Here is a 68,890-nt window from a genome sequence, read left to right as displayed (position 1 = left end):
TCTTCTTAGTGGTGTGAACTTGGGCAAGTCACTTTACCTCTTTGAGTTTCAAAAAGTAAGAATTGTGCCTCATAAGGAAGCTCTGAATATTAGAGTGGGAAGTGCCTGACACATAGTAGGTGCTCAGTAAACAGCAGTATTTCATTGTAATTCTGCAAGGGTTTCTCAGCAGATATGGCCCCTCAGGAGCTCCAGGAATCCAGGCTGGGGAGAAAGAGCTCTTAAGGACCTTATTCGTGCAGGGCCCCCCAGAACTGGAGTCAGAGGAAGGCAGCCTCCTAGACTACACAGTGGGCAAAGTCCTCCCAGCCCCCCAGGATCCTGGCTCCCTTCCCTGCAGCCTGTTCCTCACCAACAGGAGTAGGGCCCCAAGGTTAGGCAAACAAGTGAGTGATAAGGTGCTTCCAGGCTGGGCCTTGTGTTCAAGGCTTGTCCGGCTCTGGGGCTGGCTTCCTAGCTGAGCGAGAGTCCTGCAGGCACCAATAGGGACACCTGCCATGGCCACCTGCTGATTGTGCACCTGAGGCCTTGGTGCCCTGGTACAGCCTGGGTTAATGACCCTGTTTATCCACTTGAATCATCTGATAAGGGGCAGCAGGGCCAGCAGGCAAGTGACCCTGTGCCCTGCACCCGCTGCTTCATTGACTGAAGTGATATCAGGGCCACGTGGAGCTTCCAAGCCTCCCTCCCCCGCCACTTCCCCACCGGTCCTGCCAGGGTCAGTGTGAGTTTCTTTTTTTTTTTTCAATGAACATGACTTCTGGAGTCAAGGTTGTTGGGCGGTTCCCCCCTCCCTCCCCCATTTGGGGATATAAATAGCACCCACAGCACAAAGCAGAGAGCGGGAGAGCCTGGAGGAAGGAGGAACAGATCCTCAACCATGAGCTCCAGCCAGCCAGGGACCTGCCCATGCCAGGGTGCTGCAGGCCGCCCAACCATTCTGTATGCACTTCTGAGCCCCAGCGTCAGGGACTGGCCCTCTGTGCCCCCAGCCCGTGGCCGCTGCCTGTGCAGGCAGCACCGGCCCGTCCGGCTGTGTACTCCCCATCGCACCTGCCGGGAGGCCTTGGATGTTCTGGCCAAGACGTTGGCCTTCCTCAGGAACCTGCCATCCTTCTGCCAGCTGCCCCCCCAGGATCGGCGAAAGCTGCTGCGGTGCTGCTGGGGCCCCCTCTTCCTGCTTGGGTTGGCCCAAGACACTGTGACCTTCGAGGTGGCTGAGCTCCCAGTTCCCAGCATACTCAAGAAGATCCTGCTGGAGGAGCCCACCAGCGGTGCAGGCAATGGCCAGGTGCCGGATCGGCCCCAGCCCTCACTGGCTGCGGTGCAGTGGCTTCAGTGCTGCCTGGAGTCCTTCTGGAGTCTGGAGCTGGGCCCCAAGGAATATGCCTACCTGAAAGGGACCATCCTCTTCAACCCTGGTGAGCTCCCAGACATTCCTGGATGGGCCAAGGCTGGAGGGGGGCAGGGCCCAGCCAGGGACAGAGCCTTCTAAGGGCTTGACATCTGTGATCACTTTGGGTCCTGATTATCACCAAATAGTCATCTCACAAAAGAGGCTCAGAGAGGCTAATTGACTTGGTGAAAGCCACACAGCCAGGTAGGGGCAGAGCAAGAATGGGGACTCAGGTCTATTCATATCAGTATCTAGTCCTTGCCACTCTGCCTAAGAAATTGCCCTGACCCTCAGGGAAGGTGGGAATTGGGAAGGGGAGGGTGGGCAGACACAGCTGTGCCTCAGTCACGCCTTCACGAGCGGACTGCATGGGGAAGTTCTGAAGGTGAAACTCTGTAGGTTCAGAAAGACCACATAGAGAAGAGGAATAAAGATGAAGGCGGGGGGGGGGGCTTCCCTGGTGGCGCAGTGGTTGAGAGTCCGCCTGCCGATGCAGGGGACACGGGTTCGTGCCCCGGTCCGGGAGGATCCCACATGCCGCGGAGCGGCTGGGCCCGTGAGCCATGGCCGCTGAGCCTGCGCGTCCAGAGCCTGTGCTCCGCAACGGGAGAGGCCACAGCAGTGAGAGGCCCGCGTACCACAAAAAAAAAAAAAAAAAAAAAAAGAGGAAGGGGTGTGGGGGAGGAGAGGGAGGAGTCCCCATAAACTTCAGCCGGGAGAGCAACGGATAGAGGAAGTGTTCTTTGTAATCTGGAGAGCATCTAGATGAGAATTCCTCACCAAAGGCCCTCATAGAATGCATTATTATAATTCATTATAATCATAGCGAATACTCATATTACACTTACCATATGTTAGGTCAAGTTCTAAGGCTTTTACATATACTAGCTCATTTAAACCTCAGAACAAGCCTAGGAGATAGGTACTATTATTTATCCCGATTTTACCAATAAGGAAACTGAGGCACAGAGATTGAGTAACTTTGTCCAAGGTCACACAGTTAATAAGTGACAGTGTGGGATTCAAACCCAGGCAGCCTGGGTCTTAACCATTGCTCTATACTGCCTCTCCATAAAGGATGGATAAATGAAGTGATAAATAAATAAATGAAGGAGGTAGTAATGGGGCCTCAAAGGCCAAGCCGGTGGCCTCTGGTCTTGGGCCAGTCTTGCCCCGTGGTGTCAGAGTAGGCTACTCACCAGCCATCTGTGCCTTCTCTGCCCACAGACGTGCCAGGCCTCCACGCCTCCTCCCACATCGGGCACCTGCAGCAGGAGGCACACCAGGCCCTGTGGGAGGTCCTGGAGCCCTGGTGCCCAGCAGGCCAAAGCCGCCTGGCTCGTGTCCTCCTCACGGCCTCCACCCTCAAGTCCGTTCCACCCAGCCTGCTTGGAGACCTGTTCTTTCACCCTGTCATTGGAGACGTTGACATCGCTGGCCTCCTCGAAGACATGCTTTTGCTGAGGTGACCTGCTCCAGCTCAAGCAGAGACTGGGTGGAGGCTGGCAGCACTGATTCAGCCTGGTTGCTCCCTGGGTGACCCAGTGCTCCCAGAGGCTTCCCATGAGCAGTTGGTCCCGGCCCAGCCAGGTGGGCTATGGGGCCCTCACTCAGCCCCACCCCTTCTTGGCCTTCCTTGGTTTGGACACAGTGCTCCAGCTGTCTGGCCAGCCTTTGGTGGTCCCAGAGCCTCTGGGCCAAGACTCCTATTCCCTCCTGGGATGGGGTTGGAAGTTTCGACTGCTCATTGGGCCAGGAGTCCTATTGACTTTGTACAGAACTGACTTAAGTTATTGGGTTTTGTAATAAAAGGTGTGATACACTTGGAGCCTGACACTGTAGTTTGTACATGTGGAAGGGACCCGTTCACCTCCAGAGCCACCCTGCCCCTGTCAGAGGGAGACCAAGATGAAGGAACTATAAGTGGCACAGAAACCAGACCTCAGGAAACTGGAATTTTAATTTTTCAGAGTGGGATGATGATTTCATTACTGGGGGTGAGATTTATTTCACGTGGGTCTGAATTCAGGGGGCAGTGTCAGTTCAGGACCCTCTCATGTCCTTGCCTTTATCTTAGGGGGTAGGGAGTGTCTCTCCTTGTCTTCAAATCCCCTGCTGACCCCTCCCTCAGCTCCTGCCCCGTCCTCCCTCTCACCTCAGTGAGAAATGCCAATTACAGCCAATAAGGAAAATGAAGCAGCCCATTTCCAAACTGAAACAGACAGGTTACAGGAATTTCTGCAGTTTGGGGTCATTCACTTCCCCCCATTCCTTCAGCGGACAGAGGAGTCTAGTCCACAGTTCTCCCAATGGGAGGAGGCAAGGGCAATTAGGGCTGGCCTGGCGGCTGCTTGGAAACCAGAGCAGACCGAGGCTTAGTTGCCACACCAGCTGTTAAAGTCTGAAACACACTTCCATGACCATTGGCTCATAGCCACTGCCTGGAGTTCCCCTGCATTTCCTTCCACTGCTCCTCTGTGCCGGCCCTTCTCCTGGAATCCATCCCCATGTCCAGCAGCTAGAGGGCAACGCTTGGCATAGCCACGGCTTCCGGGGCTGCTCCATTCAGTGCATGGCTTGTGTCTATTCTGATTAGTCAATGTCTGTGCCTCACTGTTTGTTAAATATTTTGAATATCACTCAGGTCAAGGTCACTGACCTGCAGGGTGGGCAGGAGGGAATGATAACAACACACATGCCTATAGGACCCCCTTTCAGGTCTCCTCCTTTCTCCAGCAATGAGGCCTGTCCCAACCAGGCCCCACCCCCCTCACCACCACAGTTTGGATTCTTCTCACGGGGGTCCAAGTTAATTATTACTCAAAATAGAGGTCATTCACTCAGGGACAGCAGTCTAGGAGTCATCATCACTCAGACCTTTCCCTAAGGCCACAAAGAAAGGCACCACAACGGAACCGGCCATGTACCCATTATGGGCACCCAGTGCCAGCAGCAAGGGCACCCCTGTCCCTTACCCAATCACCCACTCACCACTCAGACACCCAGAATGAGACAGAATGGCACAGCTCAGACCCCACAACGAAGACACTCACACAACTCAGACCTACAACTCTCTCTCACAGACACACTAAGTTGAACAACTCAGACACGCTTACATAGACCCACAAAACAGACCCTCCATCGGCCCACACACAGCACAGGAATGCACAGCCCAGATACACTCACCCAGCAACATACGGCAAACACATTCACAGAGAGGAGATGTGCCCCCAAGCCAGACGTTCACACCTACACCCCTCCACCCATGGGTGGGACACACCAGAGCATGCTCTCCACCTTCTGTATGTCACAGTAAAAGAAAAAGTGGCCCCCGGCGTAGGGAGACCTGAGTCCGTACACTTCAGGTTCTACCCAGAGGCTGCAACTACAGGCCAAACTGCTCTGTCCAGCATTTAGGGCCTCAATCACTCCCTTTTCCCATGGCGACCCCAATATCCACCCTCCTCTCAGAAAGGCCATGTCCTGCTCAGCGACACCCCCCAGCCAGGACCTAATCATATCCCCAAATAGAGATGTCCTCTAGAGCCCAGGAACAAACCCTGCACCCCTCTACCCTTTCACCCTCCACCAGAAGCCCAGACCCAGACCTCAGTCCCTGACACCTGTCCCTGCCCTGCCCCTCCCACCCCTTGGGCCCATCTCACCTTGCAGACGCATGAGTCAACGCACCGCTTTCAAGAGCAGATGACTCATCTCCCCACAGGAGCCAAATCCTGCAGATTCAGGGATTTGGGGTCATTCTATCTTTTATGTCCCTTCACCAACTGCCCCCGTTAGTTTACTGTTGCTCCTCTCTGAACCTCAGACTGAGTCTTCCTGTCTCTCACCTGCCCTCCCTAAACCTGAGCAGGCATTATAAAGCATTCCTCTCCACTCTCCACCCCAGCCTTTTCCCTCAATTTACCTAATGTTTCCATCATCCAAACAGCTTCCCTATTAGCCTACCTTGTTCCTTTGCAAATTTCTTCCCTACCCCTCCACATGATTGGGGAGCTACACTTCTATTTCTTGTCTGTATCTTTTGAGTCACACCCTGTGCCCTACCCAAGCCTTCTAGAGGAACATAAAGACAAAGTTAGCAAAACTAAAGAGAAAATTATAATACAGTTTTTAAAAATATTTTTATTTATTTATTTGGCTGCACTGGTCTTAGTTGCGGCACGAGGGATCTTTGTTGCCGCATGCGGGCCCTTCATTGCGGCATGTGGGATCTAGTTTCCTAACCAGGGATCGAAACCAGGCCCCCTGCATTGGGAGTGTGGAGTCTTAACCACTGGACCACCAGGGAAGTCCCTATAATACAATTTTTTTAAATAAATTTATTTTAGTTATTTATTTGGCTGTGTTAGGTCTTTGTTTCTGTGTGAGGGCTTTCTCTAGTTTTGGCGAGCAGGGGCCACTCTTCACCGCGGTGAGCGGGCCTTTCACTGTCGCGGCCTCTCTTGTTGCGGAGCACAGGCTCCAGATGCGCAGGCTCAGTAGTTGTGGCTCACGGGCCTAGTTGCTCCGCGGCATGTGGGACCTTCCCAGACCAGGGCTCAAACCCGTGTCCCCTGCATTGGCAGGCAGATTCTCAACCACTGCACCACCAGGGAAACCCCTCCTATAATACAATTTAATAAGGGCAATAATGCTTTCTCCATGAGACTGCAGGGTTTCCAAAGGTGGGAGGCTGTCTTCACTATCAGTATCTTAACAGTGGGAACTGTGTCACATCAACCAGAGAGGGTAGAGGAAGAAACAGGCTTAGACAGGGTATGTAAATTATTCAAGGTTTGGACTGATCACCATCTGTGCTGGGATTTGAACTCAGGCTTGTGTGACTGTGGAGGCCGGGGTCTGGCCAGCACAGCCTGGAGTGAGTCATGGCCAAGATCAGGTTGTCTGGAGCCAGCTCAGCCACTGTTTACTGACTGTCTCTCAGCCTGATCCTTGTCCTCAGGCCCAGCCAGGGCTGACACACTAGGAAGCAGGAGAGTGGCTGTGGCTCTGGGTCAGCCTCAGGTACCATTTTATTATCATCATTATTTCTACCTTCATTAGCCAAATCATTGACTGCTGTTGACGGGTGCTGTGCCCTGTGCTGACACACCCTGCCCTTGGTACAGTCACGTAACCTAGAATTTATGATGCCAGCAAAAAGCCAACACCCACTATCCATCCATCCATTCATGCCATTTTCAACATCTTTCTTGATGTCCACTTGTACCAGATCCTGTGCTAGATGCTGAGGAGCACAGAATAAATAAGATACAGTCCCTGCCTTCACTGAACATCCTGTCTATGGCAGAGAGAGACACACAAGTAACTGTAACATGGAGTGATCTGAACTGTGATAGAGGGACATCCAACAGGCAGCAGGGGCTCAGAAGAGGTAGTAATTAAATCTGCCTGGAGATGGGAAAAATGCTTCAGCCAAGTGGTAGCTGCTGTGAGCTAAAAAGATTGAATAGGGAGTTGCCAGGCAAGAGGGAACGATAGGTGCAAAGGCACAGAGGTGTCAGAGTTCAAGGGTGTTTTGCTAACTGCCAGTGGTCTGGGGCAACTGGGTCCCAGGAGACCTAAGAGCAAGAGAGGGTCCTGGAGAGTTGAACAGGGGCCATGTCACAGAACAGGGCAGCAGAGAGAGGCAATCCCAGTGAAACTGGTGGAGGCAACAAGGTTAAGGTCTCGGGGAATCAGGGTTAACACAGGGGACCATCCATTTCTGGCAGGTCATTCTGGGTAGTTACTAAACAATAACCAGCTAACAATTATGGAGAGCTATGCTCTAAACACGTTATATGGATTATGTTATTTAATTCTTACAACTCTATGCTGGAAGTACTATCATTATCTCCATTTCACAGATGGAGAAACCGAGGCACCAAATTAGGTAACTTGCTCAATGTTACACAGTTAATAGTAGTAGAGTCAGGATTTGGACTCAGCTGGTCTGGATTTAGGGCCTATGCTCTTAAATGCTACGCTATCTTGAGTCTTTGATGGTCAGAGATGATCAAGTGGAGAATAAATAACAGCATCTAGACTCCTTCTCCCCACCTCACTGTAAGGTAGAATGAGAGTGAAAATGTAGTCTTGGGACTTCCCTGGTGGCGCAGCAGTTAAGAATCCACCTGCCGGGCTTCCCTGGTGGCACAGTGGTTGAGAGTCTGCCTGCCAATGCAGGGGACACGGGTTCATGCCCTGGTCCAGGAAGATCCCACATGCCGCGGAGCAGCTAGGCCCGTGAGCCATGCCCACTGAGCCTGCACGTCCGGAGCCTGTGCTCCACAACGGGAGAGGCCACAACAGTGAGAGGCCCGCATACCGCAAAAAAAAAAAAAAAAGAAAAGAAAAAAGAAACCACCTGCCAATGCAGGGGACAGGGGTTCGACCCCTGGTCTGGGAAGATCCCACATGCCGCGGAGCAACTAAGCCCGTGTGCCGCGACTACGGAGCCTCCGTGCTGCAACTACTGAAGCCCGCGCGCCTAGAGCCCATGCTCTGCAACAAGAGAAGCCACCACAATCAAAAGTTGGTGCACCACAACGCAGAGTAGCCCCCACTCACCACAACTAGAGAAAGCCCCCGTGCAGCAACCAAGACCCAACACAGCCAAAAATAATAATGATAAATAAAATATGCAACACACAAAAAAATTTTTTTAATGAAGTCTTGGTTACCTTTGGGTTTAAGTTTTTGATGAGAAATCTGGCCTGTTTGTTCCCCCAAGGAAGTGGCCCACTTTCCCTGGAGAGAGTCCCCAGCCACACTCAGCAGCACATCCCCATGTTAGTGCCAGGAATATCCATTCCATCAATGATGATTTACTGATAATCTACTACACACTGAGCATCCTGTGAGTCTTGGAAATTTCATCCCACAAATGGCAATTGTGTGTAGTCATAAGTGCGTAACTTCTTGGGTCATCTAACTGCTTTTCCAGAGCACACCATTTTTATTTCAGTTCACATCATTTGCTACGTAACACTTATTTTTCAATTTTCAGATTTTTAAAAAGATAGCTTTAACTAAACCTTTTCTGTATAATAAACATGAAAGTAGGCAAATCAGACCTGTATAGCTTGGTGAATTATCACAACATGAATACAACCCTGTAACCACCACCCAGCTCAAGAAATAGAGCATTAGCAACACTCCAGAAACCCTCCCCATCATTACCACTCCCTCCTGCCCAAAGGGTATTACTAACCCCTGATTTCCAACATGATAAATGAGATTGCTTGTCTCAAACTTTATATAAATGGAATTGTATAGCATGTACTCTTTTGTGTTTGTCTTCTTTTACTTGATATTGTATCTGAGATCCAGATATAATCTATGCTCTGTGTAGCAGTAACCCATTCACTTTCATTGTTGTAAAGTATCCCATTACACTACAATTTATTTATCCATTATACTGCTGAGGAACATTTGGTTCATCAAATAAAAATGCCAGCATTATTCTTGCACACATTTTTTGGTGCACGGATGTTTGCAGAACTGGTGCTATATGACAAGAATCGGAATTACCGAGTCATAGAATGTGTGCTCAACTTGAGTAGATCTTGCTAGTTTTCTAAAATAGTGTATCACGCTTCCCTGGTGGCGCAGTGGTTGAGAGTCCGCCTGCCGATGCAGGGGACACGGGTTCGTGCCCCGGTCCGGGAAGATCCCACATGCCGCGGAGCAGCTGTGCTTGTGAGCCATGGCCGCTGAGCCTGCGCGTCCGGAGCCTGTGCTCCACAACGGGAGAGGCCACAACAGTGAGAGGCCCGCGTACCGCAAAAAAATAACAATAATAAATAAAAAATAAAATAAAATAGTGTACCAATCTAAACATCCATCAGCAGGTTTTAAAATCCAGACATAACATTGTCCCTTTTCACAATTACCCAGATGCTCATTAGAACTGTTTTTATTTTTTATTTCTTGAATAGGTGGATATTTGTGATCACCACAAAGTAATTACTTGCTTTACTGCTTTTTGAAATATTATTTTCCCTTTTAAGATTTTAAAAATATTGAGTAAAATATGGGACTTCCCTGGTGGTTCAGTGGTTAAGAATCTGCCTTCCAATGAAGGGGACGTGGGTTTGATCCCTGGTCAGGGAACCAAGATCCCACATGCCATGAGGCAACTAAGGTCACGTGCCGTAACTACTGAGCCCATGCGCTCTGGAGCCCTCGTGCCACAACTAGAGAGAAGCCCGTGCACCACAACGAAAGATCCCGCGTGCTGCAACTAAGACCCAACACAGCCAAAAATAAATTAATTTTTAAAAAAACTTTAAAAATATTGAGTAAAATAAAATATTTATAAAATATATGTAATATATAAAGAGTAACAGTACTGGGAATTCCCTGGCATTCAGTGGTTAGGACCCAGTGCTTTCACTGCCTCGGGCCCAGGTTTAAGGAAAAAAAAAAAAAAGAGTAGCAGTACAAGAATCCTCATCATTGTTTCACAGATCACTATTACCATCAACTTTTGACATCTTTCAAAATCTATCACCCAAAGGTAATGACTACCCTGAATTGGGGGTTAATCATTTCTTGATCCCTCCCAAAGGCAGCAAGGCCTCCAACAACCAACCAGCTTTCCCTAAGCACCTACTATGTGAAAGGCGTACAAAGATGAAAAATTAAAATAAGTAGGGAGGGACTTCCCCAGTGGTCCAGTGGCTAAGACTCCACGCTTCCACTGCAGGTTCGATCCCTGGCTGGGGAATTAAGATTCCCACATGCCACAACTAAGAGTTCACATGCTGCAACTGAAGATCCCGCGTGCTGCAACTAAGACCTGGAGCAGCCAAATAAATAAATATTTATAAATAAATAAATTAAATTAAATAAGTAGGAAAAGTCCTCTCATATTTGTGGCTCCTCATTCTCAAGAAAATAACAGGTAAAGTCTAAGGAGGGCTTACTGTACGCTAGGCATTTACTGAGGACTTTTATATGTGTGATGACATTAAATTCTCACCACAGTCCTCTAAGGGTAGGGACTATTATTCCTATCCAACAGATGAGGAAATTTAGGTTCAGAGAAGTTAAGTAATTTGCCCCAAGTCACACTGCTAGCTAAGGATCAAATTTCTAAGCCTTGACTTTTTTTTTTTTTTTTTGGCAGCGCCACATGGCTTGCGGGATCTCAAGATTGAACAGGCCCGGCACTGAAAGCCCGGAATCCTAACCACTAGGCCACCAGGGAACTCCCTTTATGATCTTAAAGCATACTTATATGTGTATCCTTAAAAGATGTTGATTTGTATTTTTTGAACGTTATACAAGTGGAATATTCTGTTTTCTGACTTATTTTCACTCAGTATCATATACCTGAAATTATTGGTATTAAATACCAGTTTTTGCTCTTACAAACACTGCAGCTATGAATATTCATACATACTGTCAAATAACAAACAAATCTGGACTTAAGAAGGAGGGCCTTTATTTGAAGTGATTATTGCAAGGAAGGAAAGGAACTACTGAAATAGGGAGAAGAAAGCTATTGCAAAGAGAGACGCTCTAACCATAAGACCTACACGTGTCTCAAGGGTTAGGCAAAGAGGTTTTCTTTCATAGGGAGGAGTAAATAAGGCTAGAAAGAACTGGGTGTGAGGAAGTGGGATGACCAGGAATGGCTTATGGCACAGTAGATCAGAGAATGTTTTACCCTGAACCCAGCCTGTTCTCAGGAGGGGCTGTTAAGGAGGGGTTGTGTACAGCTCAAGCTGGGGGAGGGGGACACGGCGCAAAGTTCATGGACCTGGAGGAAGGAGAGAAGCTTAACCAAAGTTTAGTAAACAAGCATTTTGTTCTCATTGTTCTGTGGGGAAAAGCAGTTCATCTAAGCGTTTATGAGGCAAAGAATTGAAATTTGGAGTCTGTGTCTAGCCTTGCCATAGGTAAACAAGGGGGCACCCATGAGTTTTATCTGAGTAATATAAGGAAGGGTGTCTCTTTGCAGTAATTTGGGTTCCTGAACACAAAAGGGTAGGAGGGGTTTCTTAACTTTTTCAGGACCACAGGGCTTGAGCGTTGGTACATCTCCTGATAAACATACGCAAGAATTTCCTTAAAATATATAACTAGAAGTGGAATGGCTGGGTCAAAAGGTATGTGTAGTTTCACTTTTACAGGGTAATGCCAAATTGTTTTCCAAAGTGGTGGTACCAGTTTACACTTCCAACAGCGTATGGGAGCTCCAGTTGCTCTACATCGTCAGGATTTAAAAGAGGATTTGAGAATTTAACATTTTTTGCCAACCTGGTGGCTAGGAAGTGGGTCTCATTACACTTCCTTGATGATTGAGACTGAGCATCTTTCATTGTTAATTGCATGTTTCTCTTCTGTGAAGGGTCTTCGGCCCACTTTTCAATTGGATTATCTTTTTCTTACTGATTTGTGAGAGTTCACCAATATGTTTTGATAGCATAAATGGATTTACGACTGAAAAGGCTCTAAACTGATAAAGAATAGCGATTAGGTTTGGGAGATATCCAACAGCTAAAATTCTTAAACACTGCCTCTCCCTCAGGCTTCTGATTTGATCCTCACTAGCGTCTTATGAAATAGAGCCGTAACCCCAATTCTCAGGTCAGTTTTACCCATCACCACCGGCTTCTGTCTGTGGGAGAGGGACCTAGCGACTTCCTTCCGTGCTTTCCCAGCTCTTGGTTCCACGTCCTCAACCCCGGCGAACTAATCACCGGTTACGCAGTATTTATTGCAGCACCTCAGCGCCCCTCGCAATATCCTCGCGAGTGTTGGTTCCAGCCGATCATGTGACACCCAAGATGGCGGCGTCCAGCGCGGCGGAAGAGGCGGCAGTTTACTTAATAGTGAGCGGTATCCCGTCGGAGTTGCGCTCAGCCCAGCTACGGAGCTACTTTAGCCAGTTCCGGGAACAGTGCGGCTGTGGCTTCCTTTGTTTCCACTACCGGCATCGGCCTGAGCGGGCCCCTCCCCAGGCTGCTCCCGACTCTACCCTAACTCCTATCCGCCAGGGTCTCGCCCAGACTTCACTCAACGATGCCCGCACTCTCTCCACTCAGGACTCTGCTCCCGCCCAGACCCGCACCTGCTGCTGCGTCGTCTCGGTACGGGGGCCAACTCAAGCCCAGAGGTTTCTCCGTATGTACTCGGGCCGCCGGTGGCTGGATTCTCAGGGGACTTGGTTATCTGGTCGTTGTTTCATCCGCAGACTTCGGCTACCTACTGAGGCCTCAGGTACGAGTAGGAGAGATAATAGACTGGGACTACTAGAGGCACTGGAACAGAGGCACCGTTCCTGAGGATAAGTCAGGTCTCTCGTTAGGGCTCTTTAGGAGTTTATATCATTTCTGGACAAAGTTTCAGGCTCAACTCGCACGTTAGAAAAACTCGGGGGGGGGGGAAACAAAGAGGCCTATTCAGATGATCTTTCCAATTTATTAAGTCTATTCCGAGACCCTTTTGATTTTGCACTGACATAGAAGGGGAAAAAGGAAATCAGGTATTGTCTTTGTTGCTCCCCACCCAGTCCTCTGTTGGCAAGATGCAAATGAAGAGACAAACTCTTTTCTCTGGACAGCTCCCATTTTCATGGGAAATCACTTTGATAGGGAAACAGGAAGCACAGTGCAGGGCCCTCTAATTTATTCATTCAACAAATCTAGCCTGTATTGCTAGACGTAGTGTGACTCTAGCTGGTATACAGAGAACAGTTGGACACAGTCTGTGCTTAGAATCCAGAGAGGAAGACAGATTTGTAAAAAGGTAAGTGTCACAGAGATGCCATTCTAATTGTTAACGTTTACGGAGCACTTCCTGTGCACTTACTGGGCACCATTCGAAGTCTTTTCGTTTTCTTATTGACTCCTCACAACAATCCTATAAGGTAGGAGCTATCGTTACCCATTTTATAAGTGAGGAAACTGAAGAATACAGAAGTTATGTTATATTACAAGGTGACAGAGTCACAATACTAACTGGGCATTTTGCTCCAGAGCCTGTGCTCTTTAACGCCAACTGTTGTGAGATGACAGAGGAGGGAGAAACCCATTTCCTAGAAGGATTAGGAAATGTGGCTTTGCATCTGGATCTTGAAAGATAAACAGGAGTTGGTGGGAAAGAATGGTGTTCAAAGTAAACGGCATTTGCAAAGACACAGGGATGTGAAAGCCCATGAAATTCTCAGGGCATGTTAAATTGTTTGATGTGATTGGAACACATGGTATGACGGTGTGCAGGGGGTGAGGGTTGGTGGCAGTTGAGAATCAAAAGGTCATCAGGGGGCTTCCCTGGTGGCGCAGTGGTTGAGAGTCCGCCTGCCGATGCAGGGGACGCGGGTTCGTGCTCCGGTCCGGGAAGATCCCACATTTCGCGGAGCGGCTGGGCCCGTGAGCCATGGCCGCTGAGCCTGCGCGTTCGGAGCCTGTGCTCCTCAACGGGAGAGGCCCGTGTACTGCAAAAAAAAAAAAGGTCATCAGGAACCAGATCTGGAAGAAACTTGTGAGCTTAGCCTAGGTGATGAGAAATGGCATGAGATTACTAGGTGGTTCTGGTCAGGGAACAGAGGAAGGGACTCTGGAAAAGTTTGAAAGGGAGAAACAGCATTAGGCTAAAGGATTTAAACCTTGAACAGTTTCTGGCTCAAGTGTTGGAGACTTCTAGGTTTCAAGAGCGATTCTTCTCCCTGCTTCCCAAGGTTTGGACTCCTTTCCCTTCAAGACCCGGAAGGAACTGCAGAGTCGGAAGGCTGAGAGTGAAGCCTTCACACTGGCCGACCTGAAGCAACTGCCAGAGCTGAACCCACCGGTGCTGATGCCCAGTGGGAATGTGGGGACTCCCCTGCGGGTCTTTTTGGAGTTGATCCGGGCCTGCCGTCTACCCCCTCGGATCATCACCCAGCTGCATCTCCAGTTCCCCAAGACAGGTTCCTCCCGGCGCTACGGCAATGTGCCCTTCAAGTATGAGGACTCAGAGACTGTGGAGCAGGCAGAACTTGTGTACACAGCCGAAGGTGAGGAGATACCCCAGGGAACCTGCTTGGCAGACGTACCAGCCAACCCCTGTGGAGAGCCAGAGGAAGAAGAGGAAGAGGAAGAAGAGTCACACTCAGATGACGTGAGTACAGAGAGCCACCTTGTCCTTGCTGGCAGCTTAGAGAGGCCAAGGCATTAACAGTACCACCCTTCAATTGTGTATTACCAGAGTTCTAAACCTGGGGTTCTCTGGAGGCTTCCAAAGACTTTGAACTCCCTGACATTGAACGTAAAACTGCATTTGCACGTGCAGGTATACGTTTCTTTGGGAGAGGGGCCAGAGCTTTTATCAAAAGATTCTCAAAGGGGTCTTCTTTTCATTCCTTCAGAAGAAATGTAAGGGTCCCTTTCATTGATGAAATCTACTGACCAAGAGGTAAGATCACCTAAGGAAGCAGAGGCACAGCTGGGATGTGAACCCAGTCCCCTTCGCTGCTTGTCTAACTTCTGTGCTTTCATTATGTGGTTGAGAAGTCGCCTCTGTTTTCTGACCTTGAGTCTGTGGATTGAACACTAGCCTCCACTCTAACTTTATCAACGAAATAGACATTTTTCTACCTCTTTCTCCAAACTTGGTTGTTCATCCGTACAATCAGGAGAGGTGTGATTTGTTGGGAAACTTTTTTTTTGAAATGCATACTCTGGGTAAGAAGTAATGGACCTGTGTCTTCAAAGTTCCCAGCTCAGAGTTGCTAACACATCTGGACCACATCCTTAGTGTGCGGTACTGTCCTGCCTTTTCTCCAGCACCTGCTCTGTAGCAGTGATTCCTGAGACCTCCTGCAGTTTAACTGGGGCAGGAGTCCCCAAGATTTCAAGCCAGGAGTCATTCTATCATTCCACAAGTCCAGTCAAGCGGTTGTAAACACGGGCTAGCACAGGATTCCAAAGACATTCTAAGACTCATTTCCTTCCCTCAGAGAGCCTTCAAGCTCCCTGAAGGGAGAGAACCAGCATCTGGAAAGGGGATGTGGTATGGTATGGGTTTGAACGCTGGCTCTGCCCCTCTCTTAGGCAAATCACTTTACTCCTCTAAATCGAGGTTTCCTCACCTGTAGAATGGGAATAATGGTACTAACCTCACAGGGTTGTTGGGGTGATTAAAGGAGCTAAGGTATGTGAAGGGCCTGACACAGTAGGTAGGTTTAGTTCCTGTCCCTTCTTTCTTTGGGACATAATGTAGAAAGGCATAAACAGGGTGTATTGATTAGCAGTGAGAAATTCAGAGACCAGTGAGAGTGCTGTGGGCCTCAGTGTGGGGGACCTCATGTGAGCTGTAGAACTTGAGGAATGAGGAGGATTTAACCAAGGGAAGAGGAGGTGGTGGTGGGAGAGGAGGGCAGATATTCAGGCAGGGAGAACAACATGGCCAAAAGCCAGGGATAAGAGTGAGTCAGGCTTGTGGCAGAAGGGGCCAAGTATGTTGAGAAACGGGGCATGGAGAGATGTTTTGGTCACGACTTAGGGGCCAGAAAGTGCTGCTTCTCAGAGAAACTTGGAGGAAAGGAGCTGAGGTCCCATCTATGGGACCTCCTGTGCACTGAGCTGCCCTCCTCGTGGGCCTGAGGTCAGGAAGCTGGACAGGCAGGTCACCTCTCCCCACCTTCTCCCAGGACGACGACCGGGGTGAGGAGTGGGAGCGGCACGAAGCGCTGCATGAGGACGTGACCGGGCAGGAGCGGACCACTGAGCGGCTCTTTGAGGAGGAGATCGAGCTCAAGTGGGAGAAGGGCGGCTCAGGCCTGGTGTTCTACACTGACGCCCAATTCTGGCAGGAAGAGGAAGGAGGTAACACTGGCACCCGGGCAAGGGCAGGGGTGATCCCTGCTGCATTCGCTTAGGTCTCTCTGCTCCACACGGTGGGTTCCCTGGCAGTGAGCCCAACTAAAGGGCTAGGGAAGAGGCTTACGTTGGTCGTGTATGAGAGACCAGCCATCCTTTCTAGGGGTGAGGGATCAGTGGAGTGGAGAGAAAATGCCCTCCTACAAATTCTGCATGACCCCCCTTCAGAGGAGAGATTTGAAGATAAAATCAAAAGCCCCAAGTTCTAGAAAGTCTGATTTAACTCTTGACACAACTGAGAGTCTTTGGCTTACTCTGCTTGATGCTTTTCTCTCTGCAGACTTTGATGAACAGACAGCCGACGACTGGGATGTGGATATGAGTGTATACTACGATGCAGGTACTGGGCCAGAGGTTGCAGTACTGGGAGGTGGAATGGTGCCCTGGCCTTGCAGTGACACTTTACCAGACTGGCTTAGCAGAGGCTGAGACAGGGCACCAGTTCCCTTGGGGTAGCCCGCTGAGAGGGTTCCTCTCTTAAAACATCGCTAGTTGAGTGCACGTAAGTGCTGGTTGTGGGCAGAGCCTTTTTCCTTTCTTTGTGGAGGAAGGACATGTGGCGACAGCCCTCAGGGAGCTCTGGTTGTGATGGGCAGACCCTAGTAGAGTGGGAGGGTCAGGAGTTCGGGCTCTGGTTAAGCATTTAGATTCTGGAGTCGGCAATGACCTAGGGTGGTTGGGGGGTGGGAAGGGGAGACCTGGGTCCTAATTCCTTCTCTCATCTTTTGGCTTTGACTTTTCTGTACTTCAGTTTCCTCATCTGTAAGATGGGACAGCTTGGTTCTTATTCTTGGCGAGCTCCCAGTCTAATGGGAGAAATAATAATACAGTAATAACACACCATAAAAATGAATATTTAAATCTTGTGAGGAGGGCCTAGAAACCTGATTTTCCCCCCTTCTGCTGAGAGAGACCCTTCCACAAATTGGGCTTTACTTCCTCAGATGGTGGAGACAAAGATGCCCGAGACTCTGTCCAGATGCGTCTGGAACGGAGACTCCGTGATGGCCAGGAGGCCGGCTCCGTGATCGGACACCAGGTTGGCACCTTCGAGCGCCACACCAAGGTGAGCACTGTGCCAGCCTGCTGACCCCTCTCTTTTCCTTCTTTACCCTCATTCCCTTCCCCACCCCCACAGGAGCCCCATCTCAAGTCTTCTCCCTTCCCTCTGCAGGGCATTGGGCGGAAGGTGATGGAGCAGCAGGGCTGGGCCGAGGGCCAGGGCCTGGGCAGCGGGTGCTCAGGGGTGCCCGAGGCCCTGGATAGTGATGGCCAGCACCCCAGGTGCAAGCGTGGATTGGGGTGAGTATGGGTGAGGGACTTCCCTGGGAGCCTAAGTGAGCCTTTCAGCTGTACCCTCTTCCCTCTGGTTTTGGATTGGGTGCTAGAGATCCCTAGGGAATGAACTTCAAAACAAAATTAGAAGGAAAAAGTATGCCTGGCGCTAATTTTTTCAAGACCGAGTCCTCAGGCTTGACAGGATCATTAATCTCCTGGGGGAGTCATTCCCCCAAGTCTGAGGAGTTCGGACTTGATGATTGCTATTAGAAAGTGACTGTAAGTCACAGAGTGGTGACAGTTGTTCTAAATTTCGTGTACTATTTAAAATGAAAGCAGTATGTGAGGCCTCGGGTTGCTGGCACTGTCAATGGATGGATAAGGGGGCTGGAGAGCAAAGATCCAGATTTAAGTGCTCAGTCTTTGGGACAAACCAGATACGTAGTAGCTATTACCCTGTCCTTTCTCAACCCCTTTACTGCGGTGAGATAGCAGCCCTCTCACTGAGAGCTCTTTTTGATCCAGCTACCATGGAGAGAAGCTCCAGCCATTTGGGCAACCGAAGAGGCCCCGTGGAACTGGCTTAGGGCTCATCTCCACCATCTATGATGAGCCCCTACCCCAGGACCAGGGGGAGTCGCTGCTCCGCCGCCAGCCACCCACCAGCATGAAGTTTCGCACAGATATGGCTTTTGTGAGGGGTTCCAGCTGTGCCTCGGACAGCCCCTCAGAGCCCGAGTGGCAGGTTCAAGGGCTTCCTTAATCAGGATCACTCATAATTGCACAGTGGTGGCCCTCTGCCTGGCCTTATCTCCCACGGAAGCAGAAAGAACTCTGGGAGCAGCAGCCTGCGCGGCTTGTTCAGAACCTGCCTTCTGCCTGTCTACCTCAGGGGCATTTTTACAAAAAGCCCCCTATCCTCCCCTTTGATGATAGGGCTTAATGACTTGTCCTCGGTGGTCTCCTAACCCTAGTCCCTGTTTGGGCTTGCTCCTGTTGCCTCCCCCAGCACCTTGAAAACTGGATTGACTGAGGTTATCGTCACAACCTCCCTGGAGGCAAGGGGAGGGTGGGAGTGGGTTCAGCATGAAGCCCAGAAAGAGGGGAAAAGGGACATGGAAGAGGAGAGGATCTGTGGTTGGAAGAGACGGTCTTGGGGCGGGCCCTCCATCGCCTCTACCCTTAACTGGCTGGGACCGGGCAGCGGAGAGTCCGCTGCAGGTGTCCCGGGTCTGCGACCCGACGAGAGAATAAAAAAGTTTACTACCGAATTTCTCTTTCTCTTCTAATTCGGCCGGGAGGAAGGTGGGGAAATCCCCAGAAAAGTAACCGCCCCCTCCCCCAGGCCCCCACTTCCGCCCCACGCACCGACGTCACTACGCCCTTCGGCGCCAAGCTGTGTCGTCGCCGTGTGGGCGGGACTTCCTCTCCCGGCCCTGCTGTTTCCGACGTCGTCCGGAAGTCGGGTACTGGTCCTGTTAGTACCTGGCCGTTTGGTCGCCTCACATCGCGCGGGTCCCTGCTCTTCCTCCTTAGGCGACCTCCGGGCATCACCGCCGGCCCCCGACGAAGTGCACGTCGGGGATCCCGTTGCCCTCGGCTCTCGTCTCCGGCTTGGCTCCCGCCCTGCTTCCCTGCAGAGCTTACCTGCTCCGCACGGGGCCGTGTGCCGGCTGCCCATGGCGGGGGCCGCTCCGACCACGGCCTTTGGGCAGGCGGTTATCGGCCCTCCGGGCTCGGGGAAGACCACGTACTGCCTGGGCATGAGTGAGTTCCTGCGCGCGCTGGGCCGGCGTGTGGCGGTGGTGAACCTGGACCCGGCCAATGAGGGGCTGCCGTACGAGTGCGCCGTGGACGTGGGCGAGCTGGTGGGGCTGGGCGACGTGATGGACGCGCTGCAGCTGGGGCCCAACGGCGGCCTGCTGTACTGCATGGAGTACCTGGAGGCCAACCTGGACTGGTTGCGTGCCAAGCTCGACCCCCTCCGCGGCCACTACTTCCTCTTCGACTGCCCTGGCCAAGTGGAGCTCTGCACGCACCACGGAGCCCTGCGCAGCATCTTCTCCCAGATGGCGCAGTGGGACCTCAGGGTGCGTCTGGGGACGGGCAGGCCCATTTTGCAGGTGGAGGAACTGAGACAGGGAGGAGAACAGATGCCACGCCCCCATGTCCCACAGCGAGGTAGGGGCCAAGACGCTTTAGAGTAAAACAGATGTGAGTTCGAATTCTGGCTCTGCCACTGCCACTGACTCGCTGTGTGGTCCTGGGCAAGTCAGTTTATCTCTCTGAACCTCAGTTTTCTCATCTGTAAAATGGATGTGTCAATACCCAATTTGGGATTATTGGGAGTATGGAAGGGGTTATGTGGAAAGTGGCATGGTAATTGTTGTGACTTGTGGGCAAAAGAAAATGAAAGAATAGAGTCAGGTGCAGTGGGAATTGAACCAGTTGCCCACTGGGAGGCTCAGTGCAAGGCATCTTGTAGGAAAAGATGCCCCACATCTGGAATAAGGAAATGACTGTGGCTATTAGAATGAAACAGAAGCAGGAAAAAACTAATGGGAAGACTTTCCCTTTGCCCTCAGAAGTCCCCAATCTGATGGGGGAGACATAGGCCCTAATGTTCCCTGCCTCCTCAAGCCACTCTCACCCTGTCTCTACCTTCCCTCCCAGCTGACTGCTGTCCACCTGGTGGATTCTCACTATTGCACAGACCCTGCCAAGTTCATTTCGGTACTATGTACCTCCCTGGCCACCATGCTGCATGTGGAGCTGCCCCATGTCAACCTCCTCTCCAAGATGGACCTCATTGAACACTATGGGAAGCTGGGTAAGAGATCCTGTTCTGACAGGCAAAAAGTAGGGCAGTGGCTGGGCTGGAGTGAAGCAGAGATCTCAGCTGAAGGAAGCTGCTTCCAGGGACCATGCATGGCCTGGTGATAGTAGCCACAGTCAGGTCTGACCCCTGCCCATTTATTTTGTGCCACTCTGTGCCAGATACTGTTCTGGGTTTTGGAGACAAGAGAGCTACAGATGGTGATATGTATTATGAAGGAATTAGAAGAAAATGATGGGATAGTGAGTGGTTGGGAGTGAGGGGAGTGAACAGTACCATCTGAGCTGAGACCAGAATAGTGATAAGGAGCCAGCCAAGGCAGAACTGTTCCTAGGCAGAGGGACCAATAGGGGTCTCTATTTCCCTCATCCTTAAGGAAAGAGTTTTGTTTGTTTGTTGGTGGGTTGTTTTTTTTTTTTTTTTTTTGCCATTTCACATGAACCACAATTTTTTTTTTTTAATTAACTTATTCTTTTGGCTGCGTTGGGTCTTCTTTGCTGTGCACGGGCTTTCTCTAGTTGCGGCGAGCAGAGGCTACTCCTTGTTGCGGTGCGCGGGCTTCTCGTTGCGGTGGCTTCTGTTGTTGCAGAGCACAAGCTCTAGGCATGCGGGTTTCAGTAGTTGCAGCACGCGGGCTCAGTAGTTGTGGTGCACGGGCTTAGTTGCTCTGCAGCATGTGGGATCTTCCCGGACCAGGGATCGAACCCATGTCCCCTGCATTGGCAGGCAGATTCTTAACCACTGCACCACCAGGGAAGTCCTGGGAAAGAGCTTTTTGTGTTCAAGGAAAAGGGGATGGGGAGTGAAGGGAGCCCAGGGTAGCTGAGATAGTGCCCAGGGGAAGGGTGGGCAGGGGCTAGAACCTGTACTGTTGAAACACAGAGGAAAGCCATTGATGAATATGAAGCAAGGGAACACCATGAAATAAAAAGGCCCTTCTGGCTACTTTGTGAATTGAAAGGGGCAAGAATGAAAACAGAGATCCTGTAGGAGGTGTTTGCAGCAGCCCAGGCAGTGGTAGTGGGAATGGAGAGAAGTAGATAGATTCAAAACTTACCCAAGAAATAGGATTTGCTGGTGGATTGGATATGGAGACAGAGGAATTAAGGATGACTCTCAGGTTTCTGACTGAACCAGTGGACAGATAAAGGTGCCGTTCGTCAAGGTGGGAAAGACTGAGAGAGAAGTAGGCTGGCATGAGGCAGGGGCGTTGCCTAGGGGTCTATGGCCAACATTTTTTTTCCTGAAAAATTAGTGCCCTGCTGACTGGGTCATTAGTTCCCTAAATAGCATCTTCAGCCACAAAGGAACCTAGAGAAGAATAGCTGAAATGACCAGCAGTGAGCAGGAAGGGAGGTTGTAGGGAGAGTGAAGTGTCAGGGCCTTGTCCAGGGAGGGTGACTGGCTGCCGGTTGGGACATGGAAGGATGGGGATAAAAAGCCCCATTTTATCTGTGTCCAGATTTGTGTCTTCCCAAGCCTGTCTCCCCCTTCACAGCCTGCAGCCCAGATGGCTACATGCTGGTCCTCTACACTTCTAGCTCTGACTCTTGCCAGTCATCCTCACAAGAGACTGAGGTACAAACCAGATCAGGCAGTTGAGGCCCAGAGACATTACATGAATAGCCCAAGGTCAGTCACTCAGCTAGCCTGTTAACTGAGATAAAATTTAAACCAAGTGTACCTGGCTGCAGTTTCTGCATTCTCAGTGAGAAATGTACCTGTCAGGCAATCCAAGAAGTTTGTCATTTCTTCCTTGCAGGCACAGGGGTGTCAGTTTCTAATTAGAGCTGATAAGAACACAGGAAGCAGAGCTCAGGGAGTGAGCCAGTCGATCCCAATAGCCTGATTCCCTCGGCTCACTTTGGGACAGACCTGCTGAGTAGCCCAGCTGCTTGAGTCTTCCAGGCAGAAGTGGACAGTGCAGAGAGGCCCACTTTCCTTCTCTTAGTGCGAAGTTTGTATTCATAGAACTGAGTCAGGGACCTCTGAGTCATCTACTCTAATCTTCTCATTTTACACTAAGAAGGAACTGACCTGGAAAGGGAAAGTGATTTTCCCAAGAGGCCATCCTGCTAGATAGAGGCGCTAGATAGTGTGCCAGGTCCTGGGAGCTCTGCCTGGCTATGAGCTTTCTGAGGCAGGGACCAAGCACTATTATTGGTACATGTTCTACCTTACTACCACTGATCAAGCACTTCTCTGAACCAGACACTGGGGTTTATAGCACTTAATCCTCACAGTAGCCCCATGAGGTGGGTAACTGCCCATAGAGCTAGTAAGTGGCAGATCCAACAAGTGAAATCAAGTATTTTCTTCTTAGTAAGTTCATTTCACTGCCTCAGCAAATGTTTGTTGAATGAATGAATGAATGAGTGAGTGAGTGAGTGAGTGAGTGAATGAAGGCAAAGGAAGAAGGAAAAAAATACGGTCCCTGTCCTCAAGTCTTTAGCCTGATGCCAGTTGCTCCTGAACACCAGTTTCTCTTCTTTTTCTTTTCTTTTTAATTAAAGTATAGTTGATATACAATGTTGTATTAAGTTCTGCTGTACAGCAAAGTGACTCAGTTATACATATATATACATTCTTTGTTTATATTCTTTTCCATTATGGTTTATCATAGGATATTGACTATCGTTCCCTGTGCTAACCAGTTTCTCTTCTTAGCCTTCAACCTGGACTACTACACAGAGGTCCTGGACCTCTCCTACCTGCTTGACCACCTGGCTTCTGATCCTTTCTTCCGCCACTACCGTCAGCTCAATGAGAAACTGGTGCAGCTCATCGAAGACTACAGCCTGGTCTCCTTCATCCCTCTCAACATCCAGGTACAAACACACCTCATTTTATTGCACTTTGCTTTATCGTGCTTCATAGATACTGCTTTTTTTTTTTTTTTTTTAACCAGTTATAGGCTTGTGGCAACCCTGCATTGAACCAAGTACATGTTCCAACAGCATTTGCTCACTTTATGTCTCTATGTTACATTTTGATAATTCTCACAATATTTCAAACTTCTTCATTATTATTACATTTGTTATGATGATCTATGATCAGTGATCTTTGATGTTACTATTATAATTGTTTGGGGCACCATCGACTGCACCCATATAAGACGGTGAACTTGGGAATTCCCTGATGGTCCAGTGGGTAGGACTCTGTGCTTTCACTGCTGAGGGCACAGGTTTTGTTTTTTTTTTTTTTTTTTTTTGAGGGCACAGGTTTGATTCCTGGTTAGGGAACTAAGATCCCGAAAGCCACATGGCGTGGCTGGAAAAAAAAAAAAAAAGATGGCGAACTTAATCCACAAATGTTGTGTGTTGACTGCTCCACTGACTGGCTGTTCCCCCATCTCTCCCTCTCCACCAGCCTCCTTATTCCCTAAAACTCCCTAAAACACAACAATGTGGAAATTAGGCCAATTAATAACCTTACAACAGCCTCTAAGTGTTCATGTGAAAGGAAGAGCTTCACATCTCTCACTTTTTTTTTTTTTTTTGGCCATGCAGCATGCAGGATTTTAGTTCCCCAACCAGGGGTCGAACCCATGCCCCATGCAGTGGAAGCACAGAGTCTTAACCACTGGACCGCCAGGGAAGTCCCATGACTCTCACTTTAAAAGCTAGAAATGATTAAGCTTAGTGAGGAAGGCATGTTGAAAAGCCAAGATAGGCCAAAAGCTAGGCAGGCCTCTTGTGCCAAACAGTTAGCCAAGGTATGAATGCAAAGGAAAAGCTCTTGAAGGAAATGAAAAGTGCTACTCCAGTGAACACAGGAATGATAAGAAAGCAAAACAGCCTTATTGCTGATATGGAGAAAGTTTTAGTGGTCTGGATAGATCAAACCAGCCACAGCATTTCCTTAAGCCAAAGCCTAATTCAGAGCAAGGCTGTAACTCTCTTCAGTTCTATGAAGGCTGAAAGACATGAGGAGGCTGCAGAAGAAAAGTTTGAAGCTAGCAGAGGTTGGTTCATGAGGTTTAAGAAAAGAAGCCATCCCCATAACATAAAAGTGCAAGGTGAAGCAGCAAGTGCTGATGTAGAAGCTGCAGCAAATTATCCAGAAGATCTAGCTAAGATAATTAATGAAGGTGGCTACACTGGGAATTCCCTGGCGGTCCAGCGGTTAGGACTCTGCGCTCACTGCTGAGGGCCTGGGGTGCAATCCCTGGTTGGGGAACTAAGATCCCTCAAGCGGCCGGTGTGGCCAAGAAAAAAAAGGTGGCTATACTAAACAACAGATTCTCAATGTAGACAGAACAGCCTTGTACTGGAAAAAGATGCCATCTAGGACTTTCATAGCTAGAGAGAAGTCAGTGCCTGGTTTCAAGGCTTCAAAGGATAGGCTGACTCTCTTTTTAGGGGCTAATGCATCTGGTGACTTTAAGTTGAAGCCAGTGCTCATTTATGATTCTGAAAATCCTAGGGCCCTTAAGAATTCTGTTAAATCTACTCTGCCTGTGCTCTATAAATGGAACAACAAAGCCTGGATGACAGTACATCTGTTTACAACATAGTTTACTAAATATTTTAAGCCCACTATTGAGACCTGCTGCTCAGAAAAAAAGATTCTTTTCAAAATATTACTGTTCATTGACAATGCACCTGGGCATCTAAGAGCTGCGATAGAGATGTTGTTTGCATGCCTGCTAACACAACACCCATTCTGCAGCCCATGGATCAAGGAGTCATTTTGACTTTCAAGTCTTAGTATTTAAGAAATACATTTCTTAAGGCTATAGCTGCCATAGATAGTGATTCCTCTCATGGATCTGGGCGAAGTAAATTGAAAACCTTCTGGAAAGGAGTCACCATTCTAGATGCCATTAAGAACATTCATGGGGGCTTCCCTGGTGGCGCAGTGGTTGAGAGTCTGCCTGCCGATGCAGGGGACACGGGTTCGTGCCCTGGTCCGGGAAGATCCCACATGCCACGGAGTGGCTGGGCCCGTGAACCATGGCTGCTGAGCCTGCGCTCCACAACGGGAGAGGCCACAACAGTGAGAGGCCCGCGTACCGCAGAAAAAAAAAGAACATTCATGATTCATAGGAAGGGGTCAAAATATCAGTATTAACAGGAGTTTGGAAGAAGTTGCGTCCAACCCTCGTGGATGACTTTGAGGACTTCAAGACTTCAGTGGAGGAAGTAACTGCAGATGTGGTAGAAATAGCAAGAGAACTAGAATTAGAAGTGGAGCCTAAAGACGACACTGAATTGCTGCAGTCTCATAATACAACTTTACGGATAAGGAGTTGCTTCTTATGAATGAGCAAAGAAAGTGGTTTCTTGAGATGGAATCTACTCCTGGTGAAGATTCTGTGAAGGATGTTGAAATGGCAACAAAGGATTTAGAATATTACGTAAACTTAGTTGATATAGTAGCAGCAGGATTTGAGAGGATTGACTCCAATTTTGAAAGAAGTTCTACTGTGGGTAAAATGCTATCAAACAGCACTGCATGTTACAGAGAAATGATTCGTGAAAGGAAGAGTCAGTTGATGCAGCAAACTTCATTGTTGTCTTATTTTAAGAAATTGCCACAGCAACACCACCCTGATCAGTCAGCAGCTATCACCACGGAGGCAAGACCCTCAACCAGCAAAAAGATTACGACTCCCTGAAGGCTCAGATGATGGTCAGCATTTTTTAGCAATAAAGTACTTTTTTTTTTGGCTGCGTTGGGTCTCCATTGCTGCGCGCGGGCTTTCTCTGGTTGTGGCAAGCGGGAGCTACTCTTCATCGCGGTGCGCGGGATTCTCATTGCAGTGGCTTCTCTTGTTGCGGAGCATGGGCTCTAGGCTCCCGGGTTCAGTAGTTGTGGCTCACGAGCTCAGTAGTTGTGGCTTGCAGGCTCTAGAGCACAGGCTCAGTAGTTGTGGCACACGGGCTTAGTTGCTCCACAGCATGTGGGATCTTCCTGGACCAGAGCTCGAACCCATGTCCCTTGCATTGGCAGGCAGATTCTTAACCACTGCGCCACCAGGGAAGTCCCAGCAATAAAGTACTTTTAAATTAAGGTATGTACATTGTTTTTTGGGGCATAATGCTATTGACTGTATGCTTAATAGACTACAGTATAGTGTAAACATGACGTTTATATGCACTGGGAAACCAAAAAATCTGTGTGACTCACGTTATCATGAAATTTGCTTTACCTTGGTGCTCTGGAACCCAACCCACAGTATCTCCGAGGGGTGCCTGTACTGGGCACTGAGAAGCCTTGTCCCTTGGCTCTTGGCTCTGCAGTGCCTGGGAGCACAGCAGGCTACAGGTCCAGGAGGCTTTGAGGCCTCAAACAATGGTCTTTGTCCTAGGTCCAACTATCGTTCAGTCTCCTTGGTTTCGAGACCAGTGGTGGGCAGGATTCCAGTAAAGAGGGTAGACCAAATTTTGGCCCTATCTGTTCTGTTTTTTTGTTTTTTAATTTATTTATTTTTGGCTGTGTTGGCTCTTCGCTGCTGCGCACGGGCATTCTTTAGTTGCGGCGAGCGGGAGCTATTCTTCGTTGCGGAGCACGAGCTCTAGGTGTGTGGGATTCAGTAGTTGTGGCACACGGCCTTCAGTAGTTGTGGCTCACGGGCTCTAGAGCGCAGGCTCAGTAGTTGTGGCGCACAGGCTTAGTTGCTCTGCGGCATGTGGGATCTTCCCAGACCAGGGATTGAACCCGTGTCCCCTGCATTGGCAGGCAGATTCTTAACCACTGTGCCACCAGGGAAGCTCCCCTGTTCTGTTTTGCTGGGTTCTCTCTACACATGTTCCCTCCTTGGTGCGAAAAAGGATGAGTTCAGAAAGTCATCAGCAAGGGACTTGACCAAGGCCAGGGACAAGTCTTTCAGCCTCCTTCAAGATGGGCAGCTGCCTGTTGACTTTGCAAAGTAGTACCCAGCCCTTGTGCCTCTCACCTTGCACCCTACAAAGGTAACCTGGGAGACAAAGGTGCGTGTTAGATTCCTTTCTGCTGGGGGTGAACTTAAGGGAACTTGTCTCTTCTCTGTTTAATGCCACACTTTTCTCCTCTAAAACGAGGAGGTGAAACCTATAATATTAATCATACAATTACCGCTTATTGAAGGCTTTCTGTGCTAGGCATTGTGCTGAGGACTGTACGTGCATTATTTTGATCTCTCTTTCCCATGATGTGATATAGGGACCATTCTTACCACTTTTATGTGGACGAACAAATAAGTTACGTGCATATTTATTGGGTGCCTACTGTTAGATAGGTTTTGTGCCAGGCACTGGGGATGCCTGGACAAACAAGTTCCCGACCTCAAGGGGTGCACAGTCAAGTAGGAGAGGCAGATGAGTCAATAACTTGCTAATAGTTAGTAAGATGGTAAGGGTCATAGCCACAGTGGAGATAAACCCAGGGGACTGCGGGTGTGCGTAGAGGTGCTTATCTGTTCTAATTTGGGTGGGTTGGCAGTCAGGAAAGATGAGGTGTAGCCGGGCCTCTGGGGACAAGTAGAAGTACTCCAGGCCAAGGGAGCTGCATGGACAGAGGCTTCATGAGGCAAGATCAAGGTGGGTGTTTGGAGACTGCAATCGGTTTGGTACAACCTCAATTCCACATACCTCTATTTCACTCAGAGCTGTTTTTCTCCTCCCTGCCCAGGACAAGGAGAGTATCCAGCGGGTCCTGCAGGCTGTGGATAAAGCCAATGGCTACTGCTTTGGGGTCCAGGAGCAGCGGAGCCTGGAGGCCGTGATGTCTGCCGCGGTGGGAGCTGACTTCCACTTCTCCTCGTATCCTTGTTCGCTAGCCTCCGCCACAGCCAAGAGCGGGAGGCCAGGGGCTCAGGAATGGCCATGTCTGCCCTTGCAGATGACTGATTTCATGTGGGCTCCCTGGTAACTGGTCCCTTGGAAGGCTTCAGGGTTGTTTGTACCTGAGGACAAGGGAGGCTTTGATCAGAAGGAGCAGCAAATACAGAGGCCCAGGCATGAGCGAGCACTGGCCACTTAGGAGAGATGCAGGGGGTTCGGTCTGCCTGGTGTCTTGAGTGTGAAGGGGAAAGGGAGATGCAGTGGGAAGGGGAGGTAGGCGATGGAGGAGTGTGGACTTCGGCCGCGGGTGACCAGTGGGAACCAGCATACTGTTGTTGAGCGGAGCATGACGCAATCAGATGTACGTTCTTGAAAAGCACCTCCAAGTGTGGAAAATGCATTTAAGGGATGTGATTGGGAACAGGAGAGTCTCTACAGCCTCCAGGTGAGATGGGATGCAGCATTAGTAGTGAGAATAGCAAAAGGTGTGGACTGAAAAAATGTGAAGGAGACAGACAGCCAGAGCTGGTGACCAGGTGGTTATGGGATAGAAGGAGGTGGAGCAGAAGTTAGACTCCCAGGTTTCTGGTTTAGTCAGTGGTAGGGGGTGGTTGTGGTCACTGAGGCAAGAAAAGGAAGAGGAGAGGGCAGGTTTGTCACGTGGATGGCAGGGATGGGAACTGGCAGCTGTGCTGTGTTTGAGGGGGCCATGGGATGTATTGGAACCTCACTCTCCCTGGTTGTAGAATCTCAAGTTCTGACGCTGGAGTCCTCTAGTATAAGAGCCATGGTGGCCAGCCTAGCCATAGTCAGACCCCAGACCCAGGCCTTAGGTCGGCCAGCCTCACACAGCTCCATGGGCAGTGTCGTGGTCTTTTCCTGTGTGACTCTGATTGATGTCCTTCCTGCCCCACTTTCCAGTTATTCCAGAGAGAGCTAGAAGGCACCCTATAGCCCAAGCAGAAAGTTGTTGTTTTCTTTGAGCTCCCTTGAGTTCTCTCCTTTAGCTGAAGCAGAGAAGTCACAGAGAAGTCATTTGCTGAGCACCTACTGTGTGCCGGTTGCCATGCTGGGCGCTTTATATCCGTTGTCTCATTTGACAGAGTTCCTCACGACTCTGTATTACAGATAAGAAAAAGGAAGTGGCAAAATCAGGGTTTAACCCCACGGCCTGGCTCCAGAGCACGTGCCACAACACAGAGCTGGAGGGTTAGTGCTCTCTGGTTCTCTGCTTCTCTGCAGTGTGGGCAAGAGGCAAATAGAGGAGCATTTGGGTCTGGTTACTTTGAGGGACTTCTCAGACCCAATTGTTCCCTGTTGCCTGAAGCTCTAATTATGAGGAAGGGAGTGGGATGGGAGGAACCTCCAGACGCAGCTAGAGGGCACGCATCACAGAGGTCAGATCCTACCCAGACCAGTTCTCCATCCTTGCCTGTGCTATCAGCCTTGACGAGCCCTCCCTCAGCACCCTGGGCCTGCAGGAGAAGTACCTGGCGCCCTCAGAGCAGTCAGTGGAGCAGGAGGCCATGCAGCTATAGCAACAAGCTGAGCTCTGGAGAACAAGACACACGACCCAGCACTGGGGAGAGTGGCGGCTCCCAGTGAGCAGCGGACAGCTCAGTGGCCTGCGGATCCAAGGGCAGCCCCTCCAGCCGGAGCTGGGAGACTGGCAAGGGGATATTCAGCCTCGCGGAGGACTTCTGGCCAAAAGCCACACATGTAGCCAAGCAGAGCACTAATCACAGCCTCATGAACTCTGGGCGCTGCCACCAGGGATTCAATACTGGTCTCACTCGGGCTGTGACGGAATGTGCTACAATACAAGAGTTTATCTTCTACTTTTTGTGGCTTCCAAACTTTCTTCAGTCATCCAGGCCGAGTGAGTTGGGAATATGGGAATGTCCGCTTTCCTCAGAAGAGTCCTATTTCTTCATACTACAGGGCAGTGTTTTCCCCGAAGCACGGGATCACACTAGAGGGTTGACTCTCAGTCCTCAGTTACGCTCTTTGGTTAATCTTCAGTTTTAACGGTGAACCTCAAACTTGAGGTCTCACAGACAACACTTCCTAGCAGATCTTGTAATGTTTTATTTTCGTTGTATTTATGTCACGGTTTTATTGTTTTTTGAGGTTAAGTGTTAACTAGTTTTCCATTTATAGTAGTGATTAAAAGTTGACTTTAACATGAAATTATTTATACAAAATGAGTTGCTTAAAGGAAAATATCAGTATATAATCTGATATCATGAGGGCTGTGGGAAAAATCAAGATGGCTTGAAGCTGGAAATACTGGTGTTTGCTTCCTTTGCTCTTGCAACTGGTTGGATGCAATTCACATTTTCAACCAGTAGGTAGCATCCCAGGCTTATTTTTTAATTTTGATTTTTTTTTTTTTTTTGGCTGTAGCCTGGAGGCAGAAGGGGACAGATGGCTGTCGTGCCAGTCGTCTTATTTGCAGACACTCAGTGCTGTTAATACATGGGAAGAGCTTCGCATTTTACAAAGAGCTTCCACACACACAGTCCTCGTGTGGCTTTCACAGCCGCTCCTAGGGATATAGACAAGATGGGGAATAGTACTAAGCCCCACTTTACTGTGAGGAAACAGAAAGATGAGGAGTTTGAACTTCAGTCAGCCTGTGTCTCTCATAGTTCACTTTGCTGAATACTTAATGGTGAAAAGTCAGGGCCCTCCTCCCACAGGGTTTGTAACCAATCAGGAGAAAGAATTTAGACACCTGTAGGGTATTACTGAATCATAAATCAGGGGGAAGATAGATGACTGGTGGTTCGGACAGTTGGAGAATTCAATTTAGGAAAACTGTTCTGAAGTTGCATTGAGATGGGGGTGACTGGGCTTTGCTTCTCACGTTTGGTCACCAGAGCAGAAGGCAGAAGAGTAAGGGGCTGTGAGGAGGCCCCTCGGGCTGGAACAGTGTGAAAGCAGCCGACCCCCACTCCCACGCCTGGCGGGACAGGGGATGGTAACTGGGTGCTCCTTCCCCCGACTCTCATCTAAGGAGTTCAGAGCACCTCATCCCTGTTGACACTGTACACAGTGGGTGGGGAGTGTCAACAGTGCAAGCCAGGGAAACTGAGGCCAGGAGGCACTGCCTGGGGCTGGCTGTGAGTCACCTATGGGGCCTGGAGCCCAGGAATAATGACACCCAGGCTGCCAGACAGATCCCTCATCAGTTAGGGCATGAGGGTGGGTGCTGTGTTTTTGAAACTAATACCAATAGCTGTGGTCATGGGTTTTGATGCTTACTCCATCCTGGAGGCCCCAGCTATCACCAAAGCACACCAGCTGGAAGGAAGCATCATTTAGAGCGTTATGGCCTCATATGCAAGCACCCTAAGCATTTATTCTCTGCAGTCATCAAGTGAAGAAGGATGGACAAATTCCAAACTTTATTCAGGCCTTGGTGTGACAACAAGGGTGTTTTCTCCGCTAGTAAATGGAGCTCTGTCCACTTCCCACTGATAGCAACGTGATTTTCTATCCCCCCTGTCATGCCTGGGAGGGGATAGCACAGTGCAGAAAAGCAGAGGTGTCTGGGTTCCAGGTGAGGTCTGTTCAGCATGAAGTGTGTAGGGTAAGAGAAAGACCATCCTCGATTTGTCAGCATATGACGACTGTCCTTAAGATTTCTTTTTTTCCTGATAGAAAAGTGAAAAGCTTGGAAAATGAAAATCAGTCACCTGTAATCCCACCACAGATAAATAATTTTTAAATATTTATAATAAATTTTCTATTCAAATGTATATTTTGTGTTTTTTCTTTCAGTCTTATTTTTCTATGCATTCAGAGGGATAGCTATAGCATTTATATACGTGGGATATATTGTTAATGCTTTGTAACCTGCTTTTTTCAGTTAACATTATTTCATGTAACTAAAACTATAAGGACCTTTTTAATGTCTACATGATAATATTCTGGAGTATGGCTATAACATTGTTTATCCAGACTCCCATGGTTAGCCTTTAAGTTGTTAGCAATTTTTTTTGCTATTGTAAATGGTGCTGTGATTAACATCTTTGTCTGACTCTCTTTTTTTAACATCTTTATTGGAGTATAATTGCTTTACAATGGTGTGTTAGTTTCTGCTTTATAACAAAGTGAATCAGTTATACATATACATATGTTCCCATATCTCTTCCCTCTTGCGTCTCCCTCCCTCCCACCCTCCCTATCCCACCCCTCTAGGCGGTCACAAAGCACCGAGCTGATCTCCCTGTGCTATGCAGCTGCTTCCCACTACCTAGCTCTTTTACGTCTGGTAGTGTATATATGTCCATGCCACTCTGACTCTCTGACTTTTAACTTATGATAAAGTCCTAGAAATCAAATAGCTGATGTTTTCTAGGTTCTGGATTCATATTGCCAAAGTGCCTCCCAGAAAAGTGCCACTTTATGTCTCACAGGCACTGTCTGGAAGTGCTCTTCTCACCCCCGACCTCACTTGGCAATCGTGAACTTCTGGAGGGAGGAAACCATCCCTGAATGCTTTCCAAGAGACCTTCTTGGTCTTCTCTGCTAACCACTGACACTGGGCTATACTATGCATATCTTGGCTCTGAATTGGGGACTTCCAACAACTGGAAGATAGTGTTTGGAAACTATCAGTGACCACAGCTAATTGGAAAGGCTTCCAGCCCAGACAAAGAGGCTTAGGAATGAGGGTGACACCCTAAAGCCCACAGAGCTGAAGCACAGCCAGTCTGCCCTCAGCTGTTTCTGAAGTAGCAAAACGCTCACCCACAGCTGGCTGAGAATAGGAAGCCTGATCCCATTAGGGTCTGTGGGGAGATTAGGATCTGAGAGATTCTCTGTCCTTTCTCAAGGCTCCTGAGGGAGACAGGGAAGTGACTTTCCCCCACTACCAAGGCCCACCCCGTTTTTGAAAGAAGCTGGGAGGCCCAGCTACCTCAAAACCCTGGAGGGAAATTCTCTGTCAAGCTGAGTAGCTCCCCTCCTCCCCCTTTTCCTCTCTCTTGCCTTGGTTGTTGAGCCTTTACCCAGCCTCCTCTGGGCTGCTCACCTCCTCTTCCTGTCCCCTTTGGAAGGAAGAGTCTCAGATTACACAGACCTCAGTGGCATCAGGCTTGCTGAGGGTAGGGGAGAGCCATATGCCTCATTTCCAACCCACTGTGTCCTCCATGTCCAGCCAGGGAGCCAACTTCCCATAGCCCCAGAAGCCCAGGTGTCCAAGTGGCTCTGAGCCTTAGTCTCTTCATAAGCAAAACAAAGATGATAATATGTATTGCCGTGAGGAATAAGGTGTGAAACTGCCTGGCACATAGCAGTCATGCCATGTGCTCTTATTACTGTATTCTGTTCTTTAGGAAGAAGCAGGAGTGGGGCACTTTTGGTCAGAAGAGCAATCTTGGTGCAAGCATCTGGAATCAGGTTTTCCCAAAAAGGCACTGGACACTTGGACATTTGTGTGTGTGTGTGTGTGTGTGTGTGTGTTGGTGTGTAGGAATATCGTGCCTTTCTGTCTTTCTGGAAGGAGACACCGGCCTGCCTGACCCCAATGCCTTGGCCTAGGGTTCCCGGTTAGTTCTGAGAAGGTACCTTAACCCCAATGCCTTGCTTTCCATCACCTACTTCTGTGGATCTACAGAACCAATTTGGACTTTGCTCTCTGAAGTAACTGCATATAAGAGAGAAGAGTAGATACCTTCTTTAGAGAATTTTAGGTTTCAGATTTTCCCCATACAACTCAAATTCTTGGGAGAGGAACATCTCTGTAAGCCCTGGGCCTCTGTTACCTGGGGGATAACCTGGCAGTGCAGAAAGGACAGGACTGTGGTTACTTGACTCTTTGTGAGCCCAATTTCTATCTAGACAGCTTTGCTTTATCCCAGAACTAGCTATATTTCCATTTCCACAACAGAGGACCTGGCACTAACCTGGTTTCCAGGCATTTGGAAAGACAGTTTTAAAACTAAGTTTTGAGCTCCTTCCTGCACACAAAAGCTTGCTGGAGACACTGTGGGAAGAAGGAGGAATAATGGGACAAAGTTACCATTTTTAGGGAGCTCTCTGGGGAGATAAAAAATAAACCCAGGACATAGTTGCAAACCTAGAGGTAGAATCAAGTAGGTATGAAATCATGACTGAATAAATGTATTTACATAAGTGAAAGAAGTTGGAGGACTAGATAGCGTACCCAAAGCTCTGTATGTGTTAAAGGGAAAGGGATGGTGGCTAGTCATGTTTTGACCTGAAGATGGCTTTGAAATTTGGAAAAGGTTAAAAGAAAGTGCTCGGGGCTTCCCTGGTGGCGCAGTGGTTGAGAGTCCGCCTGCCGATGCAGGGGACACAGGTTCCTGCCCCAGTCTGGGAGGATCCCGCATGCCATGGAGGGGCTGGGCCTGTGAGCCATAGCCGCTGAGCCTGTGCGGGAGGGGCCGCAACGGTGAGAGGCCCGCGTACTGAAAAAAAAAAGAGAAAGTGCTCAAGTGGAGAGGACAACTGGAAAGAGTGGCCACCACAAAATTTCCAGCAGAACTTGGCAATCTTACTAACTTTGCCCTCTGGGACTGATTTTTTTAAATTGAGATATAATTCACATATCATAAAATTCATTATAGAGTTTACAGTTCAGTGTTTTTTCATATATTCACAAAGTTGTGCGACTATCACCACTATTTAAATCCAGAACATTTCATCACCCCAAGAGAAATTCCATATACATTAGCAGTTGGACTGAAAAAAATTTTTTTTTAATTTTATTGAAGTATAGTTGATTTACAATGTTGCATATGACTGAAAATTTTTAAATGTCAAATTTAGGCCAGGAAAAGATGACAAGAAATGCTCACTGAGACCCTACCCTGGGTAACATTAAGAAAGCTTTAGATAGAAAAGTCTGGGACCCAGTTCAGAAGCTGGTGCCTAAGCCAGCTCACAGCTAGCTGTCTGATCTGGTGATATTCCAATCCATAGCATCTGCTTTTAAAATCTGTCAACACCAACACGCTACCTTAGGGTAGCTCATTTCTTTCCCCATAGAGGGCAACCATGAGCCGTGTAGAGGAAGTAGGCAAAAGTCAAATGCTGAGAGAAAAGAAAGAATTTCCTTTCTCAGGACCTACCCATTAAGAGGAAGTCACCAGACCTGTCGGGTAAGAGAAACCAGGTCACTTCCAGAGCTGAGGGTAAGTCACTTGCCCTCTCCCAGAGTCTCTGACTGGTTTGGAACCTTGAAACCCAACACCGTTCTGGGAAAAGAGAGGTGAAAACGAGGGACCCAGAAAGCATCAGAGTGGTCCTGCCAGCTTCCCCTGTAGAATTAGTAGCTCTGATAAGAGCCCTTTGAGTCCCATGGGTGTGACCAAACTTAGACTCTGGGGAACCTGATGAGGCTGGACTGAGTTCCCCCAATACTGTCAGGTGGAGGAGTGACCACTTGATGTCAGGCCAGTATTCTCAGGAGGCCCAGTGATCATGTAGGTCATATTTGGCAGTAAAGCTGTGCCTCAGTACTGGGCCTGATTATTCTGCTTTTGGCACAGAAATGCTGGATAAATCCTAGACTATTGATGCTGGAAGGATTAATAATGGGTAACATGTATTGAATATTGTACTATGGGCTACTTTACATGCATGTATTTGCTCAAACTTCACAGCAACTTTAAGAGGAAGGTACTATTTTTTAATCCCCACTTCACAAATGAGGACAGAAGGTAAGCATGGTGAAGAGCCCTGGACAAGGCAGGCTGGGAGTCAAACCCAGGCAGTTTTAACTTCACATTTTTTCGTTAGAAGGCCTTTATTTAGTCCAAGCCCCTTATGATACAGAAGGGGAAACTGAGGCCCAGGGAGGTATAATGGCTTTTCCAAGCCAGTCAGGGACACTTCCAAGCCTCCTGGTTACCAGTTCAGTGCTGCCTGGGCTCCGGAGTGTGATGGGGACACCTTGGCCTTTTCCTAGCCGATCCTGCCCGCCCGGCCAGGCCCAGGTACCGCCGGTAGAGCAAATGACTCAGAGGGCAGGGACTACTTTTGCCGCACGACCCCGCCCTGTCCCGCTGCTCTCAGGATGCTGAGCTCTCGGGTAGGGCGGGTGGCAACTCGTCCGAGTGAAACCGAGAGAGCGCCGCCCCTGGCACCCGGCGGGGGCCGGGGGCCCGGCGGCCCGGGGCCCCTCAGTGGCGCAGCCCGTCGCGGCGCCACTGCGGTGCCGGATGGGCGGAGGGAAGACGCACAGCGCGCAGTCCTCCGCTCATTCTCCTATTGGTCAGTCGGGCCCCGGGGGCGGTACCCTGAGTATCTACCTCCCGTGATTGGATGACATCGGCCTCGGGCCCGCCTCCAGCCTCGGGCTGTGAAGGTCTGGCCGAGCGGGGAGGCCGCATGCGTAGGCGTGTTGCAGCTGGGAGCCGGGCTAAGGAGGCGTGGAGGCGTAGGGCTCCGCCGGCCAAGGCCGGACGCGCTCCTCGCGGCCCTTCCCACTCAACTTGAGTCTCCTCGTCGTCAGCCCGTTTCATTTTTGTCCCCATCTCCGAAAGCTGGAGGGCGGTCTTCTCAGACCTGGGCTTTTAAAGGCGGCGTCATACCCCTGCCCCAGGCCGTACTCCCCTCCGCTCAGATCTAATGACTCTTTCCCGCTTTCAGATTTCAGGTGCCCAGAGCCGCTCACTGCAGCGTACCCCTCCGGCGCTGTCCTCGGACCTCACACTTGAGACTGCACTGGTTTCCTGTCCCCCTCAGACCTGAGCTCTTAAGCTTCCCGCCCCGCGGCCCCGGCAGAGAAGCTTCCAAGCCGTCTTTGCACTCACCTGACCCGGGACGGACCAGTTTGGGGGGACCAGACCCTGATGGAGAGAGCTGGACCCCCAGCCTCTCTCCTGGAGTCACTGGTTCCAGAGTCTTGTCTGCGGGTCACTGAGCCAGCCCCATGGGAGGTCAGGGTCTCTGTAACTCATACACCAAACCCTGTCCCGTCCCTCCGCAATAACTGGAAAAGACAGGAGGAGTGTCACAGGGGAACTTTATTGAGAAGGAACATGGTCACACTCAGCAGACATGCTTTCCCTCTCTTCCTTGGTCTTGCTCGCTGCATGCACACACGCGCTCTCTCTCTCTCTCACATCTTCAGCCTCTGCCACATAATTGAGTTTTCAGCCGCAAGGGTGGGACACTCCTCAATTCCTAAGATCCAGAGGCAGCAGGGGCAGGAGGGGGGCGGGGTGGGGAGGAAGTGGCCAGGTTCAGGGGTGGGGTCGCGGGGGCGGCGGAGGTGCAGAGAGCAGGGCTGGGTGGGATGACCAGGAGCGCCTGACAGCTGCAGGAAGCATGGAATCCTCTGGCTCCAGGTGGCCTCAGCTCTGCTGGTTCCTCTCTGTGGAGCCTTTCTGAGCTGGGGCAGAGCATTTGGGGAAAAGGGTTGGGCCTCCCACCCCGTACAAGTCCTCTCTGCCAGGAGTGGGGGACGAGCGGGCAGGGCAGGGCAGGGAGGGCAGCGGCACGGCTCAGCTGTGGGGCTCCTCGGGAGCCTCGCACCCCTCTTCCCCGGCGTTGTCGGCCGTCCACAGCGTCAGGTTGTCCCGCAGCAGCTGCATGATGAGGGTGCTGTCTTTGTAGGAGTCCTCGCTGAGGGTGTGCAGGTCAGCCATGGCCTCGTCGAAGGTGGTCTTGGCCAGCGAGATGGCCTCCTCGGGGCTGTTGGCAATCTCATAGTGGAAGACGGAAAAGTTCAGGGCCAGGCCCAAGCGGATGGGGTTGGTGGGCGGCATCTCCTTCTTGCTGATGTCCATGGCCTCCTGGTAGGCCGACCGGGCTGAGTCAATGATGCGCTTCTTGTCATCACCGGTGGCCACCTCAGCCAGGTACCGGTAGTAGTCGCCCTTCATTTTCAGGTAGAAGACCCGACTTTCAGCATCACCGGCCTCCTTGATGAGATGGCTGTCGAGCAAGCCCAACACCGTGTTGCATACGCCCCGGAGCTCCGTCTCCACCTTCTCCCGGTACTCTCGCACCTCCGGGCCCATCTCTTCTGAGCCCTCCTCGTTGCCCTTCTGCTCGATACTGGACAGGACCCTCCACGCAGCCCGCTGGGCACCCACAACATTCTTGTAGGCCACTGAAAGCAGGTTGCGCTCTTCGCAGGATAGTTCCTCACCCTTTTCCACGGCGCTCTTCATGAAGGCCGCCATGTCCTCATAGCGTTCAGCCTGCTCGGCCAACTTGGACTTCTGGATCAGACTGGCTCTCTCCATGGCTCTGGGGACAGATAGACAGGCGGCAGGCTAACTGGCTGCCTCGGAACCAATGCCGGTTTCTGTGCCTCTCCTGCTCTCGGCCTGCCTTTTGGCTGGAAGGCCAGGCCCAGAGCAGGGTGGGGAGGGGCAGAGGGCGGGACTGGGGCCCCGGACCTGCCTCCTCTCCTCTTCCCCCCACACCCTTTCCGGCTCTTCCTTAAAGGTGAAAGGGCTGGGATGTGGGGTGAGTCATTGGGACAGTCAGCAGGAGAAATCTGGGCGTTGGCCACACCTGCACTGACACCTCTCCAGCCTCCAGGCTGCCCCCTCTTGTTCAGGGCTTCCATTACATTCCCACATGAGGTAGCTGCCCCAGTTTCTCAAATCAGATCCTCCTTCACCGTGTCTTTCCAGGGGCTGAGGATGGCTTCAGCTACCTGACCGCTGTGGGCCTAGGCAGAGCCCATGAAGCCAGGTGCAGGAGGATGGAGTTCCTGATCCTGCCAGGTACATTTCCCCCATTGATTCAGGTGACATAACTCATTGTTTAGGTAGAGCTGTAGTTTCCCAAGCACCTTCATACCCGTGACCTATAGTCTCTGCTGTGTCTCTGTGAAATGGGCAGGACTGTGACTACTACTCCCACTGCAGAGATGGGACTACTAAGGCTCAGAGAGGGATGAGATTTGCTCAGGGTCACACAGCTTTGGCTTCTCTCCCATCAAGCCTTCTGACTTGTGAGCTCCAGGCTGTATTTGGAAGTAAGATGCAGGCTTCTTCCAGAGTCTACCTGAAATGGTTCCATCCCCTACTCCTCACTCCCCCTCAGGGTCCTGTCCCCTCTGAGCTCCTAAAATGCACAAGCAGCAGCGTTCAGGGTGTCACTTAATGAGGTGTTTAACGAGCCGCTTCTGACGCTCCAGCCCAGCCTTTGTAATCAGTCACCCAGTAGGTTTTTTAGATACCTTCCCCATCACAGCACAATTTTCCCTTTCAAGTTGGTGGCCTGTTGCCACTTGTCTGAGGACTTACCCTCTGGCTCTCCACACCAGGTCACCTCGCCCCTCCAAGCCACCTGCCATCATGCATCAGTGGGGCTCACAGAGGGTGGGGACCCAGCTCACTGACTATCCCACTTTCCTGCCTGACTCAGCCCGCCTTCTGTCAGAGGCTGGGAAGCAGGCCACCTGGGTACTCTGCCCAGTTTGCTTCCCCAGGGCAGGATGCTAGTAACCGGGGAGAGAGACAGGACCGAAAAAAAAGGAGGTGGCTGTCACACAGGCCACTTTGTTTTACAGGGCAGCAGTCCTAGCTGAGTGCTGCCTTCCCCAGCCCGCCTCTCAGAAGTTTCCCTGCCCCTTCCCGTTGACCATGGCCCCACCCCCGGCCCCTGGCAGAGGCCTCAGAGATGGAGACTGCTCTGTTGCCAATCTTCTGTCCCTGTTCACTGAGGTGCTATCTTTGTGTCAGCCAAGAATTTCACCTAAAGGTGTTGGCATTGCACCTATGAGGGTGTGTTCCTGCTTAACTGCTCCACCCCTAGCCAAAGCTCAGATGGGACTCAGGGGTGGGGCTCCTCTCCCTGGGATCCAGCCAGTTTAATCCTTGAACCAGGACTATTTCACAGGCCTGTCCATCCCCAGTTCCCCTCAGTGTCTGAATACCCACCCTCCCCTCCTGGAGGGACTCTGAGGCCAGAACTCTGAGGCCCAAAGATGAGGTCTGCCAAGGAAGCAGAAGGGATTTTAGGCTTGCCATCCCGAAGGCTTTACTTAAATCAGATCACTGACACGGAAAACGCTGGAAACAAAATACACTAAAGTACCAATTTACAGAGTATATCTTTAGGTAGTAGGAGTCTAAGTGGGTTTTTTTTTGGATTTTCCTAGTATCTTCAGGCTACCAATGGTGAATGTGTATTATTTTTCTATGACAGACAGAATAGCCTAGTATCTTTGGAATCAGACTGCCTGGGTTCAGTTCTCACAAGCTGCTGTGGCTTTGTCTAAGTGACTTAACCTCTGTGAGCCTTGGTTCTCCTAAGTATAAAACGGGGCTTGTTGTGAAGAAAGCACTTAGTAGAGTGGATGGTAACTATCAATATCATGTGAAAAAAAATCCACATGATAATAATGTTTATTATTATAAACATATACACTCAAAGCACTAATATGGAGCTGGTTTCTATGAAATAAGGAAGGGCCTCAAACCAGGCCTCAGCTGAAGGCCAGACCCTCTCCAGCTGCAGAGAAGACGAATGAATGGTCAGATGCACTCGCTCAGCACTGCCTCCTCGCTCTCCAGCCCAGACGTTCCTCTGGCCTGCGCAGGCCCTGGGCCCTCAAGGACCTTCCTTCGTACTAGTCATCCAGTTCAGGCTTTCCCAAGTCCTGGGGGAAAGCAGGAGATCCCAGAACACTAGAAACCTGGAGGGCAGGGCCTGATAGGCCTAGGAATTTTGGAGATGCTTCTGTCTCAAGGGAGGAAGCATTCTCTTCCTACCACTCAAGCCAGGAGACCTGATGGTTCACACCACAAACTCTATGCCCTCAGCACAGCGGGGAAACTACGCCTCTTCACTTCTTCCCCTCCCCTGCTAAAGCAGCTCAGGGGTAAAATTTGGGAGCCAGGCTACCTAACACCTCCTGCCCGCTCTAGCCTGTCGGTCCTGACTCAGTTCCTGTCTCAGGCACCTCCCTTTGCCTCCAGGCCTCCCTTTCCCAAGTCCCGGAGCCCAGGCAGGCAGCAGGCAGCAGGCCCTGGCAGGGCACGGAGTTCCACTGTCAGCCATGAGTCAGCAGGACAGGAGGGGGGCCGCGGCCCGAAGGGGCTTTCCTCATCCTGCCTGCTACCGCCCCACCCTCCCATGTAGCATCCATCCTACCAGCAGGATCAAAGCCTCTGGTCTCACAGACAACCAATCCGTCTTAGCCAGGAATAACAGGCTTTGAAGGGTTGTGGCACAGAGAAGATAGCAACCAGTTGCTATCTACCTCCACTGAGAAAAAGGCTAGGGCTCTGATTGCAGCAGACAGGCTCTGGTTAGATTTCACAAAGAACTTCCTAGGAAATTTTTTCAGTCTTGGAATGATCAAATTAAACAGGTGACTGGAAGAAACTATGGCACCTTCTCCCTTGGTTAGCTGTGAACAAGGGTTCAGTTATTCAGCTAAGAGCTCACTCTACTAGTTGGTTGCCTCTGGGAGAGAGATTACTTTTAAGTGACTCAGCTCTCTGAGTCTTTTCTTCCTCAAGGTGCTGCTGTTTAGAGAACCCTACGTCTCCTAGGCCATTCCAGTCGAGGACACAGTGTGGAATTATTGGAAAGAGAATGGAATAAGGTCCGGGTGTGGAACTGCATCCCAGCTCTATTGTAAGGCTTTGAGCAGGTCCCTCCCTGCCTTTTGGCCTCAGTTTCCCCATCAGTACAAGGAGACCAACACAGATCATCACTAAGCCCCCTGTTGGCTCTGAGTGACATTCTCTCATTTTAGGGTTTCTCCCTCTGAGATCCCCTCCTCCCACAGCAGCCAAACTCATTCCTTGGGTGGTGCAGAAGGGTCAGAGGAGAGATCAGGTTCAAATCCTGGATTTATCAGCCGAGAGACCCTGGGAAATTTCTGTGCCTTTCTTGAGCCTCTGCTCCCTCACCTGTAAAAAGGCTGTCATTGCCTTCTTCATAGGTTTAGGGAAGAGAGTGGGCAAGCCCTTGCTAAATGGCCACCGTAATTGTTTTTTAGCTCTCAGCACACTGTGTATATCTCGATGTGGGGCGGCAACTGGGGAAAGGGAAGTTTCCATTGTTACCCTGGGCTTGGCTCAGTTCAGGGGTGTGACAGTCCCTGACTGGAGTTAAACCCTCTGTCCCAGCCTAGGCTGGGACCTTTCCGAGTTCAGAGGTCAGCTAAGGTTTGAAGGTCTCTGGAACTGAGACCAGGAGTTCCAGAGGGGCAGGGTGACGATGACACTAGCCGCTCTGCCTGTGTCACTTCTGGCTCCGTTGTGCCTCTTTTTTAAATCTCCAGAACAGCACTGACCAGCTGACAAGGCTCGCGATGAGGGTAAGCCAGATGTTCTGCAGATTCATCACAGGCCCCAGCCCTGGACCCCAAAGCAGAGGTGGTACCAGACAGCCAACGGTATGGCAAGAAGAGGGAAATCTTTATTTTGGTTAAAAAAGGTACAGGACAGCAGACAAGCAGCACCCACCGCACGCCCATGGGCTCAGCAGACTTCCTAGGCCCGGCCTGGTTTCCTTTAGTTCCTCTGAAGAGCATGGGGCTGTCAGAGCCAGCTCAGTCCCTCAGTGCCTGGAGCAAAGGGTACAAGCATTCTCCTGGCGTCCTACCTGCTCCGGGGGTGGGGGTGGCGCCGTGGGAACAGTGTCAGACCAGCTGTGCTTAGGACAGTCACCGAACTCGTTCAGCAGCATCAGTCAGCACCCCAGACGGCTCCTGAAGAAACCTGCTCGGCTCGACTAGAGCTGGGCCTGATTCTGGGGCCGGGCAGGCTCTAAGGCAAGATTCCTAGAGTCCTGACTCCTTACAGATCCAGGGAAGGGGAAGGAGAGCGGAGGAGGGGAGGGCGAGTTTCAGCATAGTATTACGTCATCGAGCCGACAGCAGCTTTATGGCTTTCTACACTGGCCGCGTGGAGGGGGGCGGGGGCAGAGAGGCCAGCCCCTGCCTCCTCTGGGGGGCCCTAGTGAGAACTCGTGTGGGGCAGGCTTGGGGGCAGACCCTGTAGGCACAGACGGTGGCCCGGGTTAGGCAGGTGGAGGTGCCGGGTGCCTGGCTCCCCCCAGGCCGCTCCTGGAGAGGCAGAGAGCAGCGGTCCTCAGGAGGTCCTTAAGCCCCCGCACAAACTGGAGATCCAGGGCAGCAGAGCAAAGAGGGAGAAGAGAGAAGGTTAGCGGGAACGGGAGGAGAGAGGAGGCCCACAGGGGTGCCCCAGCACCTGCCTCTTCCCCACAGAAGGGCCAAGGCTCGGGCAGCAGGCAACAAAGCAGGAGAGAAAACGGGCAGGTGAGAGAGAGCTCAGCAGGGACAGAAAGCCAGGACACAGTGTTCGGGATCAAGGGCCCCTGCACACCAGGACACCACCCGAACGGGCCGCAGCACCTCCGAGCAGGTGCGCATCCTCTCCCCGACCTCTCTCTTCACCTCCTGCTCCAGCTGGGGAGCTGCTCTATGAGAAGCCACTTCCTCAGTCCAGAGTGGGGCTGGGCTTTTAGACCTGCCCCAACACCCCGGCCCTTCTGCTTAGGGGGGGAGTCCTGGGGGCCCCACCACGGCCAGCACACACACCACACCACACACCAGACAGATGAACGGGCTCCGTGGGGATGGCGAGGCATGCGGTGAGGATGACACGGTGTGTGAGGGGAGCGGGCGGTGCTGGCTGACGGGGGAGATACAGTCTTACCAGCTAACCCTCTGCAAAGAGGCCTGTTAGCTCCCCTCAGGCTGTGCAGGAGATGGCAAAATCCTGACAGGTGTCCTGGGGGAGATACCAGAGGTGGGCCAGCGTTACGAGCTGTCTGGCCGGGCCCTGCTGCCCGGGCCGGGGGCGGGGGCCAGGGAGGCTCTGGCTCTCAAACTGGAATCCACTGCCTTATAAACATTTTCTTAGCTGAGCAGTCACTGGGGGTCAGCACGGAAAGGTAGCAAGGAGGAAGAACTCAGGGGTCTCCAAGCCCCCAAGGCAGGGGAAGGTAGAGGCGACAAAGAAGGGACAGGATGGCCTTTTCTTACACGCCTGCGGGGGCCTAGCTGCAGCCCCCTCTGCTCAGCCTCCAGCAGACAGACTCCAGCCAGGGGAGGAGAACGTTAGCCAGGTCACTGGGCTGCCTGCCTTCTTTCTGTCTCCCCAGGAAAGACCAAGTTTGGCTGGAAGAATAGAGAGCTGCCAGCTGGAGCCTCAGCAAAGAAAGAGCAAACAAAAACCAAACCAAAGCAAATCTTAAAAACAAAAATTTTATTACAAGCAGGAACAAAGAATACTGGCTTAAATAAAAGGCAGGTAGGAGTCCCCTCCTCCAGCCAGCTTCCTCCCCATCCCCACTGCCACGGCAGCATGGCCCAGGGTCCTGAGGTTGGGGCGAAGCTGCTTCTCCCAGAGGGAACCCCTTGCGGCTGACACTTCTCAGCTGCCTGTGACCCACTAGCCTCTGCAGCAAGGAAGGACAAGATGCGAGGACTTCCTATGTCACTTTCCAAGGGCTTCAGCCCACTTAAAGGGCCAAGGAAGGAGACAGAGGGACAACTTCCTATCTATTTTGACAAGAAACTAAAACTCCCAGGAGAGGAGGGACGTCCTCTAAGTTTCTGACCCAGATTTAGGCCAACCTTCACTCGTCTCTCGGCCCACCCTGTTCCTTCCTTTTCTCTGGAGGGAGGCCTCCAGTTGGCCGACTCCCCATACTCTAGCCCCTGGCACTGGGTCCCATACTCAGACCTTGGAGGAGGGAGTGTGGCGTGCAGGATGGCAGCCACTCCCCACAGCCATTACCCCATCCACCTGACCAGGCCCCAGCCTGTCTGGGCAGGTCCCAGCTGGAAGCCTGACCTGGGGGCTGGGCGGCTGAGTCCCAGCCACTGTTTGTCTGAAGTCCTTGGAGGAGGGAAAGATAGGAAGATGAGGCTGAACTGCCGCAGGAGCCCAGGGGTCTCCTGTGACCAGTGCACACGCTCCCTGTCCCCATGGTTCAGGCTGCTCCTGCTGCTGCCACCACCGGCTGACACCCAAGGGGGACAGTGGGGAGTGAGGCAGCCCAGGGGGTGTGGGGGAGTGGGAGCCAGCCACATTCACACACGGGCACGCGAGCGCGCACACACATACACACACACACACTCACTCACGGCCAGAAGGTCTCTTGTAATAAACTTATTAAAACCAAGTTGCCTTCTGATAACCCTTGACCTGGCACTACACAGATAGCAATGTGGCTGACTTCATTTTTCTTCTTCCATTTAAAAAAGACTATGTAGAAAAGAGGTTTATAAAATTGTGCAAAATACCCAGCATTAATAAACCCATTTCAAGTATCGCCAGCAAGAGTATAACCTGCCCATCCCCAGACCTGACTTGGGAGAAAGGTGGGGGGCCAGGCGGGGCCCCTGGGGAACCGTCCGTGGGCAGAGAGAGGGCGAGGCCCCCGCTTCCTAGTGTGCTGCCCAGGAATCATGCAGGAGCTGAGGTCCCGGGTGCCTGGCTGGCCGGTTTGGCTTCCTCTGACACAGGCTGCCCCTGCCACCCCCAGCTCTGCCCTCTCTACCTGGAGCCCCAGCTCTAAGTCTACTGGCCAACTCCATACAAAAACGAAAATGGAAGAAAAAACAATGGCTATCACAAAAAGAATGAAGGAGACCACAGACCAAAGCAGACCACAGAAGCATCCCTTCCGACAGCCTGCTGTCCAGAGCCGACTGCTCCTCGGTCCTGCTTCACCCCTTGGACCCCGGCCCAGCAGGGCCCAGCAGCTCTCCCACCTCGGAGGCATCACACTCAGTCCGCACCCTCACTCACACGGGGCACGGCTCAGAGGCACGGCAGAGGCTTGGCGTGGTCCCCTGGGCGGCCTCAGGAGCCCCGGCCTCTCTCTCCTGTCACTCCTGCCACAGATCAGCTGGGGGAATTTAGCGCCCAAGACAGGGGGAACCTGGTTTAGGGAGCAGAGGGTACAGCCATGGCACAGTGTGGGGAAAGCCACGCAGGGTGGGAAATAAATACGAGAAGACTTAAAACGTCTTTGGCGGCTCTGCTTCCCTTCGGGTGAAATGGGGAGGGTCCTGGCAGGTGTGGAGGGCGGCAGGTGAGTGCGGAGGGGCATACAGGCCAGCAGGTGGCAAGTACTGAGCCCGGCTCAGGGGTGGCCTCCTACCATGCTGGCATCAGGCTTGGCTCTGCAGGCTGGCTCGTCGCTTCTGATGGGCGAGGGTGACACGGTGTCAGACTGCACAAATCCCCTCCGGTCAATCAGGCTTTCAAAATACAAGGTGGGGGGACACGTGAGGCCCTGCCTGACACCAGAGCTCCAGGCCGGGGGCTGGATGGCAGGGTCCATCTCCCAGCCAAGGAAAAGACCCAGCCCTAGAAAGGCTGAGGAAAGGGGAGCTGCTCTCCAGTTGGTGGCTCAAGACCCTTCCCTTCTGGAAGGGCCCTCTCTGTACTCTGGACACTTGGCTTTTGGCCACAGATTTTATCCACTATTAATTCAAACAGTCCAGCGTTCTGTCGGGCTCCCAGGCTGCAGGTAAGGGGAAGAGCAAGGATGAAAGGGCATCGGGAGATGGTGCAATTCCTACTGTCCTTTCCCCGGGGGCAGGATCGGAGAGAGGCATATTGGATACTGAGCAGGAGAAGGTGGGGATGGTGTTGGGAAGTCTTACCAGCCCCCCCTCCCCCGCCCCCACAGTGCCCAATTTAACTCCAGATCTGGACATCTAGCGCCCCCTGGTGTCAGGACAGAGGGGGCGCTTCCCAGCAGGGCTGAGCCACAAGGGCTCTCCGCTGCCAGCAGGAAGACGGAGGCCACACCCAGTCCAGCCATCAGCACCAGAAAGGCAGCGTCGCTCAAGCATGGACAAAACATTAATTGTGGTTATCCCTGGGGAGTAGGATTACATGTGATATACAATACTCTTGTTAATATTTTGTACTTAATTTTTTTCCACAATGAGCGCACGGGATTACAAGTTAAAACTCTCTACAGAATTCCTTTATGTGACAAGTGTCCTGAGTGCATCCAGCAGGGGATGGTGGACAGAGGGCATCTGTGGTGTGGGGAGAGGTCTGCTGATTCCAGAACCTCTTTCAGAGGAATAGACTCACAGGGCCACCCCCCACTGGCCTGGCCAGGCCAGGCCAGGCCCTATGACCTTTCCCCTGTACCCCCCCCCCCGGCTTACCTGGGAGGTAGGGGGCCGCAGAGCACAGCACAGCAGTTAGTGAGAACACTTTTATGGCTGTAGGGATTGACAGAGGCCTCACCGCCCCTCTTGTTGGACCACGAGCCTTTGATCTGCAAGCAGGAAAGAGCTCTGGGTCAGGTACCTCCCTTCATTTCATTTGTTCTAGAGGCTGGGGAAAATCAGCAAATTCTGAAACCAATTCTGGCTAGTCTATTGAAGGGAACATGCCTTTAACCCAGGCCATTCAGTGAGGATGTGGGGGACTGCTGGATGTTGGGGGGCACCCAGAAGAGGAGGCGCTAACCAAGACAGAAGACAGAGCAGAGCCAAAGAGAAGCCTCCAAAGGAGACTTTTTGGGTGCATCCTTCCTTCTCTGTCCAGCCACCCAAGAGGGAGGATAGTGCAAGGGCACAGGGCTCAGGTTGACCTGGCCGTGAACTCTGGCTCTGCCACAGACTTGCTGCATGACCCTGGACAGATCACCACTTCTCTGAGTCTCAGTCCTCATTTGAAAAATAGGGAACTCTCTGGTAACACTGTCGGAGCACTAGATGAAATCTTGCCCATCTCTAGCTCTGTGAGGCCGGCTAGCAAAGGCATTAAGGAGATTAGCAGTAAAGGATACTGGCTTGAGTTTAACCTAGAGTTTTCCAAACTTATTTGGCCATGACACCCCTTTTTGCTTAACCCCTAGTATTATCCTGCAGAAACAGCCCCCAGGAAATCACCTTAGGAGAAGCTGCCTGACATCATTTCTGCTCTCTACCAATCACCGAGCATGTGATACCCTATTGTGCACGTTAAGTTTTGTTTCCCCGAAAGACAGGCTGGGGTCAAGAAATGTATTTTCTGTTGGTCAATGGGCCTCTGAGCAGTATCAGATGGTGGCCCTGGAACAGATGCTCTCATTTGCTTTTTTGTTGTTCGGAAGGATGGTGGAGCAGGGGGGTGGGCGGTCAGGTCTGGCCCAGGGCTGGGCACACAGTGGGTGCTCAAACAATGCTTGTTGGTAGAGATCTACAAGGCAGCAGGTCAGGAGGTTGATGGAGCTTCACATGTCTGTCCTGGCCGGCCCCCTCAACAAGGATGCCTCAGAGAGCCCCAGGACATCCTGAGAACGGGCACATCGCTGCTGTCTACAAGGGCAGTGCGGTGGGCACAGCGAGCTTCTGAGTGCAACCCTGGCTCTGTCCCTTTCCAGCTGGGTGACCCGGGGCAAGTCACTCAGCCATCAAATGAAGAAAAAGCATCCTTGTTCCTTCTGCTTCAGAGTTGGCCAAAGGACCCAAAGAGATGACGGAAACTGAAAGAACTCTGGAAATGGTAATGAGCTGGCCAAATGTAATGACGGTTATGGTGTGAGAGCTGCTCTAGCGGGGCTAGGGAGAAAGCAACCTCGGGACCCTGGGAGCCAGCACCAAGGGGGCCTCGGAAGCCTGCACAGGGTCTCCCGGGGCCCAGCCCTGAGCACTGGAAGGAGATGTCAGGTCCCCTCACGTCTCCACCCACATTTCCCTGGCAGTCTGAGAGTCAGGGCTGCACTGCGGCTGCTCCAGGCTCCCTCAGCCCTGCCTCCATCCTGGGATCGGGCCCAGGGATGAGGTGTTGCTCCAGCCTTACTCACGTCTTCATTAGTTGTCAGGTTGGAGGCGACGAGGTAAGTGTGAAACCCTGAGAGGCCCAGGATGGACCAGATGGAGAAGAAGCAGATCACCAACTCCAGCACGGTAAGCCGCGCAGTCAAGGAGGCACACGGACACGGGGGCCGGGAGCCTCCCTGTGGCTGGACGCTGGCCTCGTCAGCCTCTCTCACCCATCCTTCCGTGGAGCTACTTCCCCAGAGAGGATATAACTTTGTAAGCTTTCCGTGATCTCAGGTCACCTCCCGGGCCCCAAGCAGGGTTTGGGAGCACCCCAAGGGCAGGACGAGCCCAGGGTGATGGGTGGTAGAGAGAACTGAGGATTCCAAACGCCAGAACTGCGGACACGGCATGGTCCAGGGAGCTTGGTGTCTTAGGGAGGACAGGGACTGTGGCCCTGAGAGCTCTCGGCCATCCCAGCTCCACAACAGCCCATTCAGAATCGGCTCCAGCCTGGGGCTGAACAGAAGCAGCTGGTAGACTGGATTCTAGAGTGCGAACATCGGCTCTATTCCATTCCCCTCTGTTTACGGGATGAGGTGCAGGGACCCGCCCCAGTGAAGGGGCCTCGGGTCCCACCAGGGCTCCCCCTTGCCGACAAAGGATATCTCGCTGGTGTCTCCTTCAGAGTGGAGAGGAAGTTGCTTCCCTGAGAGCCTGGGGAGGAAGAGACAGGAGAGGGCACGGCTCAAGGGAGGGTGACCACAGTCCCTTGACCTGGCCGAGCTTGCTGGCCTGGGCCGCCCGCTTGCCCCTGCCCGCACTCCCACCATCATCCCCAACTCACGCAGCGTCAGGTGGGTGACCACGCAGGCGAAGATGAAGGCCGTCAGGAATGAGAGGGAAAGAATGAACGCATAGAAGAAGCGGTAGTTCCGTTTCCCCACACAGTTGCCCACCCAGGGGCAGTGATGGTCAAACCGTTCTGGAAGGGCCAGGGAGATGGGTTAGGGCCGCCCTGGCCCACAAGCAGCAGGGGTGTTTAGAGGCCTCTCGCATCTCCACCCCCTCGCTCTCTCCACACGTGACTCTCAGTTCCTAGACACTCCCGGCCTCTGGTCCTTCACCTGCCAGTTCCCGTAATTCTTCCTTCTTGTCTCGGCTGCAAGGCCACTTCCTTGAGAAAGTCTCCCCCAACCCCAGACAAGGTGAGGCCCCTGTTATCTGCCTTGTTGCCACGGCACTTATCCTTTGCAGCACTTTGCCCACGTGTGTTTACATATTTATTTACAATTGGTGGGCTGGCCCGTAACCCCTATTCGATTGTGAGCTCCATGAGAGGGCCAGAGCTGAATCCCAGGGTCTGGCAGTGTCTGGTACAAAGAAGAGCCACAAAAAGTACTTGTCGCCTGGCCTACGATCCCAGCCCCATGCCAACAACCAATGACCCCTGTCCCTTGCTCTAGAACAGAGGACCAATGAGGGGCTGGGCCGCTACATAACATGTGGAGAACCGGCATCGGAGGCCTAGTCAGAGGGCTGAGCTCACACCAGTACTATGTCCCTGGGGGTGGGGTCACACCCAGACCAGTGAGGAAAGTCCCCTGTGGGAATGTGGGTCACAAGCCTGTCGTAGGCCTCACACCCAGGCCAGGGCCCTTCACGGTGGCGGGGGTGGGACAGATTCTCAGGGATGAATGACGCCCACTGAGTCACCCACTTCACTGCCAGCTGTCCTGGGTGTTCCCCACTATTCTCTTGCTCAGGGAGTACTGAGCTAGTGTGATGAGCTCTCCGCCCTGGGGACCGGGCACAGTCACCATGGCTCAGCTCGCCTGGGTTCTCCGCATAGCCTTTCCCTTACAACACCCTCCCAGGGGCGCACCCTGGGTCCCCATCAGAGCTGCCAGGCCTCTGGAGAGCAGGGAAAGGGGACAAAACACCCTCTGGCTCCCCAGCAGCCACTGCAGTTGTGGGTCAGGAGCTTAGCTTCCAAGCCTGGCTATGTCCTCTCCACTTCACCAGCTTAAACTCCTCTGTTCCCAGATTCTTGTCCCTCCAAATTCTGGGAATCAGGTCAAAGTCTTTCAGTATAGCTGGCCCTGGGCCACATATCTAGAATGTCATTGCTCTAGTCTCTGGCTCCTTGGAACCTGGACCTACTGAGGACCAGGCCAAGGCCTGGAAGACGGGTTCAGGGCATCTCTGTGTCTGCCCCACACTTCAGAGCTGGAGGAAGGAATCCACTAATCCTGCGCTGAAGCCAAGGTACCACTGGTCACATTCAGAGCCCCCGCTCCACAGCCCCTCCTCAGTCACAGAAAATCTGGGTGAACCAGACTTCCTGCCCAGCCCTGGATACTTCAGACACCCCCTGCCCCCCATGAGCGACTTCCCTGTCTGCAAGGCTCCATCCCTCTCAGGGCTCCCACTTACCCACACAGTTGTCGCAGACACTGCAGTGTGAGGTCCGGGGCGGCCGAAACATCTTGCAGGTGAAGCAGTACTTCAGCTTCACCACCTGCCCATTGATCATCACCTCCCGGGTCCGAGGGGGTGGCCGGTACGTGGAACTGCCTGTATTGTCTGAGACGGGGACGAGAGACAGATGGGGGATGGCCAAGCCCAGAGCCGGGAGCCGCAGCACGGGGGAAGCCAGTGCTGCCTGGCCGGGACAAGAGAAGCTTTAGGGAAGCTGTTTCTGGGGAACAAACATTAGGGCAAAATCCCTGCCTAAGTGGGAGACAAATCTCAAGAGCTGCTACCACCTACTGAAACTTGCTATGTGCCGAGCGCCGCGCTGAAGCTTCACACACCTGCTCACGTGCCACTCTAAGGAGGGCTATCAGAAAGGGAGACCAGGGAAGCCTTCGTGAGGTTTATCTGCATCTAAACAAGCCTAGATCTAAGTTCTGATTTCCAGGAGGTTCAGGAGACAGAGGGACAGAGGACACAGTGAGAGTAAAGCTATGAAGAAACAATCAGATCCGGAATGTGGGACATCTACAAGACCACTGGCCTGCGCTCTAACAAAAGTCAGTGTCAATACTGTACATCAACTACACTTCAATTAAAAAAAACTTTTTTAAGTCAATGTCACTTACAAAAGGAGAAGGGAGATGGTTCTAAATTAAAAGAGATTTAAGAGATATAAACCAATACAATGCTTGATCCTAGACTGGATCCTGTTTCCAAAAACAAAACACAGCAACAAAAGAGATTTGGAGGGTGATGGGGGACACATGACTATAGATTAGAAATTTGGGAACTATTAATTTTCCTAGATGTGATAATGGAATTGTCATTGTGAGGAGGCTATCCTTAAATCTTGGAGATACATATTGAAGTATTTATGGATTAGGTGTCTATGATGTATATAATTTATTATGAAATGGTTTAATAAGAATTATGTGTGTGTGTGTGTATGACACAAATAACTAATCTAGACAGTGAATGTATAGGAATTTGTTGTATTAATTCTTCCCACTTTTCTGAATGTTAGAAATTTTTCATAATAAAAATTTTAAGAGAAAAAAGAAATGCAGAGATATATGATATTCATGGATTGGCAGACTCAATATTAAAAAAGGAGTTATTCTCCCTAAATTAATCTGCAGATTCAACATAATCCCAGTCAGGATTTTTTCGGTGTGGAAATTGACAAACTCATTCTAAAATTCACATGGCAATCAAAGGGCCAAGAATAGCCAAGGCACTCTTGAAGAACAAAGCTAAAGGTCTTATACCACAGGACATCAACACTTATGATAAAGCCTTAGCACTTAAGACATCCTGGTTTGGGTACAAGGGTAGAAACGCTGACCAATGGAACAGAACAGAGACTCCAGATATGAACATGTACATGATCGTGTGGTTCACGACAAAGGTAACATTGCAGTGCCAAGAAGGAAGATGGGGGCTTCCCTGGTGGTGCAGTGGTTGAGAATCCGCCTGCCAATGCAGGGGACACGGGTTTGAGCCCTGGTCCAGGAAGATCCCACATGCCGTGGAGCAACTAAACCCGTGCGCCACAACTACTGAGCCTGCGCTCTAGAGCCCGCAAGCCACAACTACTGAAGCCCGCGCGCCTAGAGCCCGCGCTCCGCAACAAGAGAAGACACCGCAATGAGAAAGCCGCGCACCGCAACGAAGAGTAGCCCCCACTCGCCTCAACTAGAGAAAAGCCCGCGCGCAGCAACAAAGACCCAACGCAGCCCTAAATAAATAAATAAATAAATTTACTTAAAAAAAAAAACAGGAAGGAAGATGGTCTCCTCCCAGTAAACAGTGCGGGGTCCACTGGATACACAACTGGGGGGGAAAACATATCTGCACCCCTGCCTCCCACTAAATACAAATTCAATTCCAGATGGGCTGCAGCTCGCAATACGAACGTTCTGGATTTAAAAAAAAGAAAAAGAAAAATAGAGCAACCTCATGACTCTGGAGTAGACAAAGATTTCTTAAACAAGACACAAAGGGGCTACTCATAAAAGAGCAATATGATAAACAGCATTTTATCAAAATTAAGAACTTCTGTTCATCTAAAGAGATCATCAAGAGAATGAAAAGATGACCCTCAGAGTTATATTTGCAACATGTTTATCTGACAAAGGACAAAGGATGTGTATCCAGAATATATAAAGAATTCCTATGAGTCAGTAAGAAAAAGTCAGACCACTGAATTCAAACGTGGACAAAAGATTCAGGCATTTCATAAAAGAAGGTGGTCAAATGGCTAATAGACACATGAAAAAGTGCTCATACTTGTTAAGTCATCGGGGAAATGCAAATTAAAACCACAATATATTACCAGTATATATGCACCAATTTGGCTAAAATTGAAAAAAAGAAACCCCGCCCCCAACACACACACATCTCTCAAGTGTTGGCAAAAATGTAAAGCAACTAGAAATCTCATATGACCACTCTGGACAACTGTTTTGCACTAACTACCAAAGCTCAGCATATGCATTCCAGCAATCCCACTCGTAGGTATTTTCCCAGCAGAAATGCCCATGAACTGACGTGCACCAAAGACAAGTACAAGACTGTTCTAGCAACAATTCTCAAAATAGCCAAAATCTGGAACTACCCAAACACCCATCAATAGTAGAATGGATTAAAAAAAAAAATTGCAGTATATTCATACAATGGCATTCTATACAGCAACGAGAATGAATGATCCTTAATTACACACGGCAATATGAATGAATCTCACAAACGCTGTGTAAAGTGAAAAATACCCATAGACGTAAGAGTACAAAATGTTCACAAATAGATAAAAGTAATCTGTGGTGTTAAAAGTCAGGTTCGTGGTTATCCTTGGGGGCGGGGGCTGACAGAGACCGGAAAGGGGAACAAGGGGGGCTCCTGGGACACCACTGTTTCTTGATCTGGGTGCTAATTACGTGTGTGTTCCAACTGTGAACCCTCAACAAACAGAACACTTACGAGTTGTACACTTTTAGCGAGCCTGTTATACTTCAGTAAAGATCTGAGAAAAAGGAAAAAGAAAGTAACTTGTCCGAAGTCACAAGGTGGGTAGGCTGGCGGAGCAGGAAGCTGAACTTAGATCTGCCATATCCAAAACCCACAACTCTACCCACAGAGCCTCTTGGTACCCCAGGCCACAGAAGACCAGCGTTTCCCAGAACAGTGGCTTCTCCCCAGACAGAATTCTGAGAGTCACACGGGGCTGCCTGGGATCCCCAGCCCTCGGCTATGTTCCCAGACATCATTTCCACTGGATTGAGTCCCAGATAACATCTCCAGTTTGGCCACCTGCCCCCGACGATTACTTACTGAGTGCCTAGCGTGTGCCAGGCACTATTCTAGGCACTTGGCATGCATCAGTGAAGCAGATTCGTGTCTCATGTTCTAGCTACCAGAGACTTTTGCTAGGCTGTTTCACCACCACTTCGACGGTAGCATGTTTAAAAATGGAACTAAGCATCTAAGCATCTCTTCCTTAGCAATGGCAGCACGGTCAAGGCAGGGGGCTTGAGGCCAATGGACATACTCTGAAACCCGGTTTCGCCACTGACTGTGTGTGAGGTTGCAGTCAAATGAACTTTTCTGAGCCTCAGTTTTCTCATCTGTAAGATGTGAATAACAGGCAGAACGGGACACGAATCCTAGCTCCACCTTCTACTAGCTGGGTTTCTCTTGCTGATGCCATTTGCTAGATGTGTGACAAGGCAAATCATTTAACCTCTCTGTGCCTGTTTCCTCGATCACTGAAATGGGGATAAGAAGAGTGCTCACCTCATAAAGGTGTTGCGAGGATTAAATGAGTTAATACATGTGAAGTGGCACAAAGTAAATGCTTAAGAAGTGTGCACTGTCACTGCCAGCTCATAGAACTACTGAGAGACAGAAGGGAAAGTGAACAGGTCGCTGAGTGCTACTGTATGCTGAGCATGTGACATATATTCTCCTCTTAAATCCTGATACCACCCCAGGACGTACAGTTATCATCATCATCTCCAGGTTACAGTTAAGGAGCCTTTTCAGTGAGGCTAGTGACTTGTTCAAGGCCACACGGTGGCAGAATCAGGATGTGAACCCAAGTTCCCGAAGCTTGGGCTTGAGGGTCTTTTTGTAAATCTTGAAGTGTCATAGTGAGTGTTATTTTCCCGTCTAGTTCCTTATTTCTGCTGATGGCACAATCCAAGGGCTGAAAGGAACCTCAAAGAGCATGTAACACCGCCCCTGGCACATAGCAGATACCTGATAAACGTCCCTTCACTGACTGCCTCTGTTCTAACTCCTTCAGTTTACCAATGAGAAAAGAGGGCCAGAGAGGTCAGGGGATTTGTCCGAGGTCACACAGCCAGTAAGTGGCAGAGGCAGGGGAACCCAGTTTGAAGTCTCCTCGCAGACCCTTCCTTCTCCCGCATCCATGCCTGGCCAGTCGCTAGGTCTGGTCAGGTTCTTCCTTCATCACCTGTCACTCCCTCCACTCCCAACACCCTAACCCAGGCCAGGCCCGTCTCACCAAACAGCTTCCCCAGAAGACTACCTGCTCCCAGACCCTCTGCCTTTCCACCCGCCTTGTACACACTGTCACATTCCTCTAAATAACCCCTCGTGAGTCACTTCCCAGCTCAGAAACCCTTCACTGGCCTCCCCTAAAAAACAAGATAAAGGCAAACTTCTTGTCCTGATGTTAGGACCCTCCACAGTCGGGCTCAACCTCCATTCCCAGCTTTTCTCCCACTACTCTGCCCCAGCTTCCTGCCCCTGTTCCTGAGCCCAGCCTCCCTTCTCTCTGCACACCAGGACTCACCGGGCCTTGTCAGCAACCTCCCTGATCACAGGAGCCTCGGGGTTGTTGGACCTCACACACAGCACAGACCACACTCTCTGCTCCGTGCTGAGCTGGGACAGGACGGCTGTGTGTGTACACTATCTCTCCAACTGGACCCTACACTGCTTGAGGGCAAGGACAGTGGGACAAACAGGCAGTCCTGGGCCTATCAACTACGAGGCAGCAGGCAAAGAGGAGAGATACAGGCAGGCCTGGAGTGCGAATCCTGACTCGAGACTTCCCTGGTGGCGCAGTGGCTAAGAATCCGCCTGCCAATGCAGGGGACACGAGTTCGATCCCTGATCCGGGAAGATTCCCCACATGCCGCAGAGCAACTAAGCCCGTGCGCTGCAACTACTGAGCCTGCGCTCTAGACCCTGTGAGCTACAACTACTGAGCCCACAAGCCACAACTACTGAAGTCCGTGTGCCTACAGCCCATGCTCCGCAACAACAGAAGCCACCACAGTGAGAAGCCCGCGCACCGCAACGAAGAGCAGCCCCTGCTTGCCGCAACTAGAGAAAGCTCACACGCAGCAAGGAAGACCCAACGCAGCCAAAAATAAATAAATGAATTTTTTTAAAAGTGGAACTTAACTGAACAAGAAAAAAAGAAATAGTACACGTAAGGGAACTGACACTTGGTGAGTACTTACTAGTAGCTGTTTCCATGAGGGGCAGCAAGGCACAGGCTCTGGAGTCTGAAACACTGGGTTCGAATCCTGGTTTTGCTACCCACTTGCTAATTCAGGAAGTCTCTTCACCTCTCTGAGCCTCAGTTTCCTCATCCATAAAATGGAGATAAGACCATCTCACTCTCACAGAGCTGTAGTGAGTGCTGAGTGAGAGGCTGCAAGGCACAGTGCTGGGTTCACAGGAGCCTTAGTCCTGACAGACGGCTCAGGCTGTGACACCCCAGTGTGCAGAACTCCCCAGCTCTTCCCAAAGCTGTTGATGCTACTCCAAACCCAACCCCTAACCCTGCCCCTCGGGCCCTAGGTCCCAGTGCCTGCCCCTGCCCACTGTGGTCTCCCAGGCTTGGATACAGGCTTTGGAGCCAGAAAGACACTTGGGTGTGAATCTTGCCCCGTCACTTACTAGCTGTGTGATGTGTGTCAAGTCGGATAACTTCTCTGTGCCCTCATCTGCTAAGCAAATAAAATGGGACATAATCAAATCTACCTCCTAGTGCTGTTAGGAGGGTCAGGCAAGAAATGCATCAAGTGGGTTTAGCAAAGTGCCTAGTACCTGGCAAGAGCTTAATAAATATTAGCCATTATTATTATTGTTGTTTCTACGAAACACTATATTCCAACAACTGATCTGTAGAAGAGACTGGAGAACACAACCCATCTGTGAGCGAAGGACAGCCACAGACCCTCTGCGGGACTAAGAGAAAAGTTATTGGAACCCTCACTGGATTCCCAGAGGCCCTCCCAGGGCAGAGGGGTGCCCATGCCTCTCCCCCAAGGCAGGGAGAGAACTCCTGCCAGTATGTTCTGGCCCCTGGCAGCCAGGCCTCCTTCTCTCTAGAACCCTGAGAAAGAGGAAGTGAGGCTCTGCACACCCAGCTTCCTCGGGCTGCCAGGAGCTGGAGGTAAAGAAGAAGAAAAAGGGCCCAGTGCAAGGGTGCCACCCAGACGCCAAGTAACGTCACCAATTGCAGGGCCCTAGATGAGATGGGTCAAAGGCGGCTTTGCAGGGATGCTGCTTCAGGGCTGAGCCCCACATGGGGTAGGGGAAGACAAGCAGGTGTCCCACTGCTTTTTCTCAGGCCAGACAGTGCTGAGCAATAACTGCCCTGGTCTCAGCCTCAGAATCCTCCTCAACCCACTCCTCCCAGCAGCCATTACTAGTGGTAGCTTGTTAGTGCCCAGAGCAAGACCACTTGCCATTCCTGACCACAAGTCTCAAGCCTCTTAAGGTTCAGTAGAGAAAAACCATTTTCAAAGTGCACTGACATTCACCGTCTCACTCGGACAAAAAACGCCCTGGGCTGGGCAACGACGGGACATGTGCCCGCGTTTTACAGACTTCACTCCAACAGTACAAGGTGGGGTTGAAATTAGAACCCTTGCTTGTCCTCCAAGGCATTCATTTGTCCATTCTTTCAGACACTAGCATCTATGATGTCAGGATATGGTACAAGGCCCGGGGTGGCAGGTGAGGGAAGTAGGGGGTAAGTACACAGAAATGAGTCAAATGCGGTTGCTTTGTTACTCAGTTCAGAAAATATTCGTTGAAGAAATGAATGAAGGAGTGGTAATAAGAGATGCTCTCCCTGCCCTCCAGAGCTCTTTCTGGTTCAGGCTCTTCCCCAAGTAAAAAGCACCTCCAGGTGGGAAACTAGAGCCCCCAGGGACGTGGTAACAAGGGGGAAGCTCCTTCTCGCTGAATGGCTGGGAGAAGGAAATGAATCTCCCACGCCTTCCTCTTGACCAGGGGGCCTGCTTTGGGTATCTTCACCCCAACTCCAGCCCTGAAGAGGAGCAGCCAGGCCCTGAACGGCTGCGGCTGTGACTGAAACCCCGGGCTGGTGGGGAGGCCCCTGAGGCTGGCCATGAGCTAATGAGGAGGCGTTAGTGAGGGGAGGCCGGGGACCTCTACCTGCCCTGCTGGGCCCCAGCGCTGCCCTTCTGTTGTTCCCACCTGTGGAGGAATCAGCTGCAGGGCTGCAGTGGCCCAGCTTCCAGGCTTGAGGTCAGCCTCAGTGGCCAGGCTGTGAATACTGGGTCACTGTGACCCCCACCAGACCATTTCTGTTCATTCTGGGGGTTTATGGAGCCCCTGCCACACACAGGCTTCCTGGCAGGCCTGGAGGTACAGGAAGAGCTCGGCCTGGGGGCACAGTGAGCAGGAGAGGTGGATAATTACAGAGTCAGCCCAGGAGGCACTGTGCGTCAAGTGTGGTGACTCTGGGGCCAGCGTGATCGCATTGAGAAACCTGGCCTGGCCACTTGTTAGCTTGTGATTTTGAGGAAGCTGCTCCACCTCTCTGAGCCTCAGTTTCCTCACTGGGTAATAACAGTGTCAACCCTGTATGATGATGATGCCAATGAGAGATGTGAAGGTGTAATGCACAGCTGGTCAATGAATGGTGTTACCGGTGTCTGTACTCAACCCACCTTGAGAAGACAGAGTGGAATATGTCGGGAACGGGCAAGAGGCAGCATTCAGGAAAGCAACAAGATGAAGCAGCGATGCAGCTGGGTGGGAGAGACTGAGACCTTGGGCTCATGGGGGCCTGGGGGGGGCACAGTAGCAGAGGGGACCCCGTGGGTCAAGGCATCCGCATGCAGTGTGGCTGGGGCACCAGGGAGTGGAGTGAGATGACGAGGGAAGGGTGGGCCGGAGCCTGCCTTCATCCTACAGGCGACTGCGCCTCCGAGGACGAGCTTTCAGGAAGGTGGGAGATGGTTTGTTTCCTGGCCATGACACTAAGCAGCACTGAATCACACGATGAGAAAGTCACTCCCTTTTCAATTCTCTTTCAAGCCTTGACTCCATCCAGGGGAAAGTGTCAACTTTTAACACCGAATACCTGTGATCCTCACAGGCCTCAAGGTGACTGCTTTCCACAGGCGACTGTAACCACCAAGAATTCTGTAACATTGTCATGCTTTTGTTCTTATGATTATCTTCTATTTAGAGCAAGTGGCTTCTGCTAACAAGGGTGATATAAATTTTCCTTGTAAAAAATCGTTTAAAAGCAAGCCATTTAAAGGAAAATACTAAAGAAAGGAGGGTACAAGGGGAGATGCAGAAAGGGCAAAAATCACTGAGGTTGTACTCCAATGGCCAATCTTCAGGAAATGCTCCTGAGGGTAGTAGGGTGTCACCCAAATTCTGAGCCAGGGAGGGCCAGGTCAAATCCGGACCTTGGAGAGACAACTATGACCGAAGGGAGAGAGGACAGGGCCTGGTCAGCAGAGTCCTGAGCCAATCCAGGTGGAAAATGAGGTGTGTCTGCCTGGGGCAGTGGGCTTCAGGAGGACCAGAGGGGAGACATTCTGGAGGCAGACAGGATGCAGTTTGTGACCTGCTGTGTGGTGACGGAGGGAGAGGCGGCCTCTGTGTCTGTCGTGTGAGCTGTAACCGTGGCTAGGTGAGTGTCTGTCACTCAGATTCAGGTGTTCCTATGACCTCCCATCAGACCAGGAGCTTCTTGGGGGCAATGTTGCCGCCTCCTCCTACCTCTTTTCCAACTACCCAGAGCCTGCAGGGGAGTCTAGCTGCACGGCTCACCAGCTGACAAGTCAAGAGCTCAGGCCAGGGTGGCCAACCAGCCCTTCTGCCTGCAACTCTGGGGTTCCCCAAGATATGAGGCTTTCAGTGCTAAAACAGGGACAGTTCTGGGCAAACTGTGAAGCGCTGGCCACCCCAGCTGGGACGGTCCTCGCAGGGTGGGAGCCCTGGAACCAGATCCCATGGGGCTGGAGCTGCTGGCCTATGCGGCCAAAATGAGAAGGTCACACTGTCTGCACGGGCCCGGGCCCCGGTAACCAGCACACATTTATATGGACAGCACCACCCACCACAGAGCCGGCCCCCAACCTTCTTGAGAAGGCTCGGTGACTTTAGTCCTTTTTAAGAAAATATGTTTCACCCTGATTAGAAGCCTCCAGTTCAAGTTTAGATTCAAAGACCCCAAAGATGCCATTTTCCAGGCTTGGGAACCGTTCTCAAAGGGATGTTTCTGACCCTGACACTCAGGGGCCCTCAAGACTGACTCTACGCATCCTCCAAATTCTCTGAAGCACTCCTGTGTCCAGCCAACATGGCCTGCTCAGCTCCCACGCCTGCCCCCCTCCCTCCCACTCTGTTCTCCCCTCTTCCTGTTCCATTTGCATGGGGAGCTCCCTTCACACACCTTCCTGTGCTTGAACTCCACCCAAACTTTCTGGTTTGGCTCAGGGCACCTCTCCAGGAAGCCTCCATATAACCTCCAGGCAGAAGACACCCTGGTTTCTTCGATCCTCTTCCAAAGCCTCCTCTAACCTGTGGCGGCCAGTCAGGCCTTCCACCTTGGACTGGGCTAAGCTGGAAACCACCAGAGGGAGGGTTCACATCAGATTCATATCCCCTCCCCCCCCAACCTCCCTGCCTCCTCTCCCTGCAGTCAGGAGTCGGCATATGGAATTAACACATAAACGACCAAACCTATAATGCCTGGTTAGGAGAAATTCCAACTGTCTCTCCACCAGTCACCAGGGGACAGCAAGGAGCGCCTCTGCAGAGGATGGTGCGTTCAGCCAACGTCGCTGAGCCCTCCACGTGGCGGACAAGGTGAACAAGACACTTACCGCCCAGGAAAGGCCGCTGGGTTTGCCTGACAATTCTGTAATGACCACCCTGCAGCCCAGGGCCATGGTGGAAGGACAAGGTGCTCTGGGAAGGTGTCACGAAGGTGTAGCCCACCTGGGCTCACAGGGGCTTCCCAGTCAATTGAATTGAGACCTCAGAATAAAGAGAGTGTGGCTGCGGAAGACTGGGACGTCTCCCTGCCGCCATCTCAGAAGAGAAAGCATACAGCTTGGGGGTCAAGACTCTGTCTCTGCACCCCCGCTCCCGGCCGTGGGATCCCCTGCCTCAGTTTCTGCATCAGCACAGCCGGGCTGTTGCGAGGATTTGTGGGGATAATGGCTGGGGAGCACTCCGCACAGTCAAGCTCGCCCCAAACACAGGGGATTACTGTTGTCAGTATGACCCAAACAGCTCACAGGAGGCCAGAGGATTCCAGGCAGCCAGACCTCTGAGCCTGGGCTGAGCTGGACAATAATCCTGCCTCATGATTAGCCCCGACCTGGAGAGAGGAGAAACAGGGCTGCCCCGAGCCTCCCCTGCTGCCAGCGGCCGGCCGCTGGGTCAGACCGCAGGCAACTGAAGCAGCAGAGACCAGGAGGATGGGTGGCGAGTGGCCCAGGGGTACGAGGGGGAAGGAAGCTGGATGCAGGCAGAGGAAGATGACAACCGAGGGCGTGGCTGAAGACAGGCCAGGGCAGAGGAAAGAGACAAAGAACAGACAAGCGTGGGAGAACATCCTCTCCCCTCCCGCCCCCGCTCCTGAGCTGCTCCAGACCATCGGTGGAATGACTTCCAGGACGGATGCAGCAGGGCTCTGCCACTCATAGGCTGCCAGGGCTCTTCAGAGGCAGCTGGGTATTTATTTAAGTCTGTCTGAAAGCCACCCTGTTAGGGGAAGGAGCCAACCACGGACCGGAAACCCCTGAGGTGTGCGAATCCCCACGTCACTTCTCAGCAGGAAGGAGCTGAGGTGGAGCAAGCTGAGATTAAGGCCGTGGCCGTGGCGCCCAGCCACCCAGGACACCCACTCAGGGAGGCACCAAGGGCCACCTGGGTGCTGGGAACACAGGCCCCTCCTGGCCACGCTGCCCTTTCTGCCGCTTCTCAAACATACCAGTCTGGTCGCCACTCCCGGCTTTTGCTTTTACTACGTCCAGAACGCACATTACTGGCTCATCTCAAGTGCCACTTCCTCCAAAGGGCTTCCCCTGACCGACTAATCTGGACCAGCCCACTCCCCACACCACCGTGCTCCCCCCCAGACACCCACGCAGCTCAACTCCTCATCTCTGCAGGTCTTTGTGTCTTTGCTCAGATGTCACCTCCTTCACAAGGCCTTCCCCGCCCCCCTATTTTTTCCCTCTATTTAAAATTGTACACCCTCCTCCAGCCCTCCCCCTCCCTCCCCCAGCTTCCCTCTTCTCTGTGTCACAGACTAGATATTTAATTGTTAACTGTCTTTCGCCTCCCACTGGAATGTCAGCTCCAAGAAGACAGGGATTATCGTCAGATTTGTTCACTGCTGTATCTAGAAAAGTGCCTGACACATAGTAGGGGCTCAATAAATGTTTGATGAGTGAATGAATAAGTGTGCATGAACGTTTAAGAGCAGGGACTCTGGTCAGAGTGCCCGGGGTCTCATCCGCGCTCTTCCACTGACTGTCTGACCTTCGGCCATTTACTTAACCTCTTTGAGACTCAATTTAATTAATCAGTAAAAGGAGAATAACAACAGTACCTGTCTCACAGGATTACTGGGGGATTAAATATGATCATGCATATAAAGAGGTGAACACAGTGCCTGGGCTCCAGTGAGCACTCAGTACCGCGTGGCTCTCAACACCAGCCCTCACGTGGTAGCATTTCTTGCTTATCTGCTCACGTGCTTATCCTCTGCTTCCTCCATTCTAGCATCGGCTCCAGCTTGCCCTGCTCACTACGGTACCCCCAGTGCCTAGCACAGTGTGGGAAGAGAAAAGCAGGCCTCCTCTCAAATCAAGAAATGCGGAGCTGGGAGACACAGCCACGGCTGGAGTAGGAGCCTCACCGATCTGTTTCTCCAGGGCCGCTGCCTCACAGACGGTGGCCCGGGGCAGGATTCCGGGGTCGGTGAAACTTGTCTGTAGCAGGCAGCTCATGACGAAGAAAAACAGGATGGCAGCAATGATGGGGATGGCGAGGGTCAGCTGGCGGGCCAAAAAGGGACAGCTAGAAAAAGAGAGGGAGAGAGAGATGAGCAAACACTCCAAGAGCTGCCTGGGGCTCAGGGCTACAGCACCAGGCAGGCACTGTCATCCCATCAAACACCACCACAGTCCTGAATAGAGGCAGATGTATGGTCCCTGGATGAGTGCAGCCCCGCACCCATCTGTGCCTAGAGCAGACATCACTAATTGATCCTTGTACTTTCTCCCTGAGGCCCTGGCAGACGTGATCAACAGATCCCAGCACTCAACCCCTGCACTTGGCTGCAGCCTCAGAATCCTTCTAAACACAGAGCTTCAGGGAGCCACTACCAATGAACTGGATTGTCACTTGAGATGAATCATCCAAGACAGTGTTCACTCATTTATTCGGTCTCTCCACAAATATTTACTGAGGTCTTCTCTGTGTTAAAGGCAATGACTTCAACAAGCAGCAGGGATAAGGGCAGTGAATAAGACAAGAGTCCCCCTGCTCCCTCAGTGAGGCTTATGGCCTAGTGAGGAAAACAGACATGTAAACAGAGAATTGCCACACAGGGCTTGGCATGTTATAATGGGGAAGGGGAAAGTAGTAGAACAGTTAGGAAAGACTGGATGAAGGCGAGACTTCATAAGCTAGAACCTGAATGAGTAGGGTCAGCCAGGTAAAGGGTGTAGGGGGAAGAGCATGGTCCAGCCACTGCCACTGTCACCCAAGGGCTGGCATCCGGAGTCAGTTCTATCAGGCCCCCTGACCCTAGTGGGCTCCAACAGCCTGTGCACGGGTCTGACGCTGAGGCCCGCCCATACTATTAACCACCATCCTGTGTGGCCTTCCCTCCCAGAGCCAGAGTGGCACCTGATGGGGTGAGGAACTGCTATTTGGGGATGACTGACCGCTGGGAGGCCTGAATCAGCCAACGTCCCAGGAGCTGGCACAGTCACAGGAGCAAACCCGTGGGCATCTACACGCTGTTTCTGGAGCCTCCACTGTTGGAGGCTCTGGCCTCCAGAGAGGCCCTTCCCTTAAGGAGCAGAGACTGCCAAAACCAAGGGCTCCAAGTGGGCCACATTCTGCTCCAAACATCTCAGTGGTCCCCAGGTCTGAGCCTCAAACAGTGCTGCGCCCTCTGTGTCACCCAAATGACAATTCAATCAGTTCACGTACAACCAGACTTCTTGGGAGATGGAGAAGACTTGCAGAGCCCTCAGAAACACCAAGTCCTGGCCCCTGGTTTTACAGACAGGACTCCAAAGCCCACAGCCAGATCCAAGGTCACCCAGCCAGGCAATGGCAGGATTGGGGTCTCCAAGCCCCCAGCAAATGCTCTGTCCATTTCATTCAACAAATAAATGTATTTGCTATATTGTATTGCAATGTATTTACTGTATTGAGTGCCTACTACATACCAGGCCCTGTTCTAGGCACTGTGAATACAACAGTGAGAATAAATACCTGTTCTCATGGAGAGACAGGCAAGAAGCTAACAAGAAGCATAAGTGTAGTATGTCAGATAGTGGCAAGTGTTTTGGAGAATAAGTCAGGGCAGAGGGGACAGGAGGGAGGGGGCCAGTTTCCTATATTACAGGGGTGGTCAGGGAAGGACAGGAGAAAGTGGGGGAGTGGGCCAGGAAGCTATCTAAAGGAAGGATATTCCAAACCATGCAAAGGCCCTGAGGTCGGAGTATGCAAGGAGACCAATGTACCTGGGAGGGAATGCACAGGGGACAGTGGGAGGAGATGGGGACAGAGAGGAAGCCACCACGAGGGCTCTGGCTCTTATCCAGAGAGGCAGGGAATATTCAGATCTGACTTGGAATTAAAGGGGGCACTCTGGCTGCTGTGTGGGGACGGGAAGCAGAGCAGAAGCTGGGAGGCCTGTGCAATAAGGCACCAAATCAAACAGCAGAGAAAATCCTCCACAGCAAGAAAGGCCCTAGAGCCACGTTTACCTTGACCCAGAGGCTTGGGAGAGTGTGAGCACCTCTCGCCCTCCAGGCCCTCGCCAACAGCATTCCCATACGCCAGGTCCCTACTGAGGTTCCACCCCAGTCCAGGCCCAGGCGAGCTCTCAGCCCAAACCCAAACCCTCCTGCCAACACCACCAGCCCAAGTGAGGAGGAGCAGCAACAAAGACGAGATGATTCACAAGCTCTCCTGGAACCCAGAAGTCCTCGCTTCCTCCCTCTCTGGGGACAAATCTGTCACCAATGAAGATACCCCCTCAGCCCAGAGGAAGTCGTTTCTGAATTGACCAAATCCCACACTGCAGGGTCACAGGGGCCAGTCCTGACAAGCACCACTTCCTCCTGCCTCAGCTGCATCCCTGGCTGGGAGGATCTGGTGGAGCCTGAGGGATGCTGGAAAAGGAACTTCCAAAACACCCACGTGGGCTGGCCCAGCGGGGTGGATCTGAAACTCAGCCCAAGGGCCATGCTGGAGGCTGGGGGCTCCCCAGAGTTTCTGTTGTTAATTATTCTGGAACTTTTTATCCACCCTGAGTCAGAAAGGAAAGGGTGAAAGGGAGAAGCTAATTGGTAGGAAGTCCTCACCTTGCTTCAAGGGGAAACCCAAGGTTGCAGATACATGATCTGGCAGCTGGAAAGGGTACCTGGGGGCCAGTGTCTTGGTGGAAGACTTATCAAGGCCCTTGGGAAGGATTTTTTGGTGACGACAAGTAACAGCAGCAGCCAGCTTTAAATGCTTATTACCAGCTAAAAGCTTATGTGCATGAATTCCTGCCACCCTCATGACAACCTGGGGAGGGGGTACTATTATACACCGCATTTTATAGATGAAGAAACTGGGGTTCTGAGTAGTCAGGTGGCTGCCCCGAAGTCACACACTTGGTGCATGGTGGAGCTGAGATTTGAACCAGCTCTGTTGGCTGCAGAGATGGAGTTCTTAACCACCTGTAAAATTGAGTAAGACCACAAAGGATGGGTAGAACCAGGAGGGAAAGGTGGGGCTCATGCAGTATGGGTAGGTGTGCGTTTGTGTGTGTGTGTGTGTGTGTGTGAAAGGAATCAGGAAGCAGGTGGCTCAAGCTAGAGATCAATGGTAGAGTGGAAAACTTCTGATACAAATATGTGACCCTGGTAAAGTGACAGGCATCCCTTCCTCCATCCATGAAATGGAGAACACTGTGTGGGCCAATCCTGAGTCACTGGGGATATGAAGAGGTCAAAAAGCCATGGGGGCAAATATGACCTGTCACACGAAAATCCTCTCGACTCTTGAAAAATAACAAGGCACTGCAACTGTTCCTGCCGTGGAGCAGGCCAGAAGGTACTCTGGAGTGTTGGGAAGGGAAAGAAAGCCAGGAAGGAGGTCAGGAGATGGGGGGCAGGGGCCTGGGAGATGTCTGGGGGGACCAGAGGAGGAGGAGGGAAGGACAGGAAGCTCTGGAGAAACTAAGGAAGGTGCTGGAGAGAAAAGGGGAGGTCTGAGAGGCCCAAAGATATTTGAGGGCCTAGGGTGAGAACGACTGAAGGGAAAGCAAGGGGGGAGGCTCTGAGAGTAGAGAGATGACTAGGGGACCCTAAAGGGACCCTGGAGGGAACAGGGAAGATGGCCGGGAAATCTGAGGTGGTATATAGCCAAAGGACAAGGAAGAAATTCAGAAGTTGTCTGGAAAGGATATAAAGAAAAGATGTCTCAAGGGGTCAGAAAGAAGCTGGGAACAAGAGATGGTCCGGGGGATAGGTGAGGAGAGGGGATCTATCTAAGGAGCTGGGGAGGCCTGGGGCAGATTCTGAGAGGGCAGAGAGGATAGGGGTCTTGGAGGGACATGGGAGGTCAGTGATCCTGGCAGAGGTTGGCAAAGGCAGGGTGCCAGGGAAGGATGGGGGTGCTAGGGAGGGGCCAGAGGGGATGCGGTGGCTGGCAGGGATGGAGGGGACCAGCTTAGATGGTGATCCAAATTGTCACGGAAGGATGGCGAGTCTGGGCGGGGACCAGAAAGGGCAGGTGGAAGATAAGCAAGGAGACTGGAGAGGCCTGAGGGCAGATTCTGAGAGGCACCAGGAGGCCAAGGAGAAGTTGGGAAGGGAGGGTGCCTGGCAGGTGCTGGGAAAGGTGAAGGGCCCAGGAGGTGGGAGAGGACGGGGTGCCCAGCAGGGGACCAGAGGGGCTGGAGTGTCCATCAAGGGCTGGGGAAGGTGGGGTGAGCGGCAGGCGGCAAAGGGGATCGGAGGGGATGGGGCGCCTCAGGGGGCGGGGACGCCGGCGAACTCACTCGAAGACGAAGAAGAGGACGGTGGTGGTGAGGATGAGCAGCAGCGTGAGGGCGAAGACGCCGCCGTGGCCGGAGAGCATAAGGCGGCCGCCGCAGTAGAAGCGGTTGCGGCCCGGGAACACCTCCCACTTGCGCCGCGGGCGGCGGCCGATGCTCCCGCTGCCGCTGCCGCTGCTGCTCCAGCGCGGCGCGGCGGCGGCGGCGGGCGGCGGGGGCCCGGGGCCCGGGCCGGGGGGCGCGGCGGGGCCGGGGCGGCGCGCCCCGGGGGAGGCGGGCGGTGGGGCGGCCCCGGGGCTGATCTGCTGGTATTCGCAGTCCTTCATGCGGTCGGCCGCGGACCTCGGCTCTGCACCCCGCGGGCCGGCCGGGCCGCACGAGGACCGGGGCGGAGCGGAGGAGCTGCTTGCGGTGGTGGCGGTGGCGGCAGCGGCGGCGGCGGCGGCAGCGCGCGGCGCTCGCTCGCAGGGGGCGGCCCCATCGCCGCCCCGCCCCGCCCCGCGCGGCCTCCCGCCGCAGCGCCCCCTCCGCCTGGGCCTGGGATGGCGCTCGGGCCCCGCGGCCGGGTCCTGACCCGCTGCAGGGGCCCAACCAATCCCTTGCCGCCCCGATCCTGCTGCACAATGACGGGGCAGCAGAGGCGCGCTCCAGGACTCTTTCTGTTCTTTTGCAATCAAACCATTTGTTGGGCGTCCGCTGTATTCCGGGCGCCGTGCCGAGCGCCGAGATTTGAGAGGTGGATTTCGTGATCTACTTCTGGCAATCTGTATTTCCAGGGCCAGGCTTCACCCATCTCTGATGACCTACTGGACAGGCATTTTGGGGGGCCAGAAGGGGTGGGGATGGGGACACAATCTGCTTTGAAAGCCAGGGGCCTGTTAATTTCTGCGTTGAAGTTCAAAGTGTCCAAGGGGTATGTGTGGCACATCCTCTGTCCTCCCTCACCCAGCTCTGTGACCTGGACCCAGACCCAGGTTTCCTATCACCTAATGCAAGGTTGATGC

At 51.8% G+C, this 68,890-nt stretch overlaps 5 protein-coding genes across 5 annotated transcripts; 3 read left to right on the top strand and 2 right to left on the bottom strand.

The window, feature by feature from the left end:
* Positions 1-880: 880 nt before the first annotated feature.
* Positions 881-2,865, top strand: NR0B2 (nuclear receptor subfamily 0 group B member 2; the record flags this gene model as incomplete). Its single annotated transcript, XM_082615112.1, has 2 exons — positions 881-1,421; positions 2,624-2,865. The coding sequence occupies 2 exons, from the start codon at positions 881-883 to the stop codon at positions 2,863-2,865; spliced, it is 783 nt and encodes a 260-aa protein (XP_082471238.1).
* Positions 2,866-12,192: 9,327 nt separating this feature from the next.
* On the top strand, positions 12,193-18,811 carry GPATCH3 (G-patch domain containing 3). Its single transcript, XM_082615212.1, has 7 exons — positions 12,193-12,631; positions 14,091-14,509; positions 16,041-16,215; positions 16,550-16,609; positions 17,214-17,335; positions 17,444-17,571; positions 18,073-18,811. Exons 1-7 carry the CDS (start codon positions 12,199-12,201, stop codon positions 18,308-18,310), a joined length of 1,575 nt encoding a protein of 524 aa, XP_082471338.1. The 5' UTR covers positions 12,193-12,198; the 3' UTR covers positions 18,311-18,811.
* Positions 18,812-19,000: 189 nt separating this feature from the next.
* On the top strand, positions 19,001-32,175 carry GPN2 (GPN-loop GTPase 2). The gene is made up of 5 exons (XM_082611889.1): positions 19,001-19,637; positions 20,221-20,377; positions 23,051-23,211; positions 27,998-28,128; positions 29,615-32,175. The coding sequence occupies exons 1-5, from the start codon at positions 19,227-19,229 to the stop codon at positions 29,685-29,687; spliced, it is 933 nt and encodes a 310-aa protein (XP_082468015.1). The 5' UTR covers positions 19,001-19,226; the 3' UTR covers positions 29,688-32,175.
* A 4,616-nt stretch (positions 32,176-36,791) lies between these two features.
* Positions 36,792-38,415, bottom strand: SFN (stratifin). The gene has a single exon (XM_082615064.1). The coding sequence runs from the start codon at positions 38,376-38,378 to the stop codon at positions 37,632-37,634; it is 747 nt and encodes a 248-aa protein (XP_082471190.1). The 5' UTR covers positions 38,379-38,415; the 3' UTR covers positions 36,792-37,631.
* Positions 38,416-45,461: 7,046 nt separating this feature from the next.
* ZDHHC18 (zDHHC palmitoyltransferase 18) lies at positions 45,462-68,306 on the bottom strand. The gene is made up of 8 exons (XM_082616124.1): positions 67,890-68,306; positions 63,516-63,676; positions 51,290-51,439; positions 49,701-49,838; positions 49,522-49,570; positions 48,898-49,000; positions 47,270-47,382; positions 45,462-46,342 (listed from the first exon to the last, which is right to left on the bottom strand). Exons 1-8 carry the CDS (start codon positions 68,210-68,212, stop codon positions 46,225-46,227), a joined length of 1,155 nt encoding a protein of 384 aa, XP_082472250.1. The 5' UTR covers positions 68,213-68,306; the 3' UTR covers positions 45,462-46,224.
* Positions 68,307-68,890: the final 584 nt, after the last annotated feature.

Source organism: Mesoplodon mirus, assembly GCF_964341445.2.
Source record: "Mesoplodon mirus genome assembly, chromosome: 3".
Classification (NCBI taxonomy): Eukaryota; Metazoa; Chordata; class Mammalia; order Artiodactyla; family Ziphiidae; genus Mesoplodon; species Mesoplodon mirus.
Note: the sequence above shows the minus strand (reverse complement) of the source record. Positions and strands in the feature narration are given on the sequence as shown.

What these genes read in the sequence shown, in the direction of transcription:
- SFN (XM_082615064.1), bottom strand. Translation starts at nt 38,378, where the DNA reads ATGGAGAGAGCCAGTCTGATCCAGAAGTCCAAGTTGGCCGAGCAGGCT.
- GPATCH3 (XM_082615212.1), top strand. Translation starts at nt 12,199, where the DNA reads ATGGCGGCGTCCAGCGCGGCGGAAGAGGCGGCAGTTTACTTAATAGTG. An exon ending in GCTACCTACTGAGGCCTCAG is followed by an intron (nt 12,632 to 14,090) that starts GTACGAGTAGGA and finishes CTGCTTCCCAAG; the next exon opens with GTTTGGACTCCTTTCCCTTC. An exon ending in AGGTGCAAGCGTGGATTGGG is followed by an intron (nt 17,572 to 18,072) that starts GTGAGTATGGGT and finishes TTTTTGATCCAG; the next exon opens with CTACCATGGAGAGAAGCTCC.
- ZDHHC18 (XM_082616124.1), bottom strand. Translation starts at nt 68,212, where the DNA reads ATGAAGGACTGCGAATACCAGCAGATCAGCCCCGGGGCCGCCCCACCG. An exon ending in GTCCTCTTCTTCGTCTTCGA is followed by an intron (nt 63,677 to 67,889) that starts GTGAGTTCGCCG and finishes CTCTTTTTCTAG; the next exon opens with CTGTCCCTTTTTGGCCCGCC. An exon ending in TGTCTGCGACAACTGTGTGG is followed by an intron (nt 49,839 to 51,289) that starts GTAAGTGGGAGC and finishes TGGCCCTTCCAG; the next exon opens with AACGGTTTGACCATCACTGC.
- GPN2 (XM_082611889.1), top strand. Translation starts at nt 19,227, where the DNA reads ATGGCGGGGGCCGCTCCGACCACGGCCTTTGGGCAGGCGGTTATCGGC. An exon ending in TGGCGCAGTGGGACCTCAGG is followed by an intron (nt 19,638 to 20,220) that starts GTGCGTCTGGGG and finishes CTTCCCTCCCAG; the next exon opens with CTGACTGCTGTCCACCTGGT. An exon ending in GCTGACTTCCACTTCTCCTC is followed by an intron (nt 28,129 to 29,614) that starts GTATCCTTGTTC and finishes GCCCTCCCTCAG; the next exon opens with CACCCTGGGCCTGCAGGAGA.